At 35.0% G+C, this 72,089-nt stretch overlaps 4 protein-coding genes and 1 long non-coding RNA gene across 6 annotated transcripts in view; 2 read left to right on the top strand and 3 right to left on the bottom strand.

Annotated features, from left to right (window-relative positions):
- The window catches only part of LOC120081428 (Sec23/Sec24 protein transport family protein), a 5,794-nt gene extending 1,100 nt beyond the window's left edge, over positions 1-4,694 (top strand). Inside the window, exons 2-6 of the mRNA XM_039036279.2 lie at positions 1-113; positions 328-2,148; positions 2,936-3,052; positions 3,819-3,890; positions 4,346-4,694. The exon at positions 1-113 is cut by the window's left edge and continues 589 nt beyond it. Of these exons, the coding sequence (XP_038892207.2) occupies positions 1-113; positions 328-2,148; positions 2,936-3,052; positions 3,819-3,890; positions 4,346-4,483 (2,261 nt within the window). The 3' untranslated portion in view covers positions 4,484-4,694. The remainder of the gene's footprint in view (positions 114-327; positions 2,149-2,935; positions 3,053-3,818; positions 3,891-4,345) is intronic.
- A 30,120-nt stretch (positions 4,695-34,814) lies between these two features.
- On the top strand, positions 34,815-50,699 carry AGY1 (Albino or Glassy Yellow 1). The gene is made up of 20 exons (XM_039036064.2): positions 34,815-35,421; positions 35,690-35,762; positions 37,085-37,291; positions 38,267-38,370; positions 38,464-38,643; positions 38,869-39,087; positions 45,014-45,127; positions 45,213-45,326; positions 45,562-45,729; positions 46,084-46,259; positions 46,625-46,691; positions 46,803-46,949; positions 47,115-47,210; positions 47,295-47,363; positions 47,543-47,644; positions 47,729-47,980; positions 48,067-48,134; positions 48,765-48,882; positions 49,540-49,779; positions 50,287-50,699. The coding sequence occupies exons 1-20, from the start codon at positions 35,014-35,016 to the stop codon at positions 50,440-50,442; spliced, it is 3,078 nt and encodes a 1,025-aa protein (XP_038891992.1). The 5' UTR covers positions 34,815-35,013; the 3' UTR covers positions 50,443-50,699.
- A 2,005-nt stretch (positions 50,700-52,704) lies between these two features.
- On the bottom strand, positions 52,705-56,536 carry LOC120081831 (DHHC-type zinc finger family protein). The gene is made up of 9 exons (XM_039037005.2): positions 56,381-56,536; positions 56,166-56,279; positions 55,515-55,835; positions 54,776-54,844; positions 54,614-54,685; positions 54,408-54,536; positions 53,960-54,040; positions 53,685-53,861; positions 52,705-53,350 (listed from the first exon to the last, which is right to left on the bottom strand). Exons 1-9 carry the CDS (start codon positions 56,420-56,422, stop codon positions 52,832-52,834), a joined length of 1,524 nt encoding a protein of 507 aa, XP_038892933.1. The 5' UTR covers positions 56,423-56,536; the 3' UTR covers positions 52,705-52,831.
- A 1,021-nt stretch (positions 56,537-57,557) lies between these two features.
- LOC150035201 (uncharacterized) lies at positions 57,558-59,707 on the bottom strand. The gene is made up of 4 exons (XR_016530959.1): positions 58,990-59,707; positions 58,545-58,640; positions 58,394-58,458; positions 57,558-57,732 (listed from the first exon to the last, which is right to left on the bottom strand). It is a non-coding gene; the product is annotated as an uncharacterized LOC150035201 (long non-coding RNA).
- A 1,648-nt stretch (positions 59,708-61,355) lies between these two features.
- On the bottom strand, positions 61,356-70,486 carry LOC120081282 (uncharacterized). Of its 2 annotated transcripts, none has more exons than XM_039036020.2 (12): positions 70,297-70,486; positions 69,246-69,338; positions 68,486-68,620; positions 66,713-67,618; positions 66,394-66,484; positions 66,241-66,314; positions 64,556-65,534; positions 64,170-64,468; positions 63,120-63,226; positions 62,612-62,756; positions 61,753-61,905; positions 61,356-61,642 (listed from the first exon to the last, which is right to left on the bottom strand). In XM_039036020.2, exons 1-12 carry the CDS (start codon positions 70,333-70,335, stop codon positions 61,508-61,510), a joined length of 3,156 nt encoding a protein of 1,051 aa, XP_038891948.1. In that variant the 5' UTR covers positions 70,336-70,486; the 3' UTR covers positions 61,356-61,507. The 2 variants fall into 2 exon arrangements, with proteins under 2 accessions (XP_038891948.1, XP_038891947.1); XM_039036019.2 differs by having other exon boundaries at positions 66,713-67,621; positions 70,297-70,467.
- Positions 70,487-72,089: the final 1,603 nt, after the last annotated feature.

The raw sequence follows: 72,089 nt of genomic DNA, 5'->3' as shown, positions 1-72,089 counted from the left end.
CACCTCCACATTTTTTGAATGCGTCGGGTGGGTTGCAACACCAGATATCTGATGTTTCAGAGGACTCAATGCCTGTAGTGGAATCGCCAAATGTTCTATTTTCTTGCCAGAAGGTATTACTTTCTCTTTTTTCTCGGATTAGTTATAATGAATGTTGAAAGTTTGGCCCAACTGTTCTCTCATTTGGACTGCTAAACTCAGTTGATTCAGTGACTCCTAGTATATATTTTTTTCTTAAACAAATGCCCTATCACGACCTTTTGTGTTTCTAAAATTAAGTTGCCATTAATATTCTTGTAATTTACTTCTATCTCAACCTTGGTACAGGTGCTGAAGGTGAAGAAACAAACTAATGTTCCTAGTTTGGGTTTTGGAGCACTGATTTCGCCTGGGAGGGAAATATCATCAGGTCCTCAAATAATACAGCGTGAGCCTCATCGTTGCCCAAGCTGTGGAGCTTATTCAAATCTGTATTGCAAGATCTTAATTGGTTCAGGTCAGTGGCAGTGTGTAATTTGTCGGAAGTTGAATGGAAGTGAGGGTGAATACGTAGCACCAAGCAAAGAAGATCTTTGTCATTTTCCAGAACTGTCATCATCTATGGTTGATTATGTCAGAACTGGGAACCGGAGACCAGGATTTATTCCAGCTTCTGACTCAAGAACGTCTGCACCCGTTGTTCTGGTTATTGACGAGTCTTTAGATGAGCCACATCTGCAGCATCTCCAGAGCTCCTTGCATGCTTTTATTGATTCAGTTTCACCCACAACAAGAATTGGAATTATACTGTATGGCCGTACTGTATCAGTATATGATTTTTCAGAGGAATCTGTTGCCTCTGCTGATGTGCTTCCTGGTGATAAATCACCAACTCCGGAGTCTTTAAAAGCATTAATTTATGGAACAGGGATATATTTATCACCAATGCACGCCTCACTCCCTGTAGCGCACACAATATTTTCATCACTGAGGCCTTATAAATCAAGCATTCCAGAAGCCTCTAGAGATAGATGCCTTGGTACTGCAGTTGAAGTTGCTCTTGCCATAATCCAAGGACCATCAGCAGAAGTGTCTCGAGGAGTGGTTAGAAGGTCGGGTGCTAATAGTAGAATTATTGTTTGTGCTGGTGGACCGAATACGTATGGCCCTGGATCAGTTCCCCATTCTGTCAGTCACCCAAATTACCTGCACATGGAAAAGTCTGCTCTAAATTGGATGGAGCATCTTGGGCGTGAGGCTCATCAGCAGAATACAGTGGTTGACATTCTATGTGCTGGAACGTGCCCTGTAAGAGTTCCTATCTTGCAGCCCCTTGCAAAAGCTTCTGGTGGTGTTTTGGTTCTTCATGATGACTTTGGGGAGGCCTTTGGTGTAAACTTGCAGAGGGCATCTGCTAGGGCTGCAGGTTCTCATGGTTTACTAGAAGTACGCTGTTCTGATGACATTCTAATCACCCAAGTTATTGGTCCGGGCGAAGAGGCACACATAGATACACATGAAACCTTCAAAAATGACACCTCTCTTTACATTCAAATGCTAAGTGTAGAAGAATCTCAGAGCTTCTCACTCTCCATGGAGACTAAAAGAGACATAAAGAGTGATTTTGTATTTTTCCAGTTTGTTGTACAGTATTCTAATGTTTATCAAGCTGACATATCAAGACTAATTACTGTCAGATTACCTACTGTTGATAGCTTATCAGAATATCTTGAAAGTGTTCAAGATGAAATAGCTGCAGTCCTTATTGCCAAGAGGACAGCCTTGCAAGCTAAAAGCCAGTCTGATGCAATGGATATGCAGGCTACAATAGATGAAAGAGTAAAAGATATTGCTTTGAAATTTGGTACCCTGGCACCAAAGTCAAAGATTTATCGGTTTCCAAAGGAACTATCTTCAATGCCAGAGCTTCTGTTTCATTTGAGAAGAGGCCCTCTTCTTGGAAGCATTGTTGGTCATGAAGATGAAAGGTCTGTATTGAGAAACTTGTTTCTGAATGCATCCTTCGACCTTTCCCTCCGTATGGTAGCACCTCGCTGTTTAATGCACCGGGAGGGGGGTACTTTTGAAGAGCTTCCAGCATATGACCTAGCTATGCAGTCAGATGCTGCTGTCGTGCTTGACCATGGAACAGATGTCTTCATTTGGTTGGTATGTCGCTGCTTATTCAGTTACTCTACTATATTTTGGCAGATTATTTTTATTTTTTGGCATGCTTCATGTTCAGTTTGGTACCCTCAGATATTAAAGTGCCATCTTTAATTATTTGTTGGGAATGCTTCCATTGGCATTTTTGTCTTCAAAATCAAGTGTTACGTGAAAAGTTTTCTTTTATTGGCAGTTCAGTGGAATATGACATGATTTTTTACCAGTTTCAATAAACAGAAAAATAGTTGGAAATGTTTAAAAGGAAAATTTTGCCACTTTGTTATCTTTTCCTGAGAAAATTCAATATAAAGAACTAAAATGTAGCAGAACAGATACGATAATTTGCTATTTTGAAGTTTTCTCTTGTATATTGAGAAGTATTTTTTTATTTACTAATAATTACTATTTTGAAGTGTATTGCGACTCAAATTTATGTTATATTTTAATTGGCGAGATGAAAAACAATTGAATGGTAATGAACATAAACAATACAAGATGGTTTCCAACAATAATGCTTAGTTCTTTCATAAAAACAGTTTCTGGAAAGTACATTATATGAACTCTTGAATACCAGATGAACAGGCACACATAGAGAGGATAGGAGTGTTCTCTCCTCCCCTACTTTTTAATATATGCTCGATTATTCCTATTCTTCTATAGCCATGTCTCATGTCCTTATAAATGTTCTGAATTTTCTTGTCATACACATATTCATCTTCTAATTTTCTTTCCTTTTTGTTCTCTCTTTTGGCGGAACTTATTATTCATCTTCTTCTATTGGTGTACTTAGGGTGCTGAGCTTGCAGCTGAAGAAGGAAAAAGAGCAGCTGCTTTAGCAGCTTGCAGAACATTAGCAGAAGAGCTTACTGAATCAAGGTTTCCGGCTCCCAGGATTCTTGCATTCAAGGTTTGTGTCGTTGTAAATGCTATATGTTTCTCCCGGTTGTGGTTTTCTCTGCATCAATGAACAGTTCTGCTCTTTCCTTATTTGTTGGATTGTGTTTTTGTAAACCTGTTTGCTATTCTCTTTTACTGGAAACTTTTTTTTCTTTTTTTTCTTTTTTTAAAAAAAGATCTTTTCGTAGGTTTTGAGTCTAGTTTTCATTTAGTCCTTAGGTTTTAAAATATTACACTTTTAGTCGTTAAGTTTTAAGTTTGGTTTAAATTTAGTCCCTGGGTTTCAAGATTCACACTTTTAACCTCGATTTTTTTTCACTAATTACGTCTTTAGCGTTAATGTCTATTAATTAATATAATAAAATTAAAAGAATTATAATAAATTAAGTTTCACTATTTTTCATCTAATTAATGCACATTAAATCCAAATACTGAAAGTGAGTATTAAGTGAAAAATCGAGTTTAAAAGTGTAAACCTTGGAACCTAGGGGCTAAATTGAAATAAAACTCAAATCTAAAGAGTAAACTTATTACGATTTGAAACCTAGAGACTAAATTGAAACCAAACTCAAAACTTAATGACTAAAAGTGTAACATTTTGAAACCTAAGAATCAAATGGAAACTAGACCCAAAATCTAGGAACCAAAAGGTATATTTCCTCTCTTTTTTTTTTTGTTTTCTCCAACTTCTCTATCTCTCTTCATAAAAAAGCTACTGTCAGCTCTCTCTTCAATGGCTCTCTGCAATAACGATAAATCTATTTAATTTGAAGCAGGAAGGGAGCTCTCAAGCTCGGTATTTTGTTTCTCGGCTGATACCAGCACACAAGGACCCTCCTTATGAGCAGGTGAGTAAGAAGGAAGAAACCCATTGGTTCATGAATTCTGATGATCTGAACTGACTTCTAAAGGTCTCGGTAGAATAACATACTTTCCTCATTGTGAAGGATGGGCCTTCATTGCAATTAAGGCCGGTTTGAAACCATTTTGATTTTTTTTTTAATTTTAATTTTTGAAAATTAAACCCATCTCCTCACAATTTTTCGTTGTTGAATTCTTAAGCAAATTCCAAAAACAAAAACAAAAACTTGGCTTGATTTTCGAAAACATTGGTAAAAAGTAGATAACAAGCATGAAATTTAGAGGTAAAAATGGTGTTAATATGGTTAATTTAAAAACTAAATGGTTACCAAAGGGTACCTAATGGTAATGGAAGTTTTTTTTTTTTTCACTAGCATGAGAAACTGATGGGTCGTTTGATGATATGCTGATGCTAACAGATTACTAATTTGATTTGTTGTAGGAGGCGAGATTTCCACAACTTAGAACATTGTCCACAGAACAGAGGACAAAGCTGAAAAGTAGTTTTCTTCATTTCGATGATCCCAGTTTTTGTGAATGGATGAGAAGCTTGAAGTTGATCCCACCAGAACCAAGTTAAAGTAGGATTTATTCTCCCTCTCTCTCTCTCTCCTTCCAATCTTTCCTCTCTCTTTTCATACGGGAAAATTTTATACTGACTGAAGAAGTTCTTTCGCAATTGTAATTCTTACGGATGGTTGCAATAAGCTTTGGAGGAACGAAAGATTATTCTATGCGGTTTTGTGCGAGGCAGGTTCTTTAATTTTAGAAATGAAAATACCTTTCTAGCATCAGGGACGTATCGTTTAAGTTCATGATCTCTTTTTCCACTTTAAACAAGTAGTGGAGGTTGGGATCTTACATTCAAACGTTTAGGGGAGGTTGCTAATATGTTTAATGTTTAGTTTGTGTTAAAAGAGTGCTGATATAACATTAATTTTACCTTATCTAATACGCAATCGGTGATTTCACATGGTATTATAACAGGTCATATGGTTTAGCTCTTGCAATTTTATTTCCTATCTAATTAAAATTGATTTTACTTGTTGGGTCTTTTACATATTTCAAATTACAAGATAAGGAGTGTTATAGTATTGATATAATATTAAATTTAGTTTTACTCGTCGATTTAAGTTTTTGGTTCAATTGATGATTTAACAACTTGTTAGAAGGTTATATATACAACTTCAAATTCGATTGGTAGAATTGTATCACTATGCAATGCAACATATAATTGCATTTTATGCTCCATATGGCAACGATATTATTTTTAATTTCTTGTAGCAGCTATCTTTGGCTTGGAACGATAGTTTTATTATGACGAAGCAAATTTATAAATGTATTACAATCCTACCTTTTTTAATAGTAAACTTAAAAGACTCGTAAATATCTACAAAAAGAAGTGTATGATTTCTTGGTTGTTATATCTATGGATTTTAGTAATCAAATATTTGATTTATATAAATGATAACTGGTAGAAATGTCAGTTATTATAAATGTGGTGATAATACTTAGAATTTGTGAAAATTTGAGTTTTGCGTCGATTAGCACCTAAATCCTCATTGACCCCAATATTATGATGTGTTGGAAATAAGCAATCGTAATCAAATGTATACGTTGAAGCCAGGCGACTGCAAAGACAAACACATGTGCTGAAAGTTGAGCTATCGCATGGAAGTTGCGGTGATCAAGCGAATGCGGTAATCACTTGGAGATTGCGATCACGGAGTGATAACCTTAAATAGAAGGGTGATCGCAAGATGGGTAGAATGCGTTGATACTTCAGTTGAATCAAGTTTGGACGCATACTTTGGAAGTATCAACAAGATAAGATGATGTGGCACTGCCCATACCGCGAAAAAGGAAGCAGTGTCGGCATTTAAACTCTATAAATAGCCCATTGGACCTTCATTTCAAGACATCCGAACTTCTGCCTCAAGGCAGAGGTTTGCGATCACAGATGAGAGCATGAGCGAGATTTTCAATGAGAATTCTTCATCTCCACAAACTAGACCGAGTGACGACCGGAGCTTTCGCTGGAGATAGAACTCGAGAGAGACATCTCCACCATTCATCCATGGCACCACCAGCAGCCTTGACACAGAGTCTTTCATTTCTCCTCTAACCTCTGTATTGTATTACATTTTAGCTTAAGATATTAAGACATTTTGTAATCAATGCATATCTTGATTCCTTCAATGTCGTCGTCTTCATCATCTTTATCTTTATCATCGTTTACCTTCATCGTTTATTTATCAAAAGCGATCGCATACTTAATCGTGTAGCCTAGAGATAGGACGCATGTAGCAACCCACCGAGAGATGTGCGTTATGTGAGTATAGTGAGTTAATCCTCTTTGCTTGGTGAAAGACTGTAGCAATGCTTGTCAATGGGTTGTTGCAATGCTTATCTATAAGTTAATTGGCCGCGTCTAACTGCCTGAGAAGGTAAGAGATGGAACACACTAAAGCAAAGTATGCATTGTTCCTAGAGATAGACACAAACGACGCAACCATGCGCTATAGAGATATAGTCATGCGGCTGATCATCGAGAGGTGTGCGATGCGTTAGTGTGACGAGCTAGGATTACTCGAGCGATTTAAGATAATAAACATTACTTTGCATTAACAGTTGTTGTGTATCTATCAATTCTTATCGCAAGTCTTCTAATACTCAATCTGTTTAGTTAGGAGTAGGAGTAGCATGTAGCCCATTAAACTTCTTCTTTTTACTTTTATTCATCACCTCAAACACATTGCTTCACAAGCATTATTGAGTGACAAGTCCCTGTTTCGACCTCGGATTACCTGAGAAACTTGTGTTCTCGTTATACTTGGCGCGAACGTAAGAAAACTTGTGATAGGAACGCGTGGTCATTGCATACTAGATTAACGCATACTTTTCATTCCAACGTATGACCTCCAACATATGGACATAAATGCATAGCTTAAGCCATGTATTACACATGATTGCGTGCACCCATAGTTTTCCTCCAACAATAAACTAAGCCTTTTTTATTTATTTAATTTAATACTACCTTTTAACTTACCAAGTTGGCTAGTATTATAAATGCCTTAATTGAAGTTAATAAAATTGTGATTTAATGTAATATTGTTGATTGATTACATAAGTTTTATTTTGATTTCAATCCTACTCTATCAATATAAATGTTCTATCAATCTATTAATGATAAGTTTACATCATTCATATAGACATTTTTCAGTGATAGGCATCTAACGATTTCTTAATAATTACCAATAAATGTTTGCCAATGATATGCATAAAATTTTAATTAAATTATAGTATTTATAAATTATACAATTATTTATTAGAAAATCAATTTACATCCTTAAATTTTTGGAATCGTATAATTTTAACCTCGAAATAATAATTGAATCGATTTAAACTCTGAAATTTCGTAAATGTAATAATTAACATCCTCCTTAAAGCTTAGTTGAAAAAAATATTGTGAAAACATTTACTTATTTCAAATTAAAATTCTAAATTGTTCTAAAGAAAGGAATCCATATTGATCTCTTGTATGTGTTGTGTAATAACCATTTGGAGACACCTCATCTCATGCAAAAATGACAGGTAATGGAAGGGATTTGTCCCCATTTCCTCTCCTATAATGTTGATATTATATGTGATGAAAGGATATGGTGGAGTAACCATGATCCTTAGTTATGGATCATTGGTACTTTGGAGGAGTTGATTTAAAGTGGTGATAATCATGTGACAGATTTGGAAAGCTCGAAATAATGTCATTTTTGAATGATCACGTCGATGTTGATCATATCATCAATTCAATTAAAAAGCATTTTCAAGATGATAGATCGCTATGCATGGGTACTAAAGGAAAATAAGTTATGGGGACCTATGTAGTTCCCTACCCAATTTTCTTCTGTTGGGTAGTATCCTCCTTCAATGAATTTGTGGAAGTTGAACACTGTTGCTACAAAGAGTCCTTATAGCCATGTCAGAGGTATGGGGTTACTTCAAAATCATTTGAATCATGTTTGTTTAACTCACCATACGTTTATTCTTAGATATAATGAGATCAAGGTCTTGGAAACTTCGGGCATTTTGTGACGGCCTTCCTCAATGTTCATTATGTTGTGGTTGAGTCCGACTATCTGGAAGTAGTTAACTTGCTTAATGAGGTTTTGATGGGTCTTACATAACTCTCTTTCTTCATTAATGAGGCGGTGTTCGTTGGGTATGAGATGGTCGATATTTCATTCTCACATATGAGGCGTTATCATAATATATTGGCACATTCTCTTACATCTAAGACGTAGGAAAAACAAATTTCTTCTCTTCTTCAAACTCCTCACTTTGAGTCGTTTATCTTGCTTGTGGCTCAAATGTTGTTTTATAATACTTTGCTTTGATGTTTGTTTCCTAAGAAAGCAGTTATTATAGGTGAATCAATATATATCATTTATTCAGATTATATTCGAAAATTATTTATGCACACTTCTTACACAAGTGTGTAGACTTCTTAAAACATTGAATTAATAAAGTGGACTATGAGGATTTTGATAACTCTCGAAAAAAGCCATTTTTATGTTCTTAATTTCCTTTGATTGTTATGTTTAAATGATTAAATATCTATTCTTGTAGGAATTCGAGTATTTCCTGCATTTTGGAGCTTTGTAGGCGTTCCGAGTTGATTTGGAGCTATTGAAAGTGAAATCGGACACCCGAAGCTTTAAGGATGTGAAATGACCAAAATACCCCTGACGAGAACATTGCAATGCCACCTGTAACACTTAGTTTTATGCTCAAAGGCAAAGATCACTTAAGGCTATAGCGTTGTAGCGCTAACTTAGAGTACCGCGATACCCAAACTTTGATGTAGATTCAATCGAGCGGGCGCGTTGAGCGTAAAGCTTAGTGTCACGACGCTACCTCGATTAATAAGTACTTTTCTTTGATTTATAGGGCTTTTTTATGCAGAAACTGATGGAGGTTGAGGAGAGACCTCAATTTCTTCTTTTTCCTTTATCTTTTTAACATCATTAGGTTAGATTTTATTTTTCTTTTGGGTTGTAAACAATGGATTGGATCTCCTCCTTGCTTTGTCTATGAATCAATGCGATAAATTTTTTATCTCGTTTTCGAGCAAGAATTCTTTGTTAATTTATTGAGTTTTCTGTTTTTGGATTGTATGCATTCTAGATTTATGTTTTCTTTGAATTCGTTTCATTTTGATATGTATGTTCATGTTGTTGACTTTTCACTCGTAAACATGCATTACCTTGCTAATCTATTCGTAACTACGTCACGTTCTCGTCTCGAATGTCTAGCTTAATCACCTAAGTAGTAAATAGCTAATTGTGCATTTGATGGCTATTCCTAGAATGTATGAATTGCTAGGTTCAAATATAAAATTGGTTAATTAATTAGGTTATCCAATTGTTTAATCGACTCAATGGAATCCTAAAACGTAATGTGCATGTTTTTATTTCTATATGGACGCTTACAAACCCAATGGATACTACAAGAAAATACCCCTTTCCCGACGCTTAAAGTCAGGGAAAAATGGTAAAAAAAAACTCCCGATGACAAACTAATCGTCAAGAGTTTGATCGGGATATATCTGTAGGGAGAACATCTCTCGACGTGGTAACATATACCGTTAGGAGTTTGTATAAACTCCCAACGCATGTTCTATGGCATCGGGAGTTTGATGCGTTGGGAGTTCTTCGATCACCCAATGACTAGTAAGTCGTCGGGAGATGTAAGAACTCTTCACGTTTTTTGTCGATAAATTGTCTTTTTATTTTTATTTTGTATTTTTTTTATTTAATCTAAATAACCTAAAATTAAAAAAATATTCACATAAAGAACAAAACAAACAAACAACGTCGATAGTCTTTATTATACAAGAGAAAAGTTGGCAAAATGGTCTACAAAAAAAACATGTCTTGACAAATACATAGAAGAAAGAACTCTCAACATCATCTTTAACACAACATCTCCAACAATATTTCCAACATCATCTCTAAACAGCATCCTACAAAACAAATAAAAACCATAAAGTGAATTCTAAAATCCTACAAAACAAAGAAAATAAACACACTTCCAAGACTATATGTTCTCAATCTTAAACTTCCACAAAGACACAAAAACCACAAGTTGAACTCCAAAAGAATAACTAATCTCAACCCATTCCACACAACATTCAAAATTCATGCTTTCACAATCAAACAAAAGCAATAAGATGAATCCTATAATCCTACAAAACAAATAAAATCAACACACTTTCAAGACTATATATTCTCAACCTAAAACCTCCACAAACACACAAAGATCACAAGTTGAACTCCAAAACAGAGATAACTAATCTCAACCCATCCCACGCAACATTCAAAATTCATAAACTTTCACAAACAAACAAAAAATTCCAAGTTGAAATCCAAAACAAGTATAATTAATCTCAACCCACCCCACACAACATTCAAATTTTAAACATCCACAAACACACAAAAACTCCAGAAAACACATCAAAATCCAGTTGCCTGACTACTATAACTACAGGATAGCAAATAATTCACTCCATACTATTTGCTTCAACATTGTGTATTGAATGAGTTGTATGACTTTCAAAACCTCTAAATACATTAACTGGCTCTCCATGATATATACCCATTCAAAGTATGAGGGAAATATTTCATACGTTAATAGATGTCGTTCCATAACATCTAACTTTTTCCACATTGAATTCATACAATTCTTGTATGGACATCTTATTCGTCCGGAACCATTAACATAAAACTTCGCCACATCTAAAAACTGGGATACTCCTTTTTTATATTCCACCGATAATTTATTTTTAAGTTTGATCCATTCTTTATTCATTCTTAAAAATAAACTTTTTTTTGACTAACTTGTAATCCAAAACAAATGATTAACCTATATTATTTAGATAATGAATAGTACAAAGATCAAATTGACACACTTTAGTAGATGGTGATTCATGGATAAAGAGAATAAGGAATGAAATATCATCACATCATCTTTCCATTCAAGGTAAAATGTAGTCAAACCTTACTTTCTTTGAGCAAAGCTATGTCTTATAAAAAAAATAATAATAAATAAATAAAAAGTTACATTCCTTAGGTTCTAACAATTCTTCCTACCTACATATATCCATCTAAACCGAAAATGTCATTTTCATTAATGGCTAATAAACTTCAATTAATATTTAATTAAATTGACAAAGACCCTTCTGAATTGGAATCATTCCACTCTCAATCTCTCATTTGTATGCGCAAATAAACTATTGAATAATTACTCTATGCCAAAAATTAAAATTACTAAAATTATGGGGTTATGAAAGTCATACTCAACAAGCAAACTAAACAAAACTCATTAATTAACATTGAAACAAATCTCAATAGAAGTCACAAACACCTTATCAACAAAGCTATATGACAATAACTTAGCAAAAGAAATTGGGGGAAGGGTCAAAAGCATGACCATCTTCTAAGAACATCATAATACTTCCAAATTCCTAATTTCAAGAGATAGAGATAGAGATAGAGAGAATACGTTAAAGATAAAGATCATTCAAAAGCCTTTGTATATATACCTCTTTGGTAAATCAAAATCTTTCAATGAATGATAAACTACTACTACATTACCCTCAAAATACCTTTTTTCTTTTTTCTTTTTTTTTTCTTTCTTTTTTCTTTCTTTTTTTTTTCTATGGATCATGGGTCCAAAGTCACTCCCAACTATAAGGTTGAGGTAATATTACAACTTTGAAAGAAAAAACCCCAACCCAACAAGTATGACCCATCCCATTTATTCTTTCCTTTCATTACCCTTTCATCCTACAAACCTATTCACCAAATTCAATTCCAAAAGGAGATTAATGCTAAATTAATTACAAAACTTTGAATGTGAAAATAAATTCATTCATTTATTTACTTATTTTTTATTCTTGCAAAGGAATCAATTCATTTATTACCAAGTTTCTAATACTTATGTCCATAAAATCATAATGAATTATCAAAAGTTAATTGAAAACAATTTCCTAATTATGTAGAATTTATGGTACTAAATATCCATTATGATATGGAACGTAACACCAAGGATATAAAATATAATATATGTTAAAAATTAAAAGGAAAAGGAGGGGAATGATTTAATTCCTAACCTCATATTTTAGGACACTTGAGACCCAAACCGAGCAAGGAATAACTCCGAGACATTGAAAATGAGAAGAATTGTGAAATTTGAGCTTGGAGCGAGATTACTCAAGTGAAAAAATGAAAATTTTGATGAAACAAACACATGCATAACGGAAGAAAAACGGATCTAAAGTACTCTTATTAGGTTAATCACAAAGGATAAACATGCAATTTGAAACAAGAATAAAGGGGAAAAAGAATACAACCTTTGTAGACTTTAAATCTTCTCCAAATCAGCTCCAATCTCCTCACGAACAGTTCGTAAACCACCACAAGAATCTTCCCGACTATTCTCCAGCCTTAGAAAGGATGGTGGGATCTGGTGAGTTACTAATTTAGAGAGGAAAAATGTTAAGTCTTATAGAGAAAATTATTAAGAGATTATCACATAATCTCATCCAATTCCATCATAGCCAAGAGTTCTTAAATTCATTAAACACTCCCTTTTAAAGACCATTACATGCAAAACATGCAACTTAGAGTTTGATAAGAATTTGACACTAAAAAATCCATTAACTCAAAGTGGGATTTAGTGGGACAAGTGTCTTCAAATGAAGACAACACTTGTCATGCAAAAGATGACATTTTCCACTCATAAATGTTGGATCTTTCCACTAACTTGGTCAAAGTTTGACTCTCAAAGTCCAAAGTCAACAAATTTGACTTTTTGACTTCCATTACATTTTTTACCTAGTCAACAATTTGACTTTCAATGCAATTTTGATCAATTCCATTAAATTTCAAAAGTAATTCTAATAATCAATTTTAAAAATTAAATAATATTAAATAATTAATTAATTAATTTAGTTAATTTAATTTAATATTAAATCCAACACTAATCCAAATCAATAGGAATCACTATTTATAATTTTGATATTTAAATCTTATTTAAATATCTCCTATTTTCTCTCTCTTTATGTTTAATTCACAATTAAACATTAGATTAAATATATCGTATATATTTAATGCTTTCTCCAAAAATCGAATTTGAACACTTCAAATTCGTTCGTCACATTGTTCTAAGGTTTAGTCTGATATAAGCTAGTAGAGGGGCCTCAAGGACCTATAGATCATGGGCTCCAACGATCCGAGATTAACTGGTTAAACTCTTTAACCTAATTGACCATCATTTGTTATCTATCGGGTCACTCCACTAAAGCCCAGTAGTTGCACTTCTCTCACTATAGATTTATTTGCGTTCATTTGATTTAACCATAATCAGTAAGTCGACCCTTCATAGGTTGTTCGTAATAACGGCTGGGTCAGATGTTTTTCTACCCCCGAAATTACGTCTTGCTTCTTAAGTTCCACTGATCCTCTAATGAACAGTTGGTTTGTGATTCAATCACTAAACTGGATCCTTTTCAGGCCAATGAGAGGGTGGGGCCCCTTGTTCAAAACTTAGATTCAACACTTAAGAGAACAACCTCTCTACTATCCCTAATTCGTTCGTCACATTGTTCTAAGGTTTAGTCTGATATAAGCTAGTAGAGGGGCCTCAAGGACCTATAGATCATGAGCTCCAACGATCCGAGATTAACTGGTTAAACTCTTTAACCTAATTGACCATCATTTGTTATCTATCGGGTCACTCCACTAAAGCCCAGTAGTTGCACTTCCCTCACTATAGATTTATTTGCGTTCATTTGATTTAACCATAATCAGTAAGTCAACCCTTCATAGGTTGTTCGTAATAACGGCTGGGTCAGATGTTTTTCTACCCCCGAAATTACGTCTTGCTTCTTAAGTTCCACTGATCCTCTAATGAACAGTTGGTTTGTGATTCAATCACTAAACTGGATCCTTTTCAGGCCAATGAGAGGGTGGGGCCCCTTGTTCAAAACTTAGATTCAACACTTAAGAGAACAACCTCTCTACTATCCCTAAAAGCAGGTAGGAGTGAATTTCGTCTTGCACCCTATGTCCCCAGCAATCTACCCGGTCTTACCCCTGAAATGGAAGGCTTATTGAGCCGGCACTGTTGAGCCAACCTCCACCTATGCAAATCTAAGGATAATACCGAATAAATAGGAGTTCATAGTTAGCTTAGGATTAAGGTAAAGTTACCTAGGTCATCGCTTTGAAATAGTCAGTCTTAAATAGTAAACAACGTTATAAAGTAAGAGTGACTTAATTCTTGGTCTGATCTTATGCAAACTCGTTGCATAGGACGCCCCCACTCCTCATTTAAATACATGAACGAATCAGAATCACATTGTTTGTAGCACTTTACAACAAATTGTAACATCTACAGAGTGGGTTGCATCCAATAGTGTTACCAGAATAAGGTACCCACCCTTATTCATATACTATAGACCGTTTTGGCTATTTACTGACTTGATCCACTCTTATGTCTCTACATAAAGTACATGTATTCAAATAATAGCCATGGATCTTTAGTTTATTGGATCTAGACTTTACAAGTGCAATGCACATATTCAACAACATTTTATTGAATAAACATCAATAACATCTTTATTGATAATAGAATATGTTTAACATTACAAACTGCGAGTCATTAGAGTTGCCATTAGGTTGTAATTGAAGAAAGAAGTGAAGAAGATCGAGTAGTAGAAACTATTTTTTCAGCCATTACCCCATACTCGATGGTACTCGATGGCATTTAATCAATGGTATTTTGGTAAATAAGCAATGTACGATGCCATACTCAATGGTACTCGATGACATTTAACCGATGGTATTTTGGTAATTACTTGATGCACGATGTCATACTCAATGGTATTTTGATAAATACTCAATGCACAATGTCATACTCAATGGTACTCGATGGTATTTTGGTAAATACTCGATGCACAATGCATACTTGATGCTCATACTCGATGCACGATGCCATACTCAATGCTTAATGGCATAATCGATGCTCGATGACATACTCGATGCACGACGTCATACTCGATGCTCGATGGCATACTTGAAGCTCATGCTCGATGGCATACTCGATGCTTGATGGTACTCGATGTTTTTTTTTTCCGATTCAGTCTAATTTTGAGCATTGGAGGTTCGGTTTGAGAGGTTTGGGTCTGGTTCAGGGCGATTCGAACGATTCATAAGTGTTTTGGAGCCAGTTTTGGTTATTATTGTAATAATTAAACATTTATTTGCTTGAGAATACCAAAACTAAACCATATCAGTTTGTGTTTAATTATTTATGCATGTGATGTATGTTATAATTATACAAATCTTGTATGTGCATATAGTATGCCATGTTGATTTAAAATCTCACCATAGGAAGCGTGTTACATGCATTGAAAATATGTTATAAGGTGTTATAATATATAGTATGCATGTTTAGGGTTTCAAATGTTTTAATATAAGTGTTATATTAAATCATGAGATATCAGATGTATGTTATGGATGTATACCATGTCTAAAATTTTATAAGTTGTTATAAAATTGGATTAGACTTTAAAATCTATAACAAAGATAAGTTGTATACTCACGTAGGTTAACCACTTGTTTTAATAGTTAAAATTGGTCATTATCTTATAAAACTTGGGTTACAAACTCAACCGGTATATAATCCTGTTAAGGCTAGAAGTATTTAAGTTGATGGTCTACGGAACACCTCCTACCTGGGGATTATAGCCGAATAATTGAGCGTTGTTAACCAGTTTTATGAGCAATATGTGGGAGATGTGAGGTTTTAAAACTGGTTTATCACCTAGACATCATGGGTTAAATCCAAATATAAACGTTATACTTGGATAAACCTCTAGACTTAGGTTGTTTAATTAGCCAGAACATTCCTAAGTAAAGATATACCCAAACAAATGTTAGGACACTTTAATGGGAGTTTAATAGCATATGTGATATGTTATTAGAACACTTTAGTGGGAGATTAATAACATATGTGATATATTATTTTTAGCTCTCACATCCCTAAGTGTTCGCAATCGAGATTCATGTTTCGCTTTGTGTCACCTTGGGAATGACTTCCATTCAGAAAGTGTTTACATAAATCGAGATTATGGTGAATAAGGGAAGTTGTTTACAGTAAAATCAAAAGTGATGTTTTGGTTTTGATTATCACGTCCTAAGAGGTTCACACCATGAGATTCATGCGACACTTCGTGTCACTCTGGGAGTTACCTCCATTCGAAAAGTGTTTACATAAGTCAATATCAAGGTGAATAAGGGGAAGTTGTTCAATGTAAAATCAAATATACGATATATTGATTTTAACTCTCACGTCCCTAGAAAGTTCACACCTTGAGATTCATACGATGCTTCGTGTCACCCTGGGAGTGACCTCTATTTGGAAAGTGTTTGTATAGGTCAAGATCAAGGTGAGTGGGGAAAGTAGTTTATTGTAAGTGGGTGAAGGATATGTGTCATCCTGCGGTCTCTTCCGTTGATTTGAACCATGAGATTCCTATGTTGCACCTGTTAGTTAGCTTTAGGCAGCCCTTGCTAGTCGTTTAACGACAGCTATCTCCTCGAAGAGTTGCAACATAGAATTCAGAACAACTCAAACTTCAGAAATTGATAGAATTTCTTAGGTTATTTTCCAACCTTGACTTTCAAATTCAGTAGCATCGTTGGAGCCGACTTCTGAGGTCTGAAAATGGAAGGTTACACTTATGGAATTACTAAATGTTAGTAAGTTCTTGATTGAAAACGGTAGTTAAATGACTATCGAAATATGTGTTATTCTGGAGATAGTATTTAGTCAAGAATGTCTTGCTTTAGTGAAGGAGTATTTGACTGCCCCTCGGTAGCATTTATTCTGACTCACTATAGTATCGTTGCAAATAAATAATGATTATATGTACATTATTACTTTTTTCTAAAACTTGATTTGGATTTAGTTGCAATTTACTAATAAGAATATGTTTAAAATTTCAGCATGTCGAATTCTTCTAAAATACTTGCTTTCGCTTTGATTAACGATAATAACAATTCAATATGCAAATTACTAGTAAATGATGATTCAAAACAATTTTTAACAGAGGATTTTCCTCTATCTCCCAACTCATCTAAAGTTTTGAACAATATAGATGAGAATGCAAAATTCAAACGACAAAGTAAATGCGATTTACTAGTCATCAAAACATGCATAGTGGAAAACGATAAAAAGACTTGGACAATAGATTCAAGTGCCACTAATTATATCGTATTTTCTCTCAGGAAACAAGCTCCTAGAGACAACTTACAGAAGGCGAAGAGACCTTTAAGGTACTTACAGAAGGCGAAGAGACCTTTAAGGTAGGGATCAGGGAGGTTGTTTCAGCTAAAACAGTGGGAGATATGAAGTTATTTATAGGAGATAAGTACATTTTACTTGAAAATATTCATTACATTCCTTCTATGAAAAGAAATTTAATATCCATTTCATGTTTGCTGGAACAAAATTACAACGTTTCTTTTGAAAATAATGAAGTGTTAATTACTTAATATCTCCACAAAATTAGAAAATAACTTGTACAGTTAAAATCGACCGAGGTAAAAGTTATTTTGAACATAGAGATGTTTAAAACAGCTACGACTCAAAATAAGAAAAAGAAAGTTTCTCCAATGCCTATCTTTGGCACTTGAGACTTGGTCACATAAATCTCAACAGGATTGAGAGATTGGTAGAGAACGATCATCTAAATCAATTAGAAGACAATTTATTACCGCCATGTGAATCTTGTCATAAGGGTAAAATGACTAAAAGATCTTTTTCCAGAAAAGGTCTTAGAGCCAAAGAACCCTTGGAGCCAGTAAATTTAGACCTTTTAGTCCGATGAATGTTAAAGCTAGAAGAGGGTATGAATATTTTATCAGCTTCGTCAATGATTATTCAAGGTATGGCTACATTTACCTAATATATCATAAGTCCGATACACTTGGAAAGTTCAAGGAATATAAGGCAGAGGTTGAGAACCAATTAGGCGAAAAGCTTAAAACATTTCGATCAGATCAAGGTGGTGAGTATATGGACTTGAAATTCTAGGACTTTGATAGAACACAAAATCCAGTCACAATTCACAGCACCTGGCACACCTCAACAAAATGATATGACAGAAAGGAGAAATAGAACCTTGCTAGACATGGTTCGTTCTGTAATGAGTTATGCCCAGTTGCAAAATTCTTTTTGGGGACACGCAGTTGAGACTGCGATGTATATATTGAACATGGTTCCCTAAAAAGAGTTTTTGAAACACCTTACGAGCTATGGAGAGAACGTAAAGGTAGTTTATATCACTTCAGAATCTAGGGATGCCCGGCACATGTGTTAGTAACAAATCCTAAGAAGTTGGAACGTCGTTCAAAGGTATGCCTATTTATAGGTTACCCTAAAGAGACAAAAGGTGGTTTCTTTTATGATCCTCAAGAAGATAAGGTATTGGTATCAACAGATGCAACTTTCCTAGAGGAATACCACATCAAGAATCACCAACCTCGTAGTAGGCTAGTAATAGATGAAATGACCAGAGAAACCATAAATGCATTGACAAGAGTTATTGATGAAACTGGTACTCTACATCCTTCTCAGCCTGACCGGTACATGGGTTTAACTGAAACTCAAGTCATCATACCCGATGATGGCTTAGAGGATCTATTAACTTTCAAACAAGCAATGGAAGATGTGAATAAAGAATAATGGGTTAAAGCCATGGATCTTGAAATGGAGTCATGTACTTCAATTCAGTCTGGGATCTTGTAGATCAACCAGAAGGAGTAAAATCCATCGATTGTAAGTGGATCTATAAGAGGAAATGATACCAAGCTGGAAAGGTACAGATCTTAAAAGCTAGACTTGTGGCAAAAGGATATACCCAAAGAGAGGGGGGTAAACTATGAAGAAATCTTCTCTCTAGTTTCCATGATAAAGTATATCATAATACTCTTATCCATGGCTGTATTTTATGATTATGAAATCTTGCAAATGGATGTCAAGACAACCTTCCTAAATGGCTATCTTGAGGAGAGTATCTATATATCTCAACTAGAAGGGTTTATTGAACGGGGTCAATAGCAAAAGGTTTGCAAGCTCAATCAATCCATTTATGGATTGAAACAAACATCTCGATCATAGAATATAAGATTTAACAATGTGATCAAATTTTATGGCTTTGACCAAAATATTGACAAACCTTGTGTTTACAAGAAAATCGTTAACAAAACTGTCACTTTTCTGGTTTTGTATGCTGATGATATTCTACTCATAGGAAATGAAGTAGAACTTCTAGCTGACGTCAAGAAATGACTTGCTATGCAATTCCAAATTAAAGATTTGGGTGAAGCATAGTATGTTCTTGGGATCCAAATAGTTTGGAACTGAAAGAACAGAACTTTAGCGTTATCTCAGACATCTTATATAGATAAGATGTTGTCTAGATATAAAATGAAAAAATCCAAGAAAGGAATGTTGCCTTTCATACATGAAATTCATTTGTCTAAGGAACAAAGTCCTAAGACACCTCAAGAGGTTGAGGTTATGAAACGAATTCCATATACATCAGCAGTAGGGAGCTTAATGTATGCAATGTTGTGTGCTCGTCTCGACATATGCTATACAGTTAGAATTGTCAACAGATTTTAGTCCAATCCTAGATATGATCATTGGACTGTCGTTAAAAACATCCTCAAGTAACTTCAGGGTCAGTATTCACTATCAATGGAGAAGCAGTAGTGTGGAGAAGTATCAAGCAAAATTGTATTGTTGAATCCACAATGGAAGTTGAGTATGTAGCTACAAGTGAAACAGCAAAAGAAGCAGTATGGCTTAGAAAGTTCCTAAATGATTTGGAAGTAGTTCCAAATATGCACCTGTCGGTCACCCTATATTGTGATAACAGTGGAGTAGTTGTAAACTCAAAGAAACCTAGAAGTCATAAATGTGGAAAACACATTGAACGAAAGTACCATATCATCAGGAAGATTGTACATAGAGAAGACATGATTGTCACGCAGATAATCTCACAAAACAACTTAGCTGATCCATTTACAAAAGCCCTCTCGGCTAAAGTGTTCGAGGGTCACCTAATGGGACTAGGACTACGAGATACTTAGTACTAGGTAAGTGGGAGAAATAATGGGTATCTGATGCCCTAGTTTATTGTATTTATTCTTTTTGTTTTCTCTCATTTAACTCAACATTGTATATATTTATCCACTGGAATTTTAGTCCAAGTGGGAGTTTGTCGGGTTATATTTCCTAAAACTCGCAGTTTGTAGGGTTAAACATTTTTCTATTATCAATAACGATGTTATTCAACAGTTCCTCAATAAAGTTGTTATTGAATTTGTAAATCACACTTGTAAAGACTAAATCCAATAAACTAAGATCCATGGTTATTATATGAATACTTGAATTTTATGTGGAGACATAAACGTGGATCAAGTTCGAGTAAATAGTCAAAATAATCTATAGTATACAAATAAGGTTGGGTGTCTTATTCTGGTAACACTATCGAATGCGGCACACTCTGTAGTTGTTACAATTTGTTGTAAGGTTCTACAAACGAAGTGATCCCGATGTTGGGGTTGATGCTCTAAAGTCTCATGTCCTGTAGTTTGTAAACAGTTTATACGAACGCTTGTGATGTATAATATATGATATTTTACTTCATTTCTTTATTTTGCTCAATTGTTTGTTTTATTTGCTTTACCACAAGCCAATAAACTTAAAATTCTTGGTTATCTGTATGTAACTTAAGCATGTATATGTTGACATACAAGTGGATCATGTCTTAAGTGATAACCAAAATGGTATGTAGTATATGGATATAGGAGGAAAACCTTATCCTGGTAACGCTACGGATGTGGCCCGCTTTGTGGAATGGTCATAAGTGTTGTGACTTGTCACACATGGTCTGATCCTAATCATTCGTGTAGGGGACATACGAGCGAGGGCGTCCTATACAAAGAGTTTGTATAAGACCTGACCACCAAGTGTTCACGTCTCGTTATATAACACCGTTTATGATAGAGACTTCACTTCACTAGGATGGCCGTAGGTAACGTGACCTCAATCCTGAGTGAGTTGAGAACTCCTGCTATTGAGGGCGGTCCTTTGATTAGCATGGGTGCGAGTGGCCAGGTCACCGACTCAAACCTACCACTTTGGGGATTCGTCTGATTTGGGAGCTGGGAACTCGTCTACACAAGATGGAATTCAGTTCTTCCCCGAAACAGGGGCAAGTAGATAAATAGCTTCCTTAAGGGCTAATTCTAAGGCTTGAATGATGTGGTGCCACATACCTTCTCTTGGCCCGAGAGGCTTCACGCATAGTTGGACTATGTTGTATTGTTCATTAGAGGAATCAGTGGTACTTAAGGAGTGAGATGTAACTACAGGGGCAAAACAGTAAATTGGCCCAACTGTTCTTATGAGCATCTGTGAAGGTTCATCATACTCATAATTGGTTATATCTGATGGACACAGAAATATATTTATGGTAAGAAGAATTTAGATGTTGGTCTTTAGTAGAATGCCTGGCAGTTAACAGATGGTGGATCTCGTGGCTAAAGAGTTTAGTCAGCTATTCACGTACCGATAGAGCTTTGAGCTACAGGTCCATAAGGTCCCCTTGGTAGCTTGTATAAAGTCGATAATCAGTTTTTGGGTCAGTTTGAAATGTTCAAATTGATAAGAGGGAGTTCGATTATATATGATATAATTGAACTGGTTAATTATATATGATATAATTGACTAAATGTATGAGAAACATTATTTTGGAGGAAATTCGATATAAATATGATTTATATCAAGTAGAGGAGAAATTATTATAGTAGATATATGATATCAAACTATAGGTCAAGAATATAATATTATTATATTTATTTATTAATTAATTAGGCGGTTATGAGATAATTGGCCGAGAATTTCTCCTAAATCGTGTAAAAGTGGGGAAATTGAATTCGGTTCTTGTAACTGAAGAATAAAATGAAAATTGGTTTCATTTTGTAAAAGACACAGAAATTTGCTCACGGTGTGGAAACTTCACGATCACTTAACGTTGAGAGCCTATACGATAGCGCCCATCGCCTAAATGATCGCACACCCGCGCACCAAACGATCGCATGCAATTTCTAAACGATCGCTCACCTTCTCTAAACGATCGCTTAGCAGGCCAAGTTGATCTAAACGATCGCTTACTATTTACTAGACGATCACTTAGTAAAACTTACACAATTGTGTACATTTCCCTAAACAACAAGCACCTGACTATACGATAGTCATCTACTATCTCCCATTTGTTTTTCGTTCTACACGATCATCTTTTCCTCCTCCCTCAACCAATTCCATCAAAGTCCACTCTTTGGATTCTCACTTCGAGAATACCAAGGGCTTCGAGTGGTGGTGTCGTCCCCAATTACTATTTGTTCTTGCGCTGTCGTTCGTATAGATGATCGTGGTGTAATTAGGTGACTGATTGCTGGACGATAAGAACCGTAGAGGAGTCACTTCCGCTGGATTGAGTTCGAGTGAAGATTATCTTCAACTGGTACGCTTACTCAATATGTTTTATTTTAATTGTTAAACCATGCCTATAATTAGTGTTACAATGCATATCTGTTTGTTAGAATGTGTGTGTGGTAATTCAGTCACAATGAAATCGAAAAAATCCAAACCCTCTCCTAGATACTCTTGTTTAAGAGTTTTTTCACCTGATTCGTTCATGTATTGACATGAGGAGTAGGGGTGTCCTATGCAATGAGTTTGCATAAGATCGGACCATGAAATAAGTTACTCCTACTTTATAACGTTGTTTACTATTTAAGGCTGACTATTTCGCTTAAATGACCTAGGTAACTCGATCTTAATCCTGAGCTAACTATGAACTTCTGTTTATTCGGGATTATCCTTAGATTTGCATAGGTGAAGGTTGGCTCAACAGTGCCGACTCAATAAGTCCCATTTCAAGGGTAAGACCGGGTAGATATCTGGGGACATAGAGTGCAAGATGGAATTCATGCCTACCCGATTTAGGGATAGGAGGAATGTTATTCTCTTAAGTGTTGAATCTAGGTCTTGAACAAGGGACCCCACCCTCTCATTGACCTGAGAGGGATCCAGTTTAGTAATTGAATCACAAACCAAATGTTCATTAGAGGATCAGTGGAACTTAAGAAGCAAGACGTAATTTCGGGAGTAAAACAGCATTTGACCCAGTTGTTATTACGAACAACCTGTGAAGGGTCGACTTATTGATTATGATTAAATCAAGTGGACACAAATAAATCTACAGTGAGGAGAGTGAAACTATCGAGCTATAGTGGTGTGACTCGATAGCTAACGAATATTGATTAATTCGATCGTTAAAGAGTTTTAGCCAATTAATCTCAAATCGTTGGAGCTTATGATCTGTAGGTCCATAAGGTTCCTCTACTAGCTCGTAAAACATGAACATCTTGAATTAGTAAATTGAGTGATTTTTGGAATGACATCAATTTGAAGTGTTCAAGTTGAATTTCAATTTGAAATGTTCAAATCTAATTTAGGGTTTAAATTTGAATAGTTCAAATTCAAATTAGGGTTCGTATAATTATATTTGATATAAGTAATTAACATTTAATTTATTGAAATTAGACGAAATTGGAGAGTATATAATATTTAAATATTGATTCAAATATTAATTACATGAATAGGATTCATATTTAAAATTAGGTGTATGATTAATTAATATTTGATATTAAATTACTATTTAATTAATTAAAAATAAAAATTAATTTTCTTTTTTATTTCAATTTCAGAAATTGAAATATTAGTTTTGATTTTAATTAATTGTAAATTAATTAAAATCAAAGATTGAAAATGGAAATTGGAATTTTGAACTTGGTAGTGGATTTTTCCATTTTTTTAGTGAAGTAAGGAGGTATTTCTCCTAAATTAACACACCTTGCCCATTAATTCCATGCATTTTGAAGTGACATCAGCCGGTCTCTTGAGTGCTTGTATGAAAGGGAATGATAAAACTCTTCAATTTTGAGATTGAAGAGAGTATACTACTGAAAACTAGTTTCTGCATAAATGTTTTTTTTCCTCTCTTCAAACCCACACCAAAACCTTCACAAATTCATCCTAATTGTGAGTTCCACCACTCAAATTCAAGGCTAAGAATAGTAGAGAAGATCTCTTGGTGGTCCACAACTTCAATTGGAGAAGATTGTAGCCCAAATTTGTGTTGAAGAGGATCTTCAAAAGTATGTGTTGAAACTCTCTTAATACCCTATGAACATACTTATTTTGATGTCAAAATTAAGGAATTAGAATGCTTAATGATTTTGTTTTCTTCCGCTGCATGTTTCTGTATTTCAACACTTCAGACTTACCAATCCTTAATGAAAAATAAAGAGAGGGAAGCAAATGTTGTTTTCCAAAGGAAATTTCAAAAGGGTTCAGCATCTGGTTTAAAACCCTCTGAAAAGAAGTCTGAACTTTCAAAGGATAAGAGTATCCAGATGAAAAAGAAGATAAAAGGGAAGAAAAAACTCCTGCTACTAAGAGCAAGACGAATGTTGCAAAAGATAAATGTTTCCATTATAACGTCGACGGCCATTGGAAACACAATTACCCTAAATATCTTGCAGAAAAGAAAGCCGAGAAAGCAAATTAAGGTAAATCTGATTTACTTGTAATATAAACATGTTTAGTGAAAAGTTTTCTCTTAGCCTAGATACTAGATTCAGGTGTCACTAATTATATTTGCACTTTCATTTAGGAAACTAGTTCCTGGAAGTAGCTATCAGAAAATGAAATGACTTTCAAGGTGGGAACGAGTGAAGTCATTTCAGCAGAAGCAGTGGGAGAGATCAAGTTACGTTTTAGAGATTTCTACATTTTACTAGAAAATGTATATTTTGTACCTAAAATAAAAATGAACTTATTCTCTATATCCTGTTTGCTGGAACATATGTATAACGTAACTTTTGATATAAATGAAGTGTTCATTAGTTCAAAAGGTGTTCAAATATGTTCTGCTAAACTTGAAAATAACTTGTATGTGTTAAAACCAACTAAGACAAAAATTATTTTAAATATAGAGATGTTTAAAATAACAGAAACTCAAAATAAGAAACAAAAGTTTTCTCCCAACACCTATCTTTGACACTTAAGACTTGGTCACATAAATCTCAACAGGATTGAGAGATTAGTAAAGAGTGGACATCTAAACCAGTTAGAAGACAAATCTTTGCCTCCATGTGAATTATGTCTTGAGGGAAAAATAACTAAAAGATCTTTTTCAGGAAAAGGTCTTAGAGCCAAAGAACATCTAGAACTTTATACATTCAGATCTTTGTGGTCTGATGAATGTTAAAGCCCAAGGAGGATCTGAATATTTCATCAATTTTATTGATGATTATTCCAGATATGACTATGTTTACCTAATGCATTATAAGTCTAAGACTCTTGAAAAATTCAAAGAGTATAAGATTGAGGTTGAGAACCTATTAGGTAAAATGATTAAAACACTTCGATCAGATCGTGCTGCTGAGTATATGGATTTCAATTCCATAACTATTTAGTTGAACATGGAATTCAATCTCAACTCACAGTGCCTAGTACACCACCCCAGAATGGTGTAGCAGAAAGGAGAAATCAAACCTTATTAAATATGATTCGTTAAATGATGAGTTATGCCCAGTTACCTCAATCCTTTTAGGGGTATGTAATGTAAGTTGTTGTGTATATTTTGAGCATGGTTTCCTCAAAAAGTGTTTCAGAAACACTGTATGAGTTATAAAGAGGACGTAAAAGTAGTTTACATCACTTCATAATTTAGGGATACCAAACATACGTGTTGGTGCAAAACCCTAAGAAATTGGAACAACGATAAAACATATGCCTATTTATAGGATACTCTAAAGAAACAAAAGGTGGTCTATTTTATGATCCTTAAGAAGATAAAGTATTTGTATCGAAAAATGCTACATTCTTAAAGGATGATCACATAAGAAATCATCAACCTCGCAGTAAACTAGTATTAGATGAGATGTCCAAATAATGTATAGATAAATCAACAAAAGTTGTTGATTAAGTTGGTCCTTCAACAAAAGTTGTTGATCCATCACATCCTTCTCATGAATTGAGAATGCCTCAACGTAGTGGGAGGATTGTTCAACAGCCTGACCGCTCTATGGGTTTAACGGAAACTCAAGTCATCATACCTGATAATGGTTTAGATGATCCATTGACCTTTAAACGGGCAATGGAAGATGTAGATAGGGATCAATGGATAAAATCCATGAACCCAAAAATGGAGTCGATGTACTTCAATTCTATCTGAGAACTTGTAGATCAACCAGATGGGGAAAAATCTATTGGTTGCAAGTGGATCTACAAGATAAAACAAGATCAAACTGGTAAGGTGCAAATTTATAAAGCCAGACTCGTTGCAAAAGGTTTTACTTAAAGAGAGGAGGTAGACTATGAAGAAACATTCTCTTCTATTGCCATGATTAAATCTATTATAATAATTTTAACCATTGTTGCTTTATATAATTATGAAATATGGCAAATAGATGTCAAGAAAGCCTTTTTGAATGGTCATCTTGACTAAAGTATTTATATGTCTCAACCATAAGGGTTTATTGAACAGGGTCGGGAGCAAAAAGTTTGCAAGCTTAATAGATCCATTTATGGATTAAACAAACATCTCGATCCTGGAATATAAAATTTGATACTGTGATAAAATCTTATGGCTTTGAATAGAATGTTGATGAACCTTTTGTTTACAAGAATATAGTCAACAAGATTGTAGCGTTCTTGGTACTTTATGTCGATGATATCCTGCTCATTGGGAATGAGACAAGATTCCTTGTTGACGTAAAAAGATGGCTAGCATCACAATTTCAAATGAAAAAATTGGGAGATGCACAATATGTTTTTGGAATCCAAATTGTTCGAAATCGCAAGAATAGAACGCTAGCACTATCTCAAGCATCTTATATTGACAAAATGTTGTCAAGGTATAATATGTAAAATTTCAAAAAGGGTATGCTACCTTTTAGACATGGAATTCATTTGTCTAAGGAAGCTAAGACACCTCAAGAAGTTGAGGAAATGAAAAGAATTCCTTATGCATCAGCAGTCGGGAGCTTGATGTACGCTATATTATGTACACGTCCCGACATATCTTTGCAGTTAGAATAGTTAGCAGGTTTCAGTGTAACCCTAGACATAGTCATTGGATTGCTGTTAAGAACATCCTCAAGTATCTTCGGAGAACGAGGGATTATATGATCATGTATGGACCTAAGAATTTGATCCTTACAAGATACACTAATTCTAATTTTTAGACTAATATAGATTCTAGGAAATCTACTTCAGGATCAGTATTCACTCTAAACGGAGGAATTATAGTGTGAAGAAGCATCAAACAGAGTTGTATTGCTGACTCTACTATGAAAGTTGAATATGTAGCTACATGTGAAGTAGCTAAGGAAGCAGTATGGCTCAGAAAATTCTTGATGGATTTGGAAGTGGTTCTAAACATACATCTTCCGATCACCCTGTATTGCAATAGCAGTAGAGCAATTGCCAATTCAAAGGAACCTATGAGCCATAAACACGGAAAACACATCGAACGAAAGTACCATCTCATTAGGGAGATAGTACATAGAAGAGACAAAATAATCACGAAAATAGCCTCTAAGGATAATCTTGCTGATCCATTTACGAAGGCCCTCACAGCTAAAGTATTCGAAGGTCACTTGGTAGTACTGGGACTACGAGCTTCATAAATATAGGGCAAGTGGGAGAATGTCAAGGGTATATAAATGCCTAGTTTATTATATTTTCTCTTTTTTTTTCTCAACATCGTATATTTGTATATATTTATATCCCATTGGAGTTTTAGTTAAAGTGGGAGATTGTTGGGAATGTCCTAAAACTCATAGTTCATAATATATAAAACATATTCTATATTTTGGCTACAGTATGAATATTTTAACTTTATGTAGAGACATAAAAGAGGATCAAATTATAGTATATAACCTAAAAGATCTATAAGTATATGGATGAGATTGGTACCTCATCTTGGGGACACTATAGATACAGTGGAGGCATCCTATGCAAAAGACGTTTACATAAGACCGAACCACAAAAAAGTTACTTTTCTTTATAACGATTGTTTACTGTTAAATCTGACTATTTCAATTCGATGACCTAAGGTAACTCGATCTTAATCCTGAGCTAACTATGAACTCCTATTTATTCAGGATTATCCTTTGATCTTCATAGGTAAGAGTAGTTCAACAACATTACTCAATAACCTCCCATTTTGGGAATAAAACTGGATAGATAATTGAGGACATAGTCTTGCAAGATGGAATTCACTCCTACCCATTTTAGGGTTAGCAGATAGGTTGTTCTCTTACATATTGATCCCTAGTTTTGAAAAAAGGGGCACCGCCCTCTCATGATAGAAAGGAACATGGTTTATTAGTTGGACTATAAATAAATTGTTCAATAAAGGATCAGTGGTGACATAAGGAGTAAGATGTATTTACATGAGTAAAACGATAATTTTGACCTAACTATAAATACGAATGACCTGTGAAGGATCGACTTACTGATCATGGTTAAATCGAGTAGACAGAAATATATCTAAAGTGGGGAGAGTACGACTATTGAGCTATAATGGTATGTCTCGGTAGTTAACGAATATTGATTCATTTGGATTAAAGAGTTTAACCAATTAATCTCAAATCGTTGGAGTTCATGATCTGTAGGTCCATAAGGTCCCTCTACTAGCTCGTAAAAGATTAAACCTTGGATTAAAAATAATTGAGCGAATTTGACATGTTCAAATTCAAAATTAGGGTTTTGGAATTTAAAATGTTTAAATTCAATTTTAGGGTTTTGATAATTATATTCGATATAATTAACATTTAAATTTATTGAAATTAAACGTATTTGGAGAGTTTAAAATGTTTAAATAATGATTTAAATATTGATTACACGAATAGGTTTCATGTTTGAATTAGGTGTACTATTAATTTAATATTTGATATTAAATTATTATTTAATTAATTAAATTTGTTTAATTAATTTCAATTTTAAAAAGAAAATTCAATTTTATGAAAAATTTAAATTATATTTAATTTAATTTTAAATTAAATGTAATAATTAATTTGAAACTGAAATTTTGAGTTTTAGTGGAATTATCCAAGATTGAGAATTGTTAGCAAATTTTTCCACAATTCAACACCTAGGCCACTTAACTAATGCAATTTGATGTGTCAAGTTGCTAAAAGACTGAGTGCTTGCATGAATGAAGTGATTAAAAGCTTCCCTTTTTCAGAATTCAGTGGAGGTGATAACTGGTAGAAATACAAGTTATTGTAGCCTCTTATATAGAATTATGAGGGCTGACAAGTAGAATATGCAGTGATTATAATAAGAATTCATGTGAAATCTCCGCTGACCCAATATTATGCGTTATTTTACGTCGAAATGTCTATTTTTGTAGCTTTCATAGGAATCGATCGCATGCAATGAATCCAAGACCATTGCAAATGTGATCACGTACGTTCATCGCATGGATGTTGCGGCTAAAGAGTAATAACCATGATAGAAGGATGATCACAAGGTTGGTGGAATGCGACGGTACTTCGACAAAAACAAGCATGAATGCATACCTTGGAGTACCGAAAAGATAATGTTGACATTTCATCTACCCCTCCGTTAGTGGTAGAGGTTCAGAGTTGGACCATCACGCCGTTAGTGGCAGAGATTCAGAGCAGGACCATTAATGCTATATTAGCGATTGAGCTCTATAAATAGAGTCTTAGAGCCCAAATTCAAAGCATCCGAGCTTCTACCATAAGACATATCCTTGTGATCACAGATTAGAGCATAAGAAGACATTATTTGAGAGTTTTTCATTCCTTCACCCATTCCGAGTGATAATCAAAGCTTTGCCGGAGATAGATCTCGAGAAAGACTACTTCACTGCCCTTTTGTGGCACCACTGGTAGCCTTGACACACATCTAATGGAAGCAAGAGATTGCCTACATCTAGCCCTTCATCTCTCTTCTATCTCTATATTGTATTACATTTTGGCTTAAGACATTAATACATTTTGTAATCAATGCATCTCTTTATTTCCTTCGACTCCATCTTCATTAACTTCTTCTTTATCATCCCTTACTTTCATTGCAACAAACTAAGTAAGATTGCGAGAGTATCACATACTCAATCATACAGCATAGACATATGAAATATGTAGCAAACTACCGAGAGGTGTGCGTTGCGCAAGTATAATGAGTAAATCCTCTTTGCTTAGTGTGAGGCTGTAGCAACGCTTGTCTATGAGCTGATCAACGGCGATTAACTGCCTGAGAGGGTAAGTAGTGGAACTTACTAAGCAAAGTAAGCAGTGTTCCTAGAGATAGGAATAATCTTATGTTCAACCATGCTTTATGTGATCATCTTGTCTTATGAGTGCATCATTCACCCTTTGGACATACTTGAGAGAGTAGTCTAAAGATAGAATCTAGACTTGAGAGAGTCAGATTAGAATCGTATAAGCAAGAAGTAGAAACTTAGACTAAGTTCAATTGCTATTTACACATCGCATGCGCCCTAGAAATAGGATGTGGTAGTATGCGGTCACCTTGTCTTATGTGTGTTAGATCGCATAAGCAAGAATAGAGACTTAGACATAAGCTCTATTGACATTTTCGCATATGCATCACATGCGTATATTTGTGTATAGCATGATCGCATAACTTGTGCTGGCTGAGGTTACCCTTGCAATCAAGCTTAATGATGCGGTGAAGTTATCCCCTCCACTATTTTATCTATTTTTCCATGCATCTTATTACGCGTTAACAGTTGTCGCATCTCTATCAACTCTCATAGTCATACTTCCATTGCTTAATCTGTTTAGTTAGGAGTAGGAGTAGTGCATAGTCCTTTAATTTCATTATTCTTTTATTCATCGTCGTAAACACATTACTGAAGGATCTCATATCGAGGGTTCCATGAGCATGTTCAGATCGTTCCAATTTCATAGTGATCGAAATACAAAAGATATACATTCAACACAAACAGTTATGCACATTATTCTAATTATCGGCATGCTCAGAACACAGTAAATAACAGGGAAAGGGTTCATACCAGTTGAAGACTCTCTTCATACTTCTAAACCCAATGCAACGGAAACCCTCCAACAGATCTACCAACACCCGATGGATATGTCAACTGCAACAACACGATTAATACGAACACGAACACTGCAGCGGGGACGACACCACCACTAGTGAAACTCGGGTATCCTCGGAGTGAAAACCCAAAGAGTGGGCTTTGGTGAGTTTGATAAAGGACGGAGGATAACGATTCGTGTAGACGATAAGCAAGTGGGAGAAAGAATTGTGCTATCGTATAGCGGAAGTGCTTATCATATAGAAGAGCTACACGATCGTGTATGAAAAGCTGAACGATCGTTTAGGAAAAACGTATACGATCGTTTTGAGAAATCGTGAGGTAGATAATCGTTTAGATGGAAGAGCTTCTATCGTATAGGCTCTCGCAATCATTTTCATGAATTCTTTTGGGCGCTCGAAAATAATGAATGCACTCTTTGAAAAATGAAAACCCTTTTCATTTTTATCCTGTCGGTTACCATAACCAGCGCTACCCACTACCCACGTCCAAACGTGGATGAATTGGTTAATTATCATATAATTAATTAATATAATCATATTATATTTATATCCTATAGTTTGATATCACATATCTACTATAGTATTTTCTCTTCTACTTGATATAAATCATATTTATATCTAATTTTCTCCAAATTAATGTATCTCATATATTTAGCCAATTATATTATATATAATTAACCAGTCCAATTATATCATATATAATTGAACTTCCTCTTGTCAATTTGAACGTTTCAAATTAACCCAAACACTGGTTTTCGACTTTATCCAAGCTACCCAGGGGACCTAATGGACCTGTGACTCGAAGCTCCAACGGTACATGAATAACTGACTAAACTCTTTAGCCACGAGATCCACCATCCGTTAACTGTCAGTGATTCCACTAAAGACCAACAGCTGAACTCTTCTTACCATAGATATATTTATGTGTCCATTGGATATAACCAATCATGAGTACGGTGACCCTTCACAAATCTCGTAAGTACAGTTGGGCCAATTTACCCTTTTGCCCCTATAGTTACATCTCACTCCTTAAGTACCACTGATTCCTCTAATGAACAATACAACATAGTCCAACTATGTGTGAACACCTCTCAGGCCAAGAGAAGGTGTGTGGTGCCACATCGTTCAAGCCCTGGAATCAACCCTTAAGGGAGCCATCTACCCCTACCTCGGGGAAGGAATGAATTCATCTTGTGTAGCTAAGTTCTCAGCTCCCAAATCAGACGAATCCTCAAAATGGTAGGTTTGAATCGGTGACCTGGCCACTTGCACCCATACAAATCAAAGGACCGCCCTCAATGGCAGAAGTTCCCAACTCACTCAGGATTGAGGTCATGTTACCTATAGTCATCCTAGTGAAGTGAAGTCTCTGTCATGAATGATGTTATATAACGAGACATTAACACTTTGTGGCCAGGTCTTATACAAACTATTTGTATAGGATGCCCCCGCTCGCATGTCCCCAACACGAATGATCAGGATCAGACCATCTATGATAAGTCACAATACGTGTGACCATTCCACAAAGCAGCCCGCGCCCGTAGCGTTACCAAGATAAGGTTTCCCTCCTATGTCCATATACTGTAGACCATTTTGGTTATCACTCAATACATGATCCACTTGTATGTCACCATATACATGCTTGAGTCACATACAGATAACCAGGAATTTTATGTTTATTGGTTTGTGGTAAAGCAAATAAAACAATTAATCGAGCAAAATACAAGATGTGAAGTAAATATCATATATTAACAAAAAAAAGTGTTTGTACATACTATTTACAAACTACAGGACACGAGACTTTAGGGTATCAACCCCAACAATTACTTCGCAGCATTTAGTTACAAGTCCTTGAGTTCGACCTTGGATCACCCCGAGAAACTTGCGATCTCGTTATACTTGGCGAGAGAGCAAGAAAACTTATGGCAGGAACGCATGGTCATCACATATTCTTAAACGCATATTGCATATTTCTTAGTCCAACGTATGACCATCGACGCATGGAGAACGAACGCATATCATAAGATGCATGAAAATTTACTCTTCATTTTACACGTATCAAGAAGCAATTAGAATTTTAGAGAAAATTCTGCATAAAATTATTTTCCTCTCAAACCCTCTTCTTCCAATTCTCTCTCAATTCAGAGTTTCACCACTCAAATCCAAGGCTGAGAATAGTAGAGAATATTCTTTTGGTAGTCTACTAAAGATTTGAAGGTCAAATTCGTGGGGATTTGCAAGGAACAAGAGAAATTCTAAAAAAATTGTAATTTTTAAAACCCTCTTTGTATTTTTTTTTGTTTTTATAGCATGCTTGTCACTTAAATTAAGTGTAATTAGAGTGTTCAACAATTCTATTAGCTTTCATTTTATGCATGTTTACTCTATCACTATCGTAATCTTCGGGAGTTCCTACACAACTATCGACAAATTATTTAATTTGTGGGGAGTTTGACCCGTCCAAATTAGCCTTCTGTTCCCATCTCTCGACGGGCATGATGAGGCGTCGGGAGTTTGGTTGAACTCTCAACGCCTGCTTTTGGCGCGTTGGGAGTTCTTACCAACTGTCGACAAGTCACATACCACATTGAGGGTTATTGAGCAGTCCCAACGGTACCCTTATGTAATCAAGAGAGATTCTCTTTCTCGACGATGTATTTCCCAATAGTTGTTTTAGGCGTCGAGAGGGTCTCTTTTTCTTGTAGTGGGAATTTAAAGGCATGTAATTTAATTAGGGAATGACTTTCCAACCTTAATTAATAATTAGGATGCTTTCTTGGTTCAATCCTAGCTAGTTATCTGCCTTTGTAGAAGCTAGCATGTATGTGTTAAGCGAGTTGTTGTGCACGCATAAAATCGAATGCATGTCTAGTTAACATAATTTAATGATTGAAATTGCATAGAGTCTCTCTTGCTCTCGAAACTAGTTAAATCCTACCCTAGTTTTACATTTACCCTTGCATTTTATTTTTCTTACACTTCACTATCACTATCTATACACAACCCTCCATTTACCGCTATAACTAGCTAATTAGCTTAACAAAACAAAATTAGCGCTTCCTTTTGGATTGACTCGTGCTTGCCACTGTTGCTACATCCTTGTAGTAGTAGCCGTCGAGTTTAGGATAATTTAAATTTTGTTTAATTAGTGATCTTTTGAGAGCGACACCAAATCCCACTCTCAAATGTATTCATGGTTCATTTTCAAGAAAAGTCTAAATTGAGAATCTAAATTAATTCATACATGAAAATTTAGAAGTTTAATTGATAAAATTATAACTCTTTCGATTTTATCCAAACAAAAATATAATAGATAATATAAATTCAAACACTTACAAAAATTCAAAGTGTAATTCGATTTAAAATTATTGTTTGACAAAACGAGCACAACTCAACAAACATACAAATTGTATTGGCGGAAATTTGTGGTTCAAATCTCAATCCTTATTATATGTATATGACCTCCTAAAACTGGAAAAAAAAAACAAAAAAATTTTAAAACAAAATTCTGTGGCAGTGGCGTAGTGGTCTGTGTTAACGCCACCTGTCCTCAATATTTGGTTGCCTTATCCATAGTCAATGCCAGATGGACTGCGCTTCGGTTTAGCGTCTCCGGCGAAATGCTTAGCTTCATTTCTACTCTCGTCGTTGCCTTTTCACCTTCATAACTTCTTTCCCGCTTTTTCTCCTCTGCATTTCTGTTCATCCAATCTCCCATCCATCTTTCTCTGATCATTGTGTGATTCGGAAAATCAAGAACAGAAGAAGAGAACAACCAGTATGGCAACGCCGCTTTGTGATTCACCAATGGTGAAGCACTGCCACCCTTCCCTTTCATCTCAATCTTGCAAGTTTCTCCTCTCTTTTGATGCATTCTCTCTGAAATCCCATCTTCGCTCCGCATTTATCCATAAATCTGCCTTCCAATTCCGATCCAGAACTTCTAATTTGGCGTATTCTACAAAACGGAATGCGCTCCCTGTAGCTTCGCTTGGAGGTTTTTTAGGCGGAATTTTTAGAGGAACTGACACTGGTGAGTCCACTAGACAGCAATATGCTTCAACTGTTGCCGTTATCAATGGATTAGAAGCGCAAATGTCTGCGTTATCGGACTCGCAACTAAGGGACAAGACGTCTACGCTGAAAGAGCGAGCGCAAACGGGCGAGTCACTGGATTCTCTTTTGCCGGTAAGAATCGTAAGCCAATACTCCTTTAATTAACTATTTTTATGTTTATATCTTAACTTCTTCATGTTTGTAATACTACTTCAGAGTCGTTTCAGTAGCGTAGTCATGCGGAATGTTCCGACGATAACCGTCGCTTTAGTAGATTGTATTTGATACTGAAATTTAAATGCCTGTCAAACTCATGCGGAAAGTTCATTTTCGGTCATACTTTGTTCTGAATGCTCTATTGCGAAGTTCTAAGTTTCTAACCGTGTAGTTTTTGCTGCAGGAAGCATTTGCTGTTGTGAGAGAGGCTTCGAAGAGGGTATTGGGGCTCCGGCCGTTTGATGTTCAACTGATAGGTAAATTATCTACGCTACATTTTCTCTGTTGCCTTTTCTCTATATGAATAGTTCTCTGTCATCTGTTATGAATTAGCTTTATTTAGCAGTTTTCTACTGCGTCTGCAAGTTCGTGATGAGAGTTATTTACTGCGAATTCTTCAGTGATTTCTCTTTATAATGTACAACGTTCCTTATCAGGAAAAAAAAACGGAAATACAGAAATAGGAATACAATGCCTAATGTTTTGATGGAAGACAAGATCATACTATTATTGGATGATGGAACATAAAAACGGATGGGAGATGAGGGCATCTAACTCCATGAGGGTTACACAAACCACTGGTTGACATCTATAAATAAATAATCATGTATCCAAGAAGTAAGAAGGAAAAAGAACTCCTTGAAGCCTCAAATTTAATGTACCAGTAATGGTTTTTGGTGTATATGTTATGTAAGGAACTTGGAAGCTTTAGAATTTTACTGATTGTTTGATACTCTTTTTCGATTTTTGAGGAGGACACATTGGGAGGTTAAAATCTCCAAGTAAAACATTGTTGGTTGCTCATATCAGGATTAACACCATTTGCTCTTATCAGGATTGACACCATTTATTCTGTCTTGGACTTCAGTAGTGTGTTCATCATAAACATGCAGGAGAGGATTTAGATGGTATGCTATAGAGATGTTAGTTTATTGAAGTAGTTTAGGGAAGATTCTTATTTCTTGGAGATATTCAGAGTGAGGTTGGCTTTGAGTAGGCCCTGTAACATGATGTTGGAGGAGGTGCTCTTATATTCACCGTTCTAGGATAGAAGAAAGGCTTTTCCCTAGTTGTTTGTTTTGGCTTTTATGTGGAATATAAAGTTATAGAGATTGAGAATCTTTAAGGGTGTAGGGGCGCCTAAGAGGAGATGTAGAAGGGCATTTGTTCACTTCAATTCTCCCTTTGGGTGTTTACGGCTCATTAATTTTGTAATATCTTTTGTTTTTATTCTTGAAAACTGGACCTCTTTTTATAATTTTTTGTTGGCTTCCTTTAGTTTGGGTTTTGTTTTTATCATAGCCCGTTATCGTAATCTCATTCTTATGAAAGTTTGGTTTTTTGTTAAGAAATAGTATTGGAATGTCAGTTTTATTTTTTAATCAATATTTCGGTAAACTAGTTACTACATTTTTACTTTGGAAATACTGTATACAAATAAAGGAAGGTTTGCTTGATCCATTCCTTCTTACATATCTAAATTTCAACTGCATATCGAATTCTTGATACCGAAGCATTATTATGAACAGTGCACTTATTAAGGTACAAACGTTTTAGTTTCTTAGTTCTTTTCTTGCAGGTGGCATGGTTCTTCATAAGGGAGAAATAGCAGAGATGAGAACTGGAGAAGGAAAGACCTTAGTTGCTATTTTACCAGCTTATTTGAATGCTTTAACTGGAAAAGGAGTTCATGTTGTTACTGTTAATGATTATCTGGCCAGGCGAGACTGTGAGTGGGTTGGTCAAGTCCCTCGTTTTCTTGGACTGAAGGTTGGCCTCATTCAACGTATGCCTCATTCCTTTTTGAATCTCCAAAAACCAAATTACATTTTTCACTAAGTAGTTGGACGAACATTCTCACTTCTGATTCCTATGCAGGTTCTATGTTTTTAAATTTGTAAGTACTGGTCTCCTGGCTATTTGTTTAATGATACCTGGAAGTTCAGAATCCAGTTTTTTTCATTACCATTCTTTACTCCACGTTAGATATCCCATCAGCTATGGCAATAACAAATATTTTAAAGTACATCTAGACCTTGAGAACAATTATTTTATTAAGAACTTGTTTGGTAGGCAATAGGAAATTCAGAAGATGTATTATAATTTAAACAATTGTTTTAAATTTGTTTGATGCTATATTTATAAACCGTAAAACTGATTGTAGTTACCCACTAAATATTAAGTTGAATATGAACTTTTATTAACCCAGTTTTTAACATGGCTTTTGTTAATTTTTTTTGTACAACTATTATTTTGTAATATTATATAATTTATAGTACATTACATAATACATATTTTAATTTAAAAAAAATTAATTGTGTTTATAATATGAAATACTATATTTCTAAATGTTTTTATCCTTTTATAATATAATTTTGCATATCAAAATTTTAAATGCAAAATCTGAATACACTAAAAACATAAAAACATAAAAATTAAGTATTTTATATTATTCTTAAAACGATATTGTACAATACAAATTAAGTACTTGCTCAAATGAAATCGTTATTATTCTTAAATCATCATTGTACATTGTTGTGAATATACATTACATGACATAAGTGGTTTATGCTAGTTTCTTAAGAACCAATGTTTTACTGTCTTTTTTCCATATTGAGGCGTGGAGCTATTTTCCCTTTTCTCTCGCACTTTCTGGTTCCATCTGCCACTCCATAAATTTTAAAATTCTATCTATATTTGTTTGGACTCACTTAGTGTTTCATTGCCCTGTCATTTAACCCCTCACCAAAATTTTGTACAGAGAATATGACAAGTGAAGAAAGAAGGGAGAATTACCTAAGTGATATTACCTATGTCACTAATAGCGAGCTTGGTTTTGATTACTTGAGGGACAATCTTGCCACGGAAAGTAATCCTTGACTTATTTGCTTGCTTTGAGTTGCATTTTATTTGGTCTGTTCCGATCAAATCACCTAAATGCATCTGTAACATGTGCAGAGTGTCGAAGAGCTTGTCTTAAGAGATTTCAATTACTGTGTGATTGATGAGGTTGATTCTATCCTCATTGATGAAGCAAGAACCCCGCTCATTATATCTGGCCCCGCAGAAAAACCTAGTGATAGATATTATAAAGCTGCAAAGCTGGCTTCTGCTTTTGAACGTGATATACATTACACTGTAAGATTACCAATTATGTTTCTTAAGAAGATAGCTTATTAAAAATAATTGTTCTTACTTAGTGTGTGGCTTAGCTATGGTAATTGATCAGATTTGTCTACATGTGATTTTAAGAAGATAGCTTATTTCCCTCACAGAGTGAAGATTTGCTTGCTTTGTCAAGTGATAAAAAGTAGGGACAAACAAGAATATAAAATTGTAATAGTTGTGCTGTAATTGTTGCAGGTGGATGAGAAACAGAAGACTGTGCTGCTGACAGAACAAGGTTATGAAGATGCTGAGGAAATTCTGGATGTTAAAGACTTGTATGATCCTCGAGAACAATGGGCATCATACGTTCTTAATGCAATAAAAGCTAAAGAACTATTTCTAAGAGACGTCAATTACATAATTCGTGGTAAAGAGGTCCTAATTGTAGATGAGTTCACTGGTAGAGTGATGCAGGTAATTTTTCTGAATTCATCTGTATCCTCAGGAATACATTATATTTGATTGTACCCATGCATGGTTTGGCTTTTCATTTTCTCTCTTTATCTGAGAATTAAAACATACACGCTAGAAAAGTGATCTCATCTCATGAGTAGGTCATCTGCTTCGGTGTTGTTTTATGGCATATTCTTATATGACCAGTTCTATTTTATAAAAGTTTCAGCTACCTATTTGTATGAAATAACTGGAATGAAATGAGCTACAAATTGTTAATTGTAAGTTAGAGGACCATCCTACAGGGTTACGTACGTTTCAACTAAATATTAGAATAGTGATTCTTTCATCTTTTCGTGCCTTTTCTGTTTGGTTTTAGCTTATATTTTTGTATGTCCTCTTTTGTACTGTACCTCCATTCCTTTTGATATTTGCCCATATTTTTATTTTAACGATATTGAAAGAAGAAGACGACATAATATTTACGTGGAAAACCCTAGAACAGAGAGAAAAACCACGATAGAATAGTACTTTTTATTATTCTTTTCTTATCAAAATACAAGAGAGGGCATAGGTATAAATAGATCTGTAGGAAACCCTAATATAGCCTAGGGCAAAGTAAAAATTCTAAAATACCCTTAGGGTTAATACATAACGGCCCTCTATTTTCAACACTCCTCACTCCCCCTCAAGTTATGCCGTAGATATCAATAAGACCCAACTTGCTAACACAAGAATCAAAGCTTTACCCGAGTAACACTTTGGTGAGAATATTAGCAACCTGTTGACGAGAAGGAATGTAAGGGATACAAATATTGCCACTGTCCAGTCTTTTTTTGACGAAGTGTCTATCGATTTCCACGTGTTTTGTTCTATCATGTTGAATCGGATTGTTGACTATGCTTATCGTTGCTTTATTATCACAATAGAGCTTCAGGAAGATCACTGTCTTAATGGAGATCAGACAAAACTTTCTTTAACCAGATTTCTTTACATATTCCCAGACTCATGGCTCTGTATTCTGCTTCAGCACTGCTTCTAGTTCTAGCAACCAGACCTTGCTTCTTACTTCTCCAAGTAACAAGATTATCCCACACAAAAGTACAATACCCAGATGTCGATCTTCTGTCTATAACAAAACCTGCCCAATCAAAGTTGGTGTACGCCTCAATACATCGTCTGCTGGTTTTCCCCAGACCCTTACCTGGAGTAGTTTTCAAATACCTCGGGATTCGATTTATAGCCTTCATATGTTCTTCGTAAGGTGCCTACATAAACTGACTAACTATACTGACAGCGTAGGATATATCTGGTATAGTATGGGATAAGCAAATCAATTTCTCACTAGACGTTGGTTTCTCTCTTTATTGACAGGAACTTTGTTAATAGAATCACCCAGCTTAGCATTGAATTCTATTGGAGTATCAATAGGTTTACATCCAGTCATACCTGTTTCTTTCAATAAATCAAGTGTATATTTCCGTTGAGAAAGAGAAATCTCCTCTCTTGATTTTGCCACTTCCATTCCTAGAAAATACCTTAATCTCCCAAGGTCTTTAATCTCAAACTCCTCAAGCATTTTCCTTCTTGATAATCTCAGCAGCATCATCCCCTTACAGAACAATATCGTCTATTACACAATAAGAACAACAATCTTCCTTGATATTGACCTTTTTGTGAACAAGGTGTGATCAGAGTGCCCCTGCCCCTGAGTAAAACCTTGGGACTTAACAAAGGTAGTGAACCTGTCAAACCAAGCTCTCAGAGACTGTTTCAAACCATATAGAGACTTCCTGAGTTTACATACCTGATGGTCAAATTGGGCTTCAAAACTAGGAGGATGGCTCATATAAACCTCTTCCTCTAATTCACCATTTAGAAATGCATTCTTCAAATCGAGTTGATGGAGAGACCAGTCTTTGTTAACTTCCACTGAAAGGAGAACTCGAATTGTATTTAGCTTCGCTATAGGAGAAAAAATCTCTGAGTAGTCTATTCCAAAAGTCTGAGTAAACCCTTTCGCAACCAATTTGGCCTCGTACCTGTCAAGAGTTCCATTAGACTTATACTTTATGGTGAACACCCACTTGCATCCAACTGTCTTATGCTCTTTAGGAAGAGCAACATGATCCCATGTATTGTTCTTTTCAAGAGCTCTCATCTCTTCCATGACGACAGCCTTCCATTCAGGAACCTCCATTACTACATGTATATTGTTTGGTATCATTACAGTAAAATAGAGAGTACCCAGACTCGTAGTGAGAGCTCTGAACTCGGGAGATAAATTATAGTAAGATAGAAAGCTATGCATGGGATATTTGGTGCAAGACCTATTACCCTTTCTCAACGCAATGGGTAGATCCAAAGAGGCATCATAACTCTCTATTTTGTCAGATCCCTCATCAGTAAGAGGATAATGGTCACACTCAGTTCCCTGCGGTAGAGTCTCATCCTCTGGTGCTTCTTCCAAAGACTCATCCCTACTTGCAACTTTGTCATTTCCTAGAGTTATCACATCAATTTTGTCACTCCCAACCACATCCACATCACACATATCACCCTCGATACAAGCATCAGTGTTACCAGAAGTTGTCATTCTCACCCACATCACATATATCTCCCTCAACATAGACATCAATATTACCAGAAATAGGAGTACCTTGAGTTGGTGCTGGTTTCAATTCATGGACTGTAGTCGGAGAAGCAACCAGTGGCACTATTTCCTTTTTGATATTTTTCCTGTAGTACGTTATCCAAGGAACCTGTTTAGTAGGTAGGACAGTATCGTTTGTACCAAATATGGGTTCAGGAAGCAAGTCCGTAGGAATTGAAGATGTGGACCAATTAGTTATCTGGGCTTGATGGTGACAAGCAGAATAGTAGACCTCCTCCAGTATGTGAACATTGCAAGAAGCCCTGGCATTAAGGATTAGTGCTGGAAGCTACATGGTCGTCCTCCGGATAGTAGACGTCGTCATTTTAACGATAAGTCAAGTTCTGGCCGAGCACTTGTGAGTGATTCGACAAATGATGCTTCTCAGTCTCAATCTCAGGTGAATAACTAGAATGACTCTGGTATTGTCAGAGTCAGTGCTATTGCCCAGTCAGGTACATTTCAATCCTTCAGCCTTCTTAGTGTTAATGGTAAAAAACCGTGGATTCTTGATTCAGGAGGTACAAATCATTTGACTAGCTCGCATGATCAATTCCTTTCATATTATCCGAGTGCTGACAATGAGAGAATCCGGATTGTCGATGGGTCCTTTGCTCCTGTTGCGGGAAAGGGTCATCTCTCTCCTTTTGAGGGTTTGACCTTACAAGATGTGTTACATGTCTCGAAAATTTCATGCAACTTACCATCTATCAGTAAGATTACTAGAGATTTGGATTATCAAGTTGTATTCTCACCCGATACTGTTTCCTTTCAGAACTTGAGTTCGGGGACGACGATTGGCACTGCCCGACACGATAGGGGGTTCTATTTCCTTAATGTTGATGCTTCCTTTAGGAATTGTTATAGGACTAGTTTAGTATCTTCTTGTTTTCCAACTTCTTAAAAGGATTAAATGTTATGGCATTTTCATCTTGGTCACCCAAGTTTTCAATATATGAAATATTTATTTCCTCATTTATTCCATAATGTTGATGTCTCTTCCTTGCCTTGTGATGTCTGTATTCGTGTTAAACAACATCGGGTCTCTTTTTTATCCCAACCTTACAAACCATCTCAACCTTTTACTCTTATCCATAGTGATGTTTGGGGTCCGTCAAACATCACTACTTCTTCTGGGGAACGTTGGTTCATGACCTTTATCGATGATCACACTCGTCTTACTTGAGTGTTCCTCTTTGCTGATAAAGTGGAAGTATCATCGATATTCCAACAATTTTATACGACTATAGAGACTCAGTTTAACACTAAAATTGTCATCCTTCGCAGTGCACGGTCATAAGTTCTTTAACACCACCTTCCATGATTTTTTGGCTTCTAAAGGAATTGTACATCTTATCAATCGATGCCTTGCCGTGTTCTCCAATTTCAAACTCCTCTTGAGTGCTTCAAAAAGTCATACCCTACCACACGTCTTATTCCCGATGTCCCTCTTCGAGTGTTTGAGTGCATTGCCTTTGTCCATACTCATGGTCCTAACTGCACTAAATTTACCCCTCGTGCTAAAAAATGTGTCTTTGTCGGGTATCTTCTTCACCAACGAGGGTATAAGTGTTACCATCCATCCTCACGAAAATATCTTGTTTCCATGGATGCAACATTTCTTGAGGATAAACCTTTCTTTTCCGTTAGATCCTCCTCCAAACGAACCTCAGAGCAAACTACCATGAGGGAAGGTATTGGTCTTTGTCCCAGTATTTGACTGTGCACAGTATCAAACTTGAAATTCAAACCAGCAAGAAAGTCATAAACACGTAACGTGTACAATCGTTCCATCGTTCCTTGTTTGCACTCATGGACCTGTTTACGCAACGTGTACAATCGTTATGCATTCTGCCTCTTAAAATAACTTTTGTACTGCATCCCAAATATCTCGAGTAGTTGCAGCATAAAGTAAGGGTTTTCCTATCTATGGTTTCATACTGTTAACTAATAACGAATGAAATAAAGAGTCTTCTCCTTTCCAAATGCGCTCATGTGGATCTCCTGGTCTAGGTCTTGGTATCTCACCAGTTAAATATCCAAACTTGTGACGCCCCTCGAGGGCCATCTTGATGGATTGAAACCAGGAAAAATAGTTATGGCCATTCAGTTTCTCTCCTGTAATGAAACTTGCAGAAGTTCCCATAGATCCAGACATAACATTTGTTATAAGCAAAGTAGGAAAGACGGTTACTGAATTTTCTGAATACATCAGTAGATCTAAGGATAAATCGGAATTTGCGGAATTTGGTTGGAGATTTTTAGTTGGCCCAAGAGCTGCCCCAAGAGCGACAATTTGTTGTGGAGACTAGCCAATTGTTGTTGGACCACCATTGGAGATAAGCCCATCGAACCTGAAGCACCATTGCTGCCCGAGAAGGCTGGTTGCTGTCCACTGTGAGAAAATGAGGACTCCCGTTTCAAATGTACACTTACGATCGGGTAAAGATGGCTGCTGTCCATCGTGGGGATCGTCGGTGCTGCTAATGACACCAGCTCTCGGGTAAAGAGCCATCAACGGAAGTGTGACGCTCGACATGGGCTGGCGCTGTTGGGTGATGCTGACGCTCGGGTAGTGCAACGCCGGCATAAATCCAGCAGTCGGGTGGCTTCCGGCATGGGCTGGGTTTGGTAGACTGGCGATTGGCAGAAGCCCACTTGGGCTTGGGATCTGGTAAGTTTCTGGCAGCTGCAGGTGGCCGGGATGTCGGCTGGCCGAGAAGGAGAGGCAGTGTCATTTAGAGGTAATGATCGATGGCTGCTTGCACGGCGGCGGTATGGGCTGCATCGACAGTGGTGGCAGCTGCTTCTGTTGGTGAAGATTGAGAGACCACAGGCTGATTTTCGTCAACAATGGCTAGGGTTTCATCACCATGCTCTAATACCATATCGGAAGAAGAAGAAGACACAATATTTACGTAGAAAACCCTAGAACAGGGAGAAAAAACCACAATAGAAGAGTACTTTTTATTATTCTTTTCTTATCAAAATACAAGAGAGGGCATAGGTATAAATAGATCTATAGGAAACCCTAATACAGTCTAGGGTAAAGTAAAAATGCTAAAGTATAGATACCCTAATACAGTCTAGGGTAAAGTAAAAATGCTAAAATACCATTAGGATTAATACATAACAGCCCTCTATTTTCGACAGATACCATAAAGTGTAAATATTGTAATGTTAACATATATGTCAACTGCTGCATTCAATCATTCATATTACAATATATGTACGTGTACGTCATACTTATTTGTACAGTACAATTTGATGATGGAATTATATTTAACTGTCCAGGGCAGAAGATGGAGTGATGGACTTCATCAAGCAGTCGAAGCAAAAGAAGGTTTACCAATTCAAAATGAAACTGTTACCCTAGCTTCAATAAGTTATCAAAACTTCTTCCTCCAGGTAGATTCCAGGACAATTTTTCTTCTGTAAACTCGATAAGATTTTTCTCGCTTTCCTTGATGCTTCTTCTTTGCACTGTTTGCAGTTCCCAAAGCTGTGTGGAATGACTGGCACTGCAGCAACGGAAAGCACTGAATTTGAGAGTATATATAAGCTCAAAGTCACAATTGTACCTACAAACAAGCCTATGATAAGAAAGGTATTGATAAGCCTGCTCTTCATAAATAGATAATTGTGAGACCTTTGATTGTCATGTGCTTTACATGTGTGCACATGCTAATATGCAGAAAGGCTACGGTTTAACCTTAGTTTCTTTAGAAGTGTTAAGCTAAGTTTCACCCAACTCTGTGGTCCTCACCATACATATGCTCATTTCTTTTTCTTTTTCTTTCTTTCTTTCTTTTCTTTTTTCTTTTTCTTTTTTATTTTATCAGGATGAGTCGGACGTAGTTTTCAGGGCAACAACAGGAAAGTGGCGAGCTGTTGTGGTAGAGATTTCTAGAATGTATAAGACTGGTCGCCCTGTGCTTGTTGGCACAACTAGTGTTGAGCAGAGTGATGCTCTCTCTGAACAGTTGCAAGAAGCTGGAATTCCACATGAGGTCAAGTCTTTCAACAAATAGGCTATTATATGAAATGGGAAGAACTTTATGTTAAGAGGGTTTGAACATAGAACCTCCTACTCTATTACCATTTTAAATTCCACTAAATTCAGAAACTTACTGCAGATTTAATCTCTTAATTAGTATTCTCAACATTGTGTTAAGAACTTGTAAATTTGGTAGAATATGAACGTTGAGCAAGTTTTTACACAATCAATAAACTGGGTGCTAGGCCTCAACTGCAATGCCAAGAGTTCGTTGTTTTTCCTTCCGAAGCTACCATTTGGCTTTGGAAACACCTCAATTACTTTTCAAGGTCTTTATGACTGATTTAGTGCACTTTAATTTCTGAAGGTTCTCAATGCAAAGCCAGAGAATGTTGAGAGAGAAGCAGAAATTGTTGCTCAGAGTGGTCGCCTAGGTGCAGTGACCATTGCTACAAACATGGCTGGACGGGGCACTGATATAATTTTGGGTGGAAATGCCGAATTTATGGCAAGACTGAAGTTACGTGAGCTGCTTATGCCAAGGTATCACCTTCATCTTGTTATGGATTGATATTCCCCTTGTTGAACCTCTTTTGTCCTCAAAGTAATTGCATGGTAAGAAATCAGGAAGATATACACAAACAAGAGAGGACATGTGTATGTGTGCATGTAAGAGAGAGAGAGAGAGAGAGAGAGAGAGATGTATGTTGCACTAGAAGGTCAGACTCTTTGTTTTTGAATGTCAAATAAGCTGCACATGCTCAGACTACACGTCCTTGGTTTTTGGCTTATATTCTATAAGTGCAGTGGGGCCAGGGACGGATGGACGTGTAGAAAACAACAACAATGGGTGGAAGTTAAAGCATAATAGGTCAAGCCTTACAATTTGTGGGAATATTTTATTGCAGACTTGTCAAACTAACTAATGGAGCTTTTGTATCTGTGAAGAAGCCTCCTCCTAAGAAAACATGGAAGGTGCTGTAACGATTTTTATTCTTTGATTTGTACTTTTTTTGTCAATATTTTTACTTGGTTTGTATCTTCTGTTGTATGGTATCCCAGTTGATCTATTTTATTATACATTAGGTGAACGAAAGTTTATTTCCATGTGATCTTTCAAGTGAGAATGCCAAATTGGCTGAAGAAGCCGTACAGTTTGCTGTGAAGACTTGGGGTCAGAAATCACTAACTGAGCTTGAAGCAGAAGAGCGTCTATCTTATTCTTGTGAGAAGGTATATTCTTTAAAACCTGTATTCTTTTCCATCGACAGCTGCAGAATTCTTAGGATTTTATATACTTTTTTTGGCGATTAAGTGAAGCACTTGTTATCATTCCGCCATGACACAACTATAGGTTCTTTTTCTTTGGTGTTCTTTTCTTTTCTTATGAACTTGTAGGGCCCTGCTCAAGATGATGTCATAGCTAAGTTGCGGAATGCATTTTTAGAAATTGTCAAAGAATACAAGGTTTATACTGAGGAAGAAAGGAAGAAGGTCAGTTTTTCCCCTCAAAGAGGAGGAAAATCTATTGCCCGTTTCTTGGTGTTGGTTGTATCTCTTATGTTCTCATCCTTGCAGGTTGTGCTAGCAGGTGGACTCCATGTTGTAGGGACAGAACGACATGAATCCCGACGAATTGATAATCAGGTTGAATTTATGTATTGATGTTGCTGGGATGTAATCCTGTAATAAACAAAGTTTAGACATTTATTTATTTTCTTACTGTGATTTTTCCATTGTCACAATTACTTTATGCTTGTAAAAGATTGTGTATTATTCCTATGGATCTTGAGATGAAATTGGCTTCTCAATATGTATCATTGCAGCTGCGAGGTCGAAGTGGTCGACAAGGGGATCCTGGAAGTTCACGTTTCTTCTTAAGTCTTGAAGATAACATCTTTAGGATATTTGGTGGAGACCGAATTCAGGTTATAATTTATATTTAGCTTAGGTCTTATACTTCAGATTCTGATCCATGATTGTTGATATAGTATTTTTATTTGCATTTGTAGGGTTTAATGAGAGCTTTTAGAGTAGAAGATCTTCCTATTGAATCCCAGATGTTAACAAAAGCACTTGATGAAGCCCAAAGAAAAGTGGAGAACTACTTTTTTGATATCCGGAAGCAGTTGTTTGAGTATGATGAAGTCTTAAACAGCCAAAGAGATCGTGTATACACTGAGAGAAGGCGAGCACTCGAATCAGACAATTTACAATCACTTATTATTGAATATGCTGAGCTAACAATGGATGACATATTAGAAGTGAGTCATATGAACTTTCTTTCATTTCACCGATGCCTGATTTAGTTCAAATATATCAGATGCCTCATTGATTTTAAAAACTACAGGCAAATATTGGTTCTGATACTCCAACTGAAAACTGGGATCTTGAGAAGCTCATAGCAAAAGTTCAACAGTAAGGGCCGGATTCCCATTTATTGTTTATCATCAGCTTTGCGGTTAGGTGGCTAAAAAGGCATGAAGCATAATAGTGATTAAATCTTATGAAGTTTAATTTTCCTGTGCATCAACTTGTTAAATCTACCGCTTGAAATGCTGTAAGTATTCAAACATATAAAAGAAGGGGTAAGAGAGGCCTTTCTGCACAATGTGGGATGGGCCAGGCTGCTGGAGCTTGTTAGCAAGTCGTCAGGTGGGTTCCATCAAGAAGGCTTTTTGAGGATTTGTACGTGCCTGAGAAAGGTAGGTTGTTTGTAGCAATCAGGTTGCTGAAGGGCCGAGCTCGGTAGTGTGGGTTTGTTACCTCTAGCAGAGGGGCACACTAAAATTCAAAATCAGGTTGCTGAAGGTGGAGAGTCCGGTTCTCTTAAATGACCGGGTTATGTAATCTTTCCTTTCGTCCTGTCTAATGTCGTGGTTGATCTCTGTTATTGTTGGTTGAGATTAAAAGAACAGTATATTTCCTTGGATTAGAGTGATGTGTTGTTAAATTCGTATTTTGTAGGTGATACCTTACAAATTCTTTCTGATAGATATTCACATAACCTGATCTTGGTTTCCTTGACTCACATTTCGCTTTGTTTAGGTATTGCTATCTGTTGGACGATTTGACCCCAGAGTTATTAAAGAGTAAATATCCAACGTATGAGAGTTTGCAGAATTATCTTCGTCTACGTGGGCGTGAAGCATACTTACAGAAAAGGGTTTGTACTTGGATAATATATGTGTGTATATATATTATATCTATGTGTATCTCCATCTGATTCTTGCATGTGGTCCACCCCTGACCCGCCTACATTTAGTTTGTTTTGAAGTGCCTTATTTTCATTTTAAGCTCATGCCCTCCTTGATGGCGCTCATCTCTTCATTGTTCAAATTCTTCTTTATCTTTATCTTTATCTTCTTCAACATGACCTTATGAAATTAAAAGTACTGTCTTGTGTGTTGAAGAACAAATTGAAATGATTAGTTATTTTAACCTAACAGCTTAAATTTCTGGGAGTAGTGGTGATTTATCCGTGTTAGCGTATTTGGAGAATTTTGATGTCTGTTTTCTTCCTTGTTGAGCTTGTTCTTAAGTTGTTTTGTTCCCCCCCACTTCTCCCTCAGGAGTTTGTATCCTGAACAATTATTCATTTCCATATGTTCAAAGAAAAAGTTCTGTTAAGAAAATATATGCAAGGTACTCTTACCTAATTATTTTCTCATTTTATTAATAATTAGGATACTGGTGCTCGTGAATGAAAATTAATCTGAATTCACAGGATGCTAAAGCATTATTTTAAAATATTAAATTTCTCCTAGTCTAACAAATTAAAATTTCAAGTTCATTGATATTGTAATACTGTTCCTATTTTCAGGATATTGTAGAGAAGGAAGCGCCGGGACTAATGAAGGAAGCTGAGAGGTTCTTGATCTTGAGCAATATTGACCGATTATGGAAAGAACACCTGCAAGCACTTAAGTTTGTGCAACAAGCTGTAGGTTTACGTGGATATGCACAGCGCGATCCACTTATAGAGTACAAACTTGAGGGCTATAACCTCTTCTTGGATATGATGGCACAGATAAGGAGAAATGTCATTTATTCTATATATCAGGTATATATCCTATTCTGGAAGGACTCTGCTTTTTTTCTTTTAGAAAATTGCAAACTGAAGTATGGGGTAATTGCAATTCCACCCTCACTTTCGATTACAAAAATTGAGTCTTCAAACTTATACAGATGTTAAATCTGGACCTTCAAATCTACCGTTATTCTAGATATTGGATCCTAAATGATGAAAGCTGAACCTCAAACTTATCTCATTGTTACATATTTGAGAGTCTAGTTTTAACACTTATTTAAGTTTGAGAACTCAATTTTTACCATTGAAAGATTAAGGGTATAATTGTAACTACCATCATACTTTAGGATGGTTTTTTTTTCAATTTGTCCTTTTTTCTTTTAAGATATGTGGGATGAGAAGTAAACCTCTGACTTCGAGCTTGATATCCTAAGGACTATGTCAATTGAGCTATGTATGCTTGTACACTCTTTGATCCTCTCTCTTTTCAGCACTTTCCTATATTTTTATTACAAATTTTCTTTACTCGTCATTCGGCAGTTCAAACCGGTGCTTGTAAAGAAGGATCGGGATGCTGGAAGGAAGGAGAAGTCGGAAGAAGTTGTAGCCAATGGTAGAGGCACAGATAATAATAATTCAGGTCCAGTTGCTGCTGAATCGTCTTCTTCAGCTACCAGCCCCAAAACAACTGCATAAATACTGCAGTTTCCCTTCTTGTGCTTCAGAACTTATATCGGCATAAATTCTGAGTATAGGAGGATTCTTTTGAAGCCTTGCTTGCATGAGCATTTAATTCAAGGTAGTTGGGTACGTTTGCATGAACGTGGGGGTTTGTAGATTTGAATTTTTGTTCATGTCCTTGTATGGTGAATCCAAGATATGTAAAATATAATTTTGTAGAAATTTTGGTCTAATAAGAAATGAAAAATACTTGCAATCTTTCTTTCTTTTTACATCTCATGACGTTGTCCAATCATTGTTTGCCACATGATTAATTCTTCTAACATCATTTTCAAAATATTTTAAATCTTTTTCTTGTGTGATGAAAATGAGATGTACAAAGATGGTATAGATCCAAGTATTTCTTGAGAAATTGGCTTAATTGGTGCATTTAGTAATCAGTATGTGTGTAAAGAAAAATACTAGTTGGTTGGGTTGCATCTATCTTGGGAAGATTTTTAATATTCTCCGAGTACCATCCTCCTTCCACATTATATAATAGTCTTCATAAACGTCAATAGACTCCACATTATTCATAGAGTCTAGCACAAAAAAAAAATAGCTACATTTCGGTTGTTGCATTTTCAAAAAGCCTACGATTTAGTTTCTTTGCAAAAATGTCTAATCCTTCATTTTAGTAGAATTTGTTGGATTAGTTGTGATAATAATATCTGCAACTAAGATTGTACTATTTTTTAGTTGCTTCAATCCTTATTAAAAGTGAGAACTAACAAACAAAATCTTATCACATGTAAAATAAGAACAAATATAAAATTTTAATTAAATCAAACAAAATCAAATACGACAATCCTCACCTAATACAATCTCAAATTCAAAATTATTAATTTTCCTTCACTAATCCTCAAATTCATAGACAAATATATGCATGTTATATATATGTACTGGGAAAAATGATGCTAGTATTACTCAGTATATATAGACATCTTATAGGACCTATAACGTGCATAAAAATAGATACATGCATTTATATAAATACATCTAAGTACAATTAACAAAATAAATACCAACTATCTAAGGGTAAATAAATAGTTGAAAATTGTTACCCTCTAACTATTCCCAATCTCACAAACAACTTATAGGATTGACTGAGGGGTAAATAAATATCTGAAAAAACTTGTCTTGTGGATGAATTTCATGATGCATATATGCATAAATATAATGGGTTACATTATAAATAACATGGAGTATATATGAATTTATAATAATTATTCAATAAAAGTGGGATTACAATGGTGTATACAAACGACTTGACTTATATGGGATTACAATGGTATACATACAAGGTTTTTAGTAATGGTTGCATGCAAGAATTAAAACTAGACTGTCTCAATGGTTTCGTAGAGCGCATTCCTCCTTTTGGAATTCAAAAACCACCTTACCATCCAATCTCAAACCTTAAAAGAAAAACTCATCAAACCCTTTAATTTGTTTCCCTGATTACGATTGCAATCGAAATGTAGAACTTCTAATAGAGTTTGTTAACAATGTTGTACATTAGAGATGATGAAGATGCACAACACCATGCCTGAAAATTTGCATAAGTTCTGTTTACTTGGTTTGATAGAAGGCACAATTGAGATAGGACCAAAGACAAGCAAAGATAGAAACTTCACCAACGGATATTATATTTTTCTCTCATTCCTTCACCATGATCTACCTTCTTTGTTTCTATTTTTATTGCTGTAATAAGAAGACGAACATATAGTAAACAAAAAAAATTAAAATGAGGAATCCCAACCTAAATATAGACAATAAAAAAATAATATATACAAATATCTACAATTTTGCGTTGGTTTTAGATTATAGAGGATATATATTATTCTAATCATCCTCAAAATCCCTTATTTTTAACAGAAACAATCATGGTAAATCTGTAAATAACTAGATGTATAAGGTATAACTAGAAAAAGAAATATTCACCCTCCCCTAAAAATCTGGTAGGCATTTTTGCAATGTTATTGACAATCTAAGCATATCTGAACCTTGGGTACTTTAGGAAGGCATTTCTTATAATTTTCCATTCTTAAAAGTGTACTGACTTGGCACATGACAAATAGGAGTACGGAAAATTTGTAACGGGTTCTTCTTATATCATCAATCGCAGCTGATGGTAATCTTTTTCACTTATCTTTATGTAGCTCATAAGTTGAATTGTTATTTATCAGTTGTGTAATAAAATTTAGGGTTGCATGGGCTAAGGTGCAGCCATATTACCTGTGTTGTGTAAATAAATTGTCACATGTTAATATTATAGTAATGATGATGCCGAGAAAGATTTCTTTGGGAAGAAGAATTCAAGAATAGTTACACAACTTACAACTACTCCCCACATACAGAAAGAACATTATCTTGGGGAGGCTACACTCTCTTCCTTCTTAATGATGGAGCATAAAACCTGTCTTGAAATGTAGGTCTCAAGCTCTTTGGAAACTTGTGTCAACTTCAGGTCAAAATTGCTTCTGTATTTGTTGTGTTTAGGGGACATGGATACCGAAGTGACCGAGGTCGTGTTCAGTGAGCCAGAGAAGCGCTTCCTCGGGCTCGAAAAACTTCCAGGAGAACCAGTAGGTACCTTTCCCTTACCATTCCCTATGCTCCTCCTCCTTCCATCTATATCATCACAATTACTAGTACTTGTAACATTATTTGTAAGTAAGCCAGATTTTGTTTCTAGTGGCAAAGGCTTCAGGTAGTTGTGTTTGGATCTCTCAAGTTTTTCCTTGGCTTTCTCAGCTGCTGCAAGAGCCTTATCTCTGCTTAAAGTTATCAGTTTCCATGGATTGATACTGATACGAAGGCCTTGTTTTCTGGTGGATGGAGTCTCAGGATCTGCATCTATTTTTATGGACAACTTTTTTGAGTCCTGAACGTACAACACAAGAGATTAAGGCATCTCATTTATCGACTATCAAAAGACGGCAGTCTGTAGCTAGGAAAATTTCTACAACTACGATAGTTCCATTCATTATTTGTCACAAAAGTAGTATTGAATTATGCAGTACCTATGAGATAAATTAATAATAAATTAATGCTTAAAATATCATTTATTTAGGTTCTTAAGTTTGTTCAATTTTAGTCATTTTACTTGATTGTCCAATTTTAGTCCATTTATTTTCAGAGTATAGGAATTAAAATGTTATTTTAACCTAAATTAATATACCGACGTGCCAATTATGAATAGGTACTACCACAATTACCTCTGCGACTTGTCCTCCTTGGCACTTGACAAAACGTGACACCAAACTCGGCTTTCTCTCGGGCGAATCGAAATTGTCGTCGGAAGAGAAATCGGAGTAGTCTTCATCGAATGACTCTTCAATAATGGATTGGCTCTCCTCTTTCATGGCCAGTATGTAGTCATATGTTCTCATTCCCTGAAACCAGTGGTTAAATAAATATATTGAAGAACAGACTGATCCTTGAACGCTATAATCAATCAAGAGAGTGGAAAAAGAAAATCATAAAAATGCACCTTTTGTATGAGCACTATGTGAAAGAAAAATAGTTGTCCAAGTGCTGCTGAACCATAAGCAGTCATCAACACAAGCAAGACCTGTCGTGCCATTTGAGGAATTCGATTAATTTGTGTTAAACCAACCAAGAATATACTTTTGATAATTCAATATAGTATGAAAATTGAGTTTAAAAATGTGAAAATCAAACATTGAATTGATTTTGAGTGATCAAGGACATATATGTAAGTCGAAACATGTTTCAAAATCAATTTTAATAGCATGAAAACATTAAATTAATGTTGAATCAATAAAAACGTGTTTTAGAACACTTGTGATCATGACGAAGTAATTTTAACCATTTTAAGATCATTCCCAAACATGCACTAAATGTGTTTTCCAGTGATTTTAAACGACGACAAAAAGTGATTTCAATTATTTCAAAATCATTCCTCAATACGGACTTACTGTAATTGTAGCAAGTGCTTCTCTCGGAAAGTCTACATGTAGCCTTCTTCGCAGCTCCATTTCCATTCCCATCTTGTCTACAAAACACCTTACGAATACGACAATGGCCATTCCTCCTTCGATAGCTAGCTGTATCCACCCGAATTTGTTTTGTTAAGCAGATGATAGAACCATAGTTTGACAATACTCAAAGTAAGGAAACTAACCATCAACAATACGGATATCATCAGAAGAAAGAACGTGGTATAGTTCTTTTTCCCAACACAGTTGTTTAGCCACTGGAAACAATTAAAAACAACAGGGGAATCAAGAAAGGCATCGGTTGAGACATGAAATTGAATGTGATATGTGAGATACTTATATATTACCCTGCAATGGTGATCAAATCCTTCGACGCAACGGTTGCAGGTTCGACAGTGCTTGCTGTGTCTTTGCACCTGCATTGCATGGAGGGATCGATAAGAGTTATAGCCAGTATTTTTTAAAGCTCAAGACGCAATAAAACACAATTGTCTATTAAGGCTTAAGTATAAGGCGCAGAAAGAAAATACAGTTTTTTTTTCCTTTTTTTGTGAGGTGTACTGCATAAAAAAATCTAAGAAAAAACAAATTTTGCATTTAAGCTTAGTAAATTTGATTTTTCATAATCAATAAAGAAGGAAAAACTAAACTAATGTTATTTTAAAAAGTAATAATAAAAAGAAAGACCTTGAGGCTTCACAAAAGGCGTGTGCCTTATTCTGCGAGCCTCACCAAGGCATGCGCCCGATAGGACCTTTTAAAACATTGGTCATAACCAGCTGTTAACATGGTTACTCTTCTCACTACCCTCAGTTATCTAATATAACATCAGAGCCCATAAATCTAAACGGGCATTCAGTCAAAACAAAAGTTGGACTCAAAGAATGGAGAACTCAAAGAAGCATCATTTGGAGGGAGTATATGTTAACATGGTCTGCTCTTCTGGTTGTTAATGAGTTTTGAGATATAACCTCATGTTATCTAATACCAAGCTTAGATTAGATTGGGTGGGGGCAGTGATACTAATAATAATACTTGTTCATCGGTGGAATCAAACGTTACATTACAGTACATTGCATTACGTACCTCGAAATTACAGAGAGAGCAAAATGTAAAATCATCCTGATTATGATCAGGAGTGATCACATCCTCCTTCATTAAAAGAGGAAAAGGAACCAAAGGCTCCATTTGAGGGCCACTCATCCATGGATCCAAATACTTCCTCCGAATGAATGTTTTCAGAATCTTTCTTTCTACATTCCTAAATCGCCTCGAAACGATTTGCTCCAACATGAATCCAAAATTCAGTTTTGGTTTCGATTTAATCTTTTTCCTTTTTCGGAGGCTGGTTTTGTCAGTTGGGTCAATAGCAGTGCACCTTATGAACAGAAACATAACTGAGAGAACCTGAATAGAAAGACCAAAGGGAAAACAGTAAAGATCCAACGAGTAGTGAAAGAGAGTATTATGAGAAAAATGTAAAGAAACTGCAGAGAATCAACACAGAGATCTATGTGGAGCTACGTCCACGGAAGGGGGCATGGAACAGTTTTAGTGTTAGGGATAATAACTCAGATTACAGATCAAGATACTCCTCTAAACCCTAAGGCTATATTTTCACAAACTATTAATGAGACCCACTTGGTCTTGGAAGAACCATATATCAGATTCAAAACATTTCAAAAGAGAGAGATGAAAAAGAAAAGAAATATATGAAAGGTTGGGCATTATTATTACCAGAAAGGAAAAGAGAGTGGTGAGTGTAGTTTCGGCGATTCTGTTTCCAAGGAAAAGCCCCAAGAAAGTGTAGAAGGAGACTACTAGAAAGCTGAAAATGGCGATACCCACAATCTGAAAGGAAAATAAGGAAATGACTTTTTGTAATGCATATGTAAATAAGTTGAATTGAGAAAGGAAATGCAGTTGGGAAAATAAGAAATTAGGGCAAAAACCTGTAAAGGATGGAGAGGGCGTTGCCAGCCATGGCGTCTCATGATGTTTGTTTCAACTTTGAACAATGAAATGGGCGAGAGAGGAAGGTGGAGTTCACAAAACAACGGAAGCAGACTCCAACGGTCGAATAATCTCGTGTCCAAATTTGAATTTGAATGCCGCTTTCTTTTGCTGTAAAGTGTGAACGATTTTTTTTTTTTTTTTTTGAGAATACGGTAAACGATGTAATAGTTAAATAAATTAAACTAATAATAATAATAATTCTTTCAAAATAATAATTATAATAATAATAATGTGAATTGAGAAATTTTGGACTCCTCACCAACCATCACATCAGTTTTCTTAAATGAATAATAACATGACATATTTTTTAAATTGAACTGTATCTCATTTCTTTCTTCTCCTTTTTGCTAGTTTTTGGACTATTTTAAGTTTGTAATTACCTTAGATGATGTCTAATCTTGGTTGCATTGTTACAACGATTCATTGAGGCTAGTTTTCTAACTTAAAGTCCGATGTAAAATTTATGAAGATTGAACTGTAGTGAAATATATTTGAATTCTCGCATCTTTAATCTTTGTGCTTATTCCTTAGTTTGTGTTTGTGAATTGATTGGCGTTCCAGTCATAAATGAATGTTTAATAGTTAGAAATCGTTGCATAATGTGTAATAATAATGTTTCGATTGCCAAGTAGCAAAAATCGACTCATGAGTGTGTATTGACTATTCTAAAATTTGTACTTGTATGACCAATTTAAGATTAAAGAGAAATCGATTAATTACATTCAGTTATCCAAATGATTAATTGTCACAATAGAAGCATAATGCAAATGTTTAGCCCAGGAAGACAACATTTAGTTTAATCAGTAGTTACGGCACTTGCACAGCATTTCCATAAAACATACTTTTGTTTTTAGAAAGCAAGCCAAGAACCAAAATGTTTTTTTTTTTTTTTTTTAAGTTTTTATGATTCTCTTAAATGAATATAAGCTACACATAATGTAACGACCCGACCCCCTAGGACTTAAGTTAGGCCGTTACTAAATACATGTATACATGGAACTCAAAATGATACTCGTTATGGTGAAATAAATGCTAATTAAATAAGGTAAGTTCAAAAGACTTTCATTAATTTCAAATATTAAAACAAAGTAGGGTACCCATAATTCATTAAAGGATAATAAATAAGTCTGAAAAACGATTCTAAAAAATAAGTTTTAAACATCAAAACTAAAAGTTAAGAGAAACATGAAAAGAACTCTAAATTTCATGATGCAGAAGAGTAAAAACTAGTCCCAGTGGCTCGATCATGAATTCCATTTGTTCATCGCTAGTGCATCTCTACCCTTATCTGAAACAACAACATGAGAAAGAATGAGTATAAAATACTCAGTAAGTAACTCCACTATTGGGGTCAGGCTGGACATTTATGTCCTCTAGATACCCACCTCTGGTGAAACATATAACTGCTCGAGTCCTAATGGGACACATATGCAGATGAAATAAGGAGACTGAGTCCTATCCCACTGTAGTTAAGTATGCCCGTAGTTAAGTATGCCCACTACTTCTGGTGAATCCCGAAGGAGACAAACTTGTGAGTCCCGAAGGAAACACAAACTGGTGAATCCCGAAGGAAACACAAAATCTAATGGGCATCTAACTAATTAGTAAGGATATTTGACAGTCTCAACATCATAATCATCACTGTACGAATCTATGACATACATATAAACCTCAACATCATGGCTCTACAACATACACATATACCTCAACTTCATGGTTCTACAACATACATGTATACCTCAACATCATCAGATCAAATACAACCATGGAAGCACATACCATCTCATACTAACATTCAAATATCTATGTGCATAAATAAATAATTCAGATCTCGTAACAGAACATACTTTAATCATATTATACTATCAATCTTTCATGCTGTCATTCTGTCATAACTAGCATACATCTAATGTCTGGCCGTGGGCAGTTCCAGTAGTAAGATTATTTACCTTGATATTAGGTCGAACCGAAAAGCAATTGAATCTTTATGAAATTCTTGGATCCTTAATCAAGCCTAAACATAAACCAAGCTTTAAAATTAATAATTAAGGCCAAATTCCAAACACCCAAATATTACAAAATATTTCCAGATAACCTTACCTAAGGTGTGGTCCAATTCGAATTCATCCTCCAAACCTCCAATTTTAAGTCCAAATAATTAGCAAACCAAACTCTTCTTCATCTTGAATCAACCTCCTAATCATAATTTGAAATTAGGCTTACATGATTAAAGCTTGAATCAAATACATACTTCACTACCAATGTCTCAAATAAATTATCCATATGTAACTTCGTCAAAAAAATCACTTCCAAATGATTTTACCAAAATTTCTCAACAACCAAAATTAATCCACAGGAGGGTAATCAAAGCATAAAACTTATCAAAACTCACTAAAACAAACTCCAACTTCATTGAACAACACCTCAATACCTTCACAAACTTGAATCCAAAGTTGTAACACAATGGGTATCAACCAATTGATGCCAAAAGTAAATGAGTATTCAAGAATAAACCGAAAACAAACCCAAACGGCAGAAATCTTACCCAAATCGATAGATCTAGTGACGGCAAAAGCGAACGACGCTTGAGCAGTGGTGGACGGAGATCATGAAGAAGAAACTGACGCGGCGGCTTTGGGCGACGTCGGACGGGCTCATGAACGTGAGGAAGAAAAGAGGGTGGGGTTTGACTTTTTATTAAAAAAAACAATAATAATAATAATAAAACAAAAAAAGAAACAAATATAATTACATTTAATTCCTTTCCGTTTCAAAAGAAAATTAGTTCTTGCCATTAATTTTCAATTTCAATTTCAAATTAAATAATTTCACGCCAACAATTAAATTCCTGCACATATACTTAAAGTCCAAAATTCCAAAAAAGTCCTCCAACTAATAACAATTACTGAAATTCTAAATAATAAAGTTACTAAAATTATATTATTACTAAAAAAAATGTGCAGGGTGTTACACATAATGTATCGGTACATCCAGGATTTCGTTTGCTCAATCTGCAGTGAAATTAGCAAAGCTTATATTCTGACTACAGAACCACGCTTACATTCAAAATGTTGATTGTAGTTGCATCTTGGTGTGAGAAAAAAAAATTTAAAAAGAAGTTTGAATTACTTGTTTAGTTCTTGGATTTTGAGGTAGGTCTATTTTATCTTTGAACTTTTAAAATAATATATTTAGTCTTTAAATTTTGATATTTTTAGAATTTACAGATCAAGGTTTGAGGTTCTATCAGATATAATTTTAGTTAATATCTAATAGATCAATTAATTTGTTAAAATTTCAAAATTGTCAAAAATTTATTAGATAGAAAATTGAAAATTCACGTCTTTATTAGACATAATTGAAAATTTAGGTACATATTAGACATGAGACATTTTTGAAGATTCAAGATCAAATATACAATATACACAAATTAAGGTTTAGGATTCAACCTGTAATTTAACCTAAATAAGACTAAGAAAATATCCTATTACATCTTTTTTAAGGAAACATCTGAAATTATTATGTTAAGAATTAAAGAGTCGGTTATTAAATACTATTCCAAAAATTAATTTTGGCATATAATATATATTAACAACAAAGAGATATTGTTCAATTCTCCTACCCTTTTGGTATTAAAAAAAGTTAAATTTTGGCATGAATGCCTTTTTAAAATTAGGGTTTTCAAGATACTCATGATTCTTCAAACGAACTGCGTTTCTGTTCTTCTTTAGATTTGATTTGGTTTGAGATTTTGTGGATCGAATACTTCAATAAACCAAATAAAGTGGGTTTTACTATTTGGTCAGAATTCTAATTTATATATTTCTCCAGTAGTTTGAGGCTTAACCACAAATTTTTACAGGAATTACTTTTGACCATTCAACTCAATAAAAAGATGTACTGTACCAAAATTTCCATTCCATCCAGGAAATAGTAAATGAAATATTGAGTGCAGCAATCGAAAACCCAAATACGTGGATGAAATTTGTGGGTAAAACGAATGTAATTGAGTTTAAAATATAGTTCCCTCTAGAGAAGTTTGCATATGGAATTTTAGACCTTGCAAATAAACTATGTTTATTGGAGTAATTCTTCAATTGCCCACAGGTGAGCCCAAGCTCAAGAGATATTCGGAAGAGGTATGGGGAAATGCATGTCCCAAAAGAGAAAAGTTAGAGTTTAGAGTTTCATACCGGCCAACCAAGTTAGTGAGTATATATATTGATTAAGAAATAATGGAGTTGTGCTCAGTCTGGCACCCTACAACCTTGAGGGCTACAATTACAACCACCTTGAGGAATTAAGTAGCGGGAATAATCCTCCAAGAATCAAGATTGTGAATCTTTTATTAGAATAATAATATGTTTCATACATGAGAGGAAGTCCTATTACTAGTGGGGTCAAAAGGGAATTAACATAGAATATTGTCTGATTACCCAATCAACCCCTATTTTTCTTATATCAACTATCTTGACATCATCAGAGTTGTCAAAAGGAGAATATTATAAATAGCCTCATTCGACGACCCTTTAAGAGGAGTAAGAAATATCCCAAGGAGACATCCAACCTTACTATTGTGTGTTTAGCTGAACTATATGATGCACTTAGGCATCAAAGTGTGGTAGACTCAGTACTACACCAGTGTAGGAAACTCTTACACAGGGCAACTCAAAAATCAAGACCATACTAGATATAGCAGGTCAAGGATGATCCCTTGAGAGGCCCACAATGACGAACACTTGCGAATTTCTTGCACCAACAATCTATATTGTAGAAGAGTCTCGTATGATAACTTGAAAATTTTTCTAGCACTCGATGTTACTAGATCTCTAGAATGACTAACAATGAATGGAAGTAATACTCGTATGGGCTCTCATTTAGACCCAAGTTATCAGATATTAACATCGACTATTTTAGTTAACTTCATCTATTTATATGCTCAATATGAATGGTTATCACATGACGGAACAAACTACAATACATCTTTTTGAGAAAAATACACACTTCTAGAACTAGTGCTAATATAACATATTTACCTCATAAATAAACTCTGAAACGGCAACTTATAATTCCACGCCAGTTTCTTTGAAAGCTGGAATATTTACCATTTTTGTAGTTCGTATAGAAGAGGGCCGATTGTTTTCTGCCAAAGGAAGTAGCTCTCCCAAGTGTAAGCTCTTTATGACCCATTTTATAGACTGTAAAAAGCCAGAGAGCAAGAGAACGATTTATTTCTCCGAATTGTGGATTGCTTTATCTTCGAATTATTCAACCAATACACGATTATGAAGAGCAAGCAAGTAGTTACCATCAATGGTATCCCTTGTTCCAAGGCACATTGCTTCAAGTGACGGGATGCCTTGCGCTCGTCTTCGACTACGATGACTCCAAATGAAATCTTCTCCCTATTTAGGCTCTTTACTAACCACTGTAGGGTCTTGAATACCTGTCCACCTCCATGCTGGGTGAACCAAAAAGTAGAAAAATACTGAATTGATCAGGTCTAAGTAGTAGAAACTACAAAACATTGTCTGGAGCGGTTGTTTCAATAATAAAATGACATGATATTAAGATTCAGTCCTTCATCACTTTGATTTTTGAAAATAATATGGTACTAAAATATGAATGAAAATTAGTACAGAAGAAGAAAACCAACTGAATGCAGCATATATATAGACACACACACACATATACTATCCTTCTGTAATTTACTTGTGGTTTCTTTATTATGACTAATAGAGGGCTTTTTTAAAGCTCTCCTCCGTACATGCATAGCTTTTTGAATAACTCTTATTTTTTATACCATCATTTTTTCTTTTTGAATTTAATAATTGTGAGAATGAGAGATTGAACCATCGACCTTTGAGATGGTAATTGGTTTCTTCATCACTCATAAAGAAATTTTTTTGGATCTCACTATAGGTGTCACAATTAGTCTTTTCAAAGATACTAAAACAGCAAATTTGAAGGTATGATCAAAGAGTACCTCTATGATAATTTTTAAAAGAAGTTCCAAAAATGAAGGAAATTTTGTTACCTCTCATGTCATTATTATGGATAAAGTCATGTATAACCAGTAAAGTTGATGAGCTCGGTTGAATAAATAGATAGCGAGAAAGATAAAACGGACTTGGCTTCACAAATGGGTAAATGGAGGCAAGCCTTACCTTTAATACAGTTGTCAATTTGGTGCAGAAACCTTGTTTCCCATGAAGCATGACTCCAACATTCTCAAATATATATCTTCGATTACGGTGTCTAACTGATCTTCCAATTTGAGTACAATCAGCTTGATTTGATATGATCATGTATCTTAACGGGGGGAAAAAAATCAAATAAGCCACCGACAAAGAAATATCAGAAGTACAAAAGTTCATCCAAGAACAACTACGTAAATAATAATAATTTATAATTGGATTAAAAATGTTTCAGAGCTAGCGGCGCAATGGCATTCCACAAGAAATACATGGACATATTAAGTAAACGGCATGGACGAAGGCATCTTTATTCTTTGAAAAACACCAGACTGAAAGGTTTGGTGACATTAAACATCTTTAATACTCGTAGATGGTATTTTCTTACATGAGTAATTGTATTTGATTCAATAGATAGTAGAAAATATAATATTCTATTCTTCTCAAAAATCCAAGTGAAACACGTGTAAGAATAACTTACTTCCACGGTGGTAACATGGAACAAGCAGCAATGGAATCTGTAAGCCAACTGACATTGACTATAAGGGCATTCACCGCACATCCATACAAGAATTTTGTTGTTTGGAGCTAAAACAAACAAGTTAATCAAATCAATAAAGTTGATAAATTTATAAGAATAACTATAATTTTAAAAAAAAATTAAAAAAGTTTTTTTTTAAAAATCTCAGCATCAAATGGTAATGGAATGTTCATGTTGGTTATTAAATAACATTAGAGTCTAATTGGATAATTGTAATAAAAAGAAATAACAACAACATAAGGAAACTGCCTCAAGCGTCTGTTAAAAAGTCAATTTCTTGCTCATCTTACTGAAATCAAGTGTACAAATGTTCCGGGAGAAGTTTTTAGAGCCTTAACAGAGGAACTGACTAGACAACAGGAAGGACAGAAGTTGGAAAATCCAGACTTTTTTTTATGGGAAGCATGAACCAACATAAGAAGGGCCAACAAAAACATCCCAAAAGGAATACAGGACCTCACCAACAGGCCTATAGACTGGTTTGGCGACGCCTTAGTTTTAGAATTTGATTGCAAAGAGATTTTCCCTTTAAAATTTTTATTTGGCAATTAGGAACTCTGATAAGGTGAAATTGCAAAAAAGACGTCTCTAGCTAGACCCGTGTGGCTTACACTTTATAAGAAAGCAAAGGAAAATCGAGGTTGTCCTTTCTTTCACTAAAGATGGAGCTCCAAGTGTTGGAGACTTTTACTAGAGAGTTTTCCACTAATCATCGATTTTTCATAGAGCAGCAAAGGAAAATCTAAGGCAGATGGAATGTGACCATGAATTTAAGAAAGCAAAGTTACTTCAAAAGAACAAGAAAATTCAAAAAATGGAATCAGAATTCTTCATCAAAATCAAAAGTAGATATACCAAAACCACTGAATAACACAATTATAGGCAAGGATTTTTTTTATAGGAATATCACAATTATAGGCAAGTAGGAGGGGAAAATATATGAACAGAACCTTTTTAAGTAAAGAATGATATTACATGCAGGGAACCAACCTTCTTTGAAGAGAGAATAACAGGAGGCCCCTTACAGTTTGATTTTGAAATCTTTTGCCCCCTTGAACTTGGACTAGGAATGTCGGGAAGAACTATACCTCCATTATCACATACTAATCCATCAATATCCTTTTCTTTACGACTAGAAAATCCCGTTACCAAGAACTGTATACCTTGAAATATTAATTTCTTCCTGCTCCTATAGTAGCGACTCTTGAGATGACCTTTACCATCATGGTGACGAGATACTAAACATTGATTAGAAAACTTCTGCCTTTTACCAGTTCTGAGAGTAGAATCTGCATTCAAACCAAAAGGGAAATTTTTTTAAAAAAAAAATACACAGTAAATCATGTAAATAACACCAACAATATTCCAACTCTTACAATTTTTTGGAGGATGTACTTTTTGAAAGTCCAAGTTTGCTTGAGGCTGATCATTAGCTTCTAAGAAATGGACTCTCTTCTGCACCAACATACATGGTTCAAGGGGAGTCTTATTTTTAAGTTGCATCTTCACGACGTTTTTGACCTTTTGGGGATCAGACACCGTACCCTGTAGATGATCTTTCTTGATAGAGGATTTCTTCATTATAGATTTCGATAGCTGCAGACTCTCATTTAAGATATCACGGATTTTCCTTTTCTTCACTGAATGAACAAGGAACTCGCTCCCATCACCTGCAACTTCATCACTCTTTCTTTTCAGTTCTGTTATTTCCTCAACCAAATTGTGGTCAGCATCGGTTTGGCTGTCCTCCACAATATCCATTTCTCTAGATTCAGTAGGCTCAGAGGGTAAAGTCTCCATAAAATTTGTTTTAGAAGAAAGTCTTGTACAACCCAGATGAGAATCTGATGATAGCAGGCTCATATTGCCATGTAGTTGATGTGCATAATTGTTGTCCAGTCCCCCTTCCACATCAACATGAGTGGGCAAAATTGTGCTGTAATTTTTAAGTGAAGTTAGCTGCCTTCGAATTGAAGGCCTAGAACCTTCAACATCCACAAAGGTGCCTGAGCATTCTTTCGTACAATCTTTTCCTTCATTCAGATTCTGTCCAGCACAATCAGTGTCCAATGAAATGCTGCACGGAACAAAAGAACAAAGAGGATCGACCGAGGATAGGCTACATTTCACGACTTCTTCAGTTACCAGCAAACCGTTGTCACATTTTTCGTCCAAATGACCAAAATGTACACTTGACTGTGAAGCAACTTGAAACTTGGATTCACATCTTTGCACATAAGAGTTCTCATCTGGAGCTATATCAGCAGATTCAGAAAGAAAGCTCGTCTCATTAACAAACATCGAAGGAATGGTTTTTCCATCAACATTTTGTCTCAATTGCTCAGAAATGAGTTCCTTACAAAATGGAAATGGAAGGGGAAAGACACAATAAGAGTTAACAATTAGATGAGAAAAAAAATGATTAAACTAAGAAAAAGGAAATGAATGGGAAGGAGACCAGAATAGTGACAATTAAAATGAAATACTTGATTTGGTTATGCATCAAAAGTGGAAATGAAACTTGACCTAATTAAAGTGAAAGTGAAAAGAACAAGTTTTGGGGTAAGAGAGTGACATCAATGAAAAATGTAAATGCAACCCTCCACGATGAGAAGGGATTTATAGCAATAGGAGTAGATAAAAATTACCAACACCTCCGTTATATCATTGGTGAGAAGATTAAGCTTTATGTCATAAATAAATAAGCATGCGGATCAAAACCGTTCTGACTAGGCACTTTTGAGTAACCATTTTCACATATTGAACCTAGACTAAAGTTTCTAAAATATATCCTAGTACACTCAATAAATCAATATATCATATGGTTATCATTATTTTTTCTAATAACAAATGTGGATGTGTTCTTCAATTGCAAATTTGCAATTGAATCTAGAACACTTGGAAATAAATAATAAAAAATCCACCAAACAAAGCTTGTTGATCTTGAATACTGAGTTATCTCCTTTGTTTAACACTATCAAAGTCAATATTTTAACATAATAGTTTAAACTCTAATGTATGAACCAGCATGATAGGTTGTAAATAAGAGCAGAGAACACACCTTAACTGACCAACCACCCAACCAACGACTCTGAAATCTCTCGGGAGTTAAGAAAGCAACTTGTTCATCATTTTCTGGAAATGGGAAGAAAACTGTTTAGTACTTAAGCCTGAACATTCTCACACATAAAAAATACAGATCATAGTGACTCACTTGTTGACACTTTATTGCACTCATGTAGGCTGGAGTATTCTTTGGCATCGTTTGTACACAAATTTGTATTAACTGTAGACGACACAATTTTCTGCAGTCATGATATCATATTGCTGTTACTAATAGCTTAAAGAGAACTTAGTGCTATTTGTTATGCTAACGTTCTATATTTATCTGACAATTGACAAATAGTGAAGAAATCCTAATACACCTTTTTTAAGTGGATGGAGGAAGTGGAAGGTCTTTGCTAAGTCTCATTCAAAATATTTTGGGAAGCAGCATTGGGAAAATCTCAAGATGGTGACTTTTGGACTTTTACCTGTTTCACAACAAACTCGTCTGATCCATTTTGAGCTGGGTGTTGCGACATTGAGTTATATTTACAATAGTTTGGACTAGTTGAACCTAACTCATCATCATCAGAAAGTTGATGTTGAACGTTACAACTCAGATCTTCCAAAGGCAAGCCCACAGGTTTTGTCACAACAAGATTCTCTTCGAACTGTTTCAGGGTTAATCCATTCCCCAAAATGTCTGGTTGACGTGTCATATCTACAGAATTACATTGACTGCCATGTGTGAATTCATTGTTATTTACAGGCGTATCTTGAACATCAAAACATGTGGTTTTGCAACGATCACTATTCAAAATACTGCAAGGTAGTCCTACATCATCAAATGCATCTCTCATTATGAAATCATCCAGATCTGAAAGAGAATTGGTCAAGTCCACTTCCTCGTCTACGCTTTCATAGGCACTTTCCAGCACCTCAATGCGAGCCTTTTTTACCTGGATGGAAACTTCGAGGACAGCTTCAACTGATAACGCTTCTGAATCTAGCTCAGCCTGCAATAAGTCGTGTATAACCAGTGCTTCAGATGCCACAACAGAGAGCTCAATTGCATCGTTAGCTTCAGCATTTTTAAGCCAGCCAACATCCAATTTTTCTCCCTGCCGGATTTCACAATCTTCAGTATTGTTCAGAGATTGACAGTCAACATTGTCCAACAAATCTTTGTTGCTAGAATGAGGTGGCAAATCTGTGTCACCAGCATTAATGCCCTTTCGGAAAGGAATATTTTCCCTGGGATCAAGTGATGCTTCAAACAAACTGATCGACTGAACTTTATTATATTCAGGCAATTGGTGAGATCCATCCAAATGTTGAGTTGAAGTACACTCCGAACCACCATATGATGAAAGATGTAAATGAAAATGAAGTGCCTGCTTTTGTTGTGAAAAAATCAATGAGAAAAACATGGCACCTTATTACTTGTGTATTCATTTAGAAAAAGTAATACAGCTGCAGAAATGTCCATATTTTAAATCTATGGAGTCTTCAAAATAACATTAGGAAACATATTAAACGCAACATTTACTAGTTTTCAGTTTTTTAGTTAATATTTAATTCAAGATCGCAAATATTGTGTTCATTTCTATAGATGAAGGGAATGCCTTGCCTGACAACATATTGATGATTTTCTTAAAGAGAAAATTAACATGTTGGTGAATTTAAATGCACGTGTATATTACTAATAAATAATGTTATTTGGAGTTTCAGCCCTTTCTTGATTCTTGGAATGGCGTGGAAATCTTATAGCTTATACTCAATTAAATTAAGTTCATTAATTTTTCTTCTTTTGCCAATTTCCATCACCAGTCAAAATTCTTTAAAGTCTTTTTTCTGTTGGTGTTGGGTTTACAATTCATCTCCCTTGATTTTCCTTTTTTCAATTCATTTCTAAAATGAACTGTTATGTTTCATGTCAAAAAAACAGGAGTCAGTCCAACGATTTATACCATGTCTGCACATTCCTAAGATTCTCATGCATACTAGTTGGTCTTTTCACTAAATACATACATTCCTTGAAGTTAGTAATAAACTAATCCATTTTCCTTAAGTTTCAATTTCAATGTCTAATTATTTTTTATTTATAACCGTGGCACTCTGCCTGTCTGCCGGAGCTGTTTATGCAGAGAATGTTTGCTTTCTGCTAAATTTCGTGTATTCAACCATCTAGCTTCAAAGAAGCCTAATTTTGAAATCCACATAAAAGAAACCCAAATCCGTAAAGTGGGCTACAAACTTACATTATTAGATGATGCAGCTACACTTTCGGATATGTTGTCCTGTCCAGATAGAAATAAATGAAATCTGTTGCATCCACTGTCTTTTGGATAGAGATTTGCACCTTCAAGTTTATTGATGATTCCGTACCCAACCTCCTGCAATAAATGGGAAGAGAGGCATCAAAACAGTTACGAACCATGTAGTCGGAAATGCAACTTGTAGCAGTGCTAACCCTGAAATGGTCTAACATCATGCAATGCTATATTCAATACCTATTCTCTTTTAAACCAATACTGAATTCCCACGTTAACCACAGAAAATCACGTTCTTTACATGATATGAAATTCAAAACAAAAAGAACTGCATTTTCAATTTATAAAATAAGTTTCTGACAACACCAGCAGAAAACATAAACCACCAGAATGTATCACATCTAAATTAAAAAGATTTATGGAATTGAACCACAGAGGTTGTGAGCACTTTTGCTATATTTTTTTTAGCTCAACAATGTGGGAGCAGGGATTTGAATATTTGACTTTTAGTACAGATGTACAGTGCCTTAACCGGTTGGTATTGGATTATGAAACAAAACCAAAGGCATCTCTAGATTATGTTAATATGTTTTCCAAATTCTCTTCCATTCCCGGGCACTAAGCCGCTACTGGAGCTAATATTTACTCATTCAATTAGAAAAGCTACAAAGAAAATCCTTAGTTTTAAACAAGAATTGTGTAATAAAGAAGACCATGGTAAATGTAAATACCAGAGATGGATGTCAACCTTGATTGCTGATTCGTAATCACATTCTATTACTTGCTCACTGGATGGCGTTGTATGATTATCCTGAAGCCAGCAAGGAAGCCAAGCTAAATCCTGAAATTAGTACATATTGAAAAATCAAATAAAGTTAGGATGCCTATTAGTCGCTATAATGCCAAGTATAAGACTGATGAAAAAATTCAATCTATCTGATCGAGAGAGTACCATAAAAGTATGGCTTAAAATACTGCAAATATTTCTATCAGAAACGGAGCTGATCAGACAAATGAATTTCAAAACCATGCATAAAGCATCTAAAAGAATGAATTCCATATAAATCATAAGACTGTATATTGTATAGAGACCAGATAAAAGCAAAAGAAGTTCTCGTAGGGCCGCTTGCCAAACATCCCTAGTCCTGATGAGCTCCATACATTGTTCAAGTCCACTATAGGTCAATACGAATTACAGTGAAATTGGAATTATTAGACCTTGACGAAGCTAAAGTTATTGGACATGAACAGAAATCACAAGAGGTTTCTGCTTTTGAGTATTTATAATAATTGGCAACAAAGAAAAAACAAACATACAAGTAATTGGTAAGCACCAAGGAGTAGTGGAAGCATAATTATGATTATTTTTCCTCCGTAGCAATAGCTACATCGAGATCTCAAATAAAAAGTGAATCGATAATTGAATTTGCATTATTCTCCCTCCAAGTCGAATTACGAAATTTATGAGAGATATCGCACATACTCCTGGAGAATCATACAAATTTCTCAAATTCTTGTCCCGATTTGTTCTCAAATCAACGCAACTCAATTCATTTATCGGTCAAAGTAATTATAACGAACACGAAATCGAAAACGTCTTCCGGCATCCGCGATCGAAATCTCAACATATTTTCCGTAAGCAGCGTAACAAAAAATCAATCACAGCTAACTCCGTGCTTCATCTTCTAGTTTCTCGGTTATCCAGAAAACAAACGAAATGGCAACGAAAGTAAACATACGAGAAGATTATCGGTATAATCGATGAATAGTTGATTTTTAGGAGAAATGTGAAATTTTACCTCTGAGAATTGAGGAAGACGAAGCTCTAGAGTTTCCATCTGTAAGTTGAAGGAAAAATCAATGTTCAAGTCGCTTACTCCTCCATGGAAATCGATATTGACTGCATCGCTGAGAGAGCGGCGGAGTAGAGAGAGAGACTAGAGAGAGAGATTTGGCGCCATAATGAACTTCGAAGTGGCGGGTATTTGTATCTTGAGTCTTAATTAAAGAGTTACTTTATACTTTTTTTCTAAATCGTAAGAAATACTTTTTGTTTCAAAAATAATTCTTTCCTTTTCTTCAAATATCAATTTATACCCATAAACATCGGAATTGTATCAATTTAAATCATAAACTAATAATTATGTATAGATTTAAACCCTAAATTTTAAAAATTATATCAATTTAAAGTTCAAACTAATAATTATCTTTTATAAATATATCAATTTAAACTATAAATTTTCTTGGACTGCTTTTAAATATAGAAAAATGAACTAAAATATTTACAAAATATAGCAAAAGTTTATAACTATCAATGATAGACGTTGATAGACTTCTATCGGTGTCTATCAATGTCACTGATAGACACTGATAGGTCAGTTCTAAAATTTTGTTATATCTTGTAAATATTTTCAACAGTTTTACCATTTGAAATAATTTCTCAATTTTCTTAAGTGTATGAATTTACACTTTCCTTCGTATTTAGTTTGAAGAATATCATGCAAAATATTTAATTTTTTCAATTAAACTTATGAAAGTTTGAGGTTTAATTGATAAAATTACAAGTCTAATACTATGTTTATCCAACTAAAAAATAATAAATGGTTTAAATTAGTACACTTATAAAAATTCAAGGTTTAAATTAGTAAAATTATTAGTTTATGGTCTAAATTAATACAACCTCAAAGTTTAGGAGTATAAATTTATATTTTTCCTACCTTTCTATGTAGTGTGTGTGTGTGTATATATATATATATATACTTTTGAAAAATAGTTGCCAAATATTTGAGTAACATTCTTTTATAAAAATGTTTAAATAAAAATGACTTTTTTAAAAACATTTTTTCAAGTTAATCCAAATAGAAGTTGAGTATGAATTGGAGTTTGGGAGGCAGAAGAAAATTGTCGAATACATCTATTAGATGGAGAATTTGGATTAATGTTTATGTAATTTATTTGTGTAAGTGAACTTGGCCATTTGTTAACCTTATCATATATCAATTTTTTTGTATCATATAAATGATTGATAATGTGACCTTTGTTACATATTTTTTGTGTCAACCATATAACATGACCATTAATAGGGTCATTACAATTATATTTTAAGAACTTAGACTATAAATTTGATTGCTTTATTCCGATTAATCTAATATAATTTTGTCCAAATTAACTGGAAATGTGTACAAATTTATAAATAATTGAAAGAAATGAAATTCATGATCCATATGTAAACTAATCTTATTTTCCAAAACTCCTATCAATGCATGTGTATTTAAAAAGAAAACATTAAAACAAAGTGCAACACATAGTTTATTAAAAAATATATATAGGTAAAATTGTTGAATAAAAAAAGTTTAAAAAAAACAATCACTATAAAACAATTTATTCATGTCATAAAAAAACATTACCAGATACACCCGACATATGAACTCAACTCAATACTCCAAACACCCTAAACACAAACATATGAAGTTCATACATCATATCTCATCTCAACACCCCAAATTAGGAGTGAGCATCAGTCAGTCGAAGTCGGTTTTTCGATCAAACCGCCACCAAACCAACTATGGTTGGTTTAGTAAATGTTTAAACC

Source organism: Benincasa hispida, chromosome 7, assembly GCF_027475165.1.
Source record: "Benincasa hispida cultivar pf3 chromosome 7, pf3_genome.v1.1, whole genome shotgun sequence".
In the NCBI taxonomy this organism is placed as follows: domain Eukaryota; kingdom Viridiplantae; phylum Streptophyta; class Magnoliopsida; order Cucurbitales; family Cucurbitaceae; genus Benincasa; species Benincasa hispida.
The sequence above is the reverse complement of the archived record's forward strand: the minus strand, read 5'-3'. Positions and strand labels throughout refer to the sequence as shown.

Coding starts and splice junctions, on each gene's coding strand:
- LOC120081282 (XM_039036019.2), bottom strand. CDS start 70,335: ATGGAAACTCTAGAGCTTCGTCTTCCTCAATTCTCAGAG. Junction 67,622..68,485: donor TAGCTGCATCATCTAATAAT/GTAAGTTTGTAG, acceptor TCACAACAAAAG/CAGGCACTTCATTTTCATTT. Junction 61,906..62,611: donor AATTGACAACTGTATTAAAG/GTAAGGCTTGCC, acceptor TGGTTCACCCAG/CATGGAGGTGGACAGGTATT.
- LOC120081831 (XM_039037005.2), bottom strand. CDS start 56,422: ATGAGACGCCATGGCTGGCAACGCCCTCTCCATCCTTTACAG. Junction 56,280..56,380: donor GCCCTCTCCATCCTTTACAG/GTTTTTGCCCTA, acceptor TTTTCCTTTCAG/ATTGTGGGTATCGCCATTTT. Junction 54,041..54,407: donor AAGCACTTGCTACAATTACA/GTAAGTCCGTAT, acceptor ATGGCACGACAG/GTCTTGCTTGTGTTGATGAC.
- AGY1 (XM_039036064.2), top strand. CDS start 35,014: ATGGCAACGCCGCTTTGTGATTCACCAATGGTGAAGCACTGCCACCCT. Junction 35,422..35,689: donor CACTGGATTCTCTTTTGCCG/GTAAGAATCGTA, acceptor TTTTTGCTGCAG/GAAGCATTTGCTGTTGTGAG. Junction 45,730..46,083: donor AAGCTGGAATTCCACATGAG/GTCAAGTCTTTC, acceptor TAATTTCTGAAG/GTTCTCAATGCAAAGCCAGA.